General features: G+C 37.4%; 2 protein-coding genes across 5 annotated transcripts; one reads left to right on the forward strand and one right to left on the reverse strand.

Annotated features, from left to right (window-relative positions):
- Window positions 1-6,530: 6,530 nt before the first annotated feature.
- On the reverse strand, window positions 6,531-44,297 carry LOC131592261 (calcium-independent phospholipase A2-gamma-like). 3 transcript variants are annotated; one of them, XM_058863659.1, is made up of 10 exons: window positions 44,137-44,297; window positions 41,881-43,093; window positions 40,827-40,976; window positions 39,416-39,567; window positions 38,584-38,678; window positions 35,080-35,251; window positions 30,261-30,318; window positions 27,905-28,099; window positions 9,272-9,467; window positions 6,531-7,392 (listed from the first exon to the last, which is right to left on the reverse strand). In XM_058863659.1, exons 2-10 carry the CDS (start codon window positions 43,000-43,002, stop codon window positions 7,118-7,120), a joined length of 2,415 nt encoding a protein of 804 aa, XP_058719642.1. In that variant the 5' UTR covers window positions 43,003-43,093; window positions 44,137-44,297; the 3' UTR covers window positions 6,531-7,117. The 3 variants fall into 3 exon arrangements, with proteins under 3 accessions (XP_058719642.1, XP_058719641.1, XP_058719643.1); XM_058863658.1 differs by lacking the exon at window positions 44,137-44,297 and adding an exon at window positions 43,787-43,988; XM_058863660.1 differs by lacking the exon at window positions 44,137-44,297 and adding an exon at window positions 43,557-43,750.
- A 13,995-nt stretch (window positions 44,298-58,292) lies between these two features.
- LOC131591869 (arg8-vasotocin receptor-like) lies at window positions 58,293-61,418 on the forward strand. Of its 2 annotated transcripts, XM_058862976.1 has the most exons (3): window positions 58,293-58,969; window positions 59,117-59,354; window positions 60,402-61,418. In XM_058862976.1, the coding sequence occupies exons 1-3, from the start codon at window positions 58,439-58,441 to the stop codon at window positions 60,599-60,601; spliced, it is 969 nt and encodes a 322-aa protein (XP_058718959.1). In that variant the 5' UTR covers window positions 58,293-58,438; the 3' UTR covers window positions 60,602-61,418. The 2 variants fall into 2 exon arrangements, with proteins under 2 accessions (XP_058718959.1, XP_058718958.1); XM_058862975.1 differs by having other exon boundaries at window positions 58,293-59,354.
- The last annotated feature ends 10,671 nt before the right edge of the window (window positions 61,419-72,089 follow it).

Consider the following 72,089-nt stretch of genomic DNA (forward strand, 5'->3'; position numbering starts at 1 on the left):
TTATTTCTTCCAGAGACTCCACACCTCTGAAGTTCTTTTAAAATGGGGAACCTACCATGGGAATGTTCTGCAGTGGGACCTCTTGACACTGTTAGTCTCTCACAATGCCTTCAGGGTTTGGCATTCTAAGCCCAACTGGAAACCAGACATTTCAAGTATTTTGGGGACCTGAGAACTTGTCCTTTCCAGTGCTTTCAGTGACTTAGAGCTGACTGTGAGCTATTGTGACCATGGACTATTGTATTCTGAGGCCTGGCTGCAAGAGCTTCTTTACAAGGAACTATTGTGGGGAAGAAAGAAAAGGCATTGTGTCTTCAACGGTAATAATGAACTAAGTCTTCTTCATTATGTCCAGATGGAAAGAGAACTATCTTGTTCTGTGTGCTTTGACTTTTTAAAGGCCTGACCGGTCAGAAAGACCACTAATATGAAGTGGCTCCAACTCCAATGTGAAGGCGAGTATCTGTTGAATGCCCAGTAGCTGCCCATGTCCAGCAGCTGCAGCGTCCCGTGCCAGCAGGGCCATTTACAGGATGACCAAGTTCACATGCAGCATGAACTGCATGGTAATGATGCTGCTTTCTGGGCATGCCACAGGAACAGCATCTCATACCAGTGACCAACTCATACTGACAAATGAGAGCAGCAATCCCACAGTCATCATGGAACACATGCTGGATATATGCAGTTCAGGACACCAATATCTGTTTTAACGGTGTTTCTTTTAAGTGGAATTATGATGCACCTACTGTAAATGTATTTGTTTGAAAAGAGGTAATGTTTACCTGAGGGGCTGCAGTATGCTAAGCCCTGCATAATGGATGAGGAAAAGCTTTCAATTTCTCAAAGACAGTCGGAAGTAGATGCATTCTACAGACCGGGCATAAAATATATAGGAACAAATATAAAATATATAGGAACAACATCATGCTGGAAGCATTTTGTCTTGGTTTTTTCTTTACAATATACACAACCATTTATATTTATATATATGAACCCACACAATAAACACCAGTCCAGAGCATACTTGTTCCTGACAATCTCATCTAAGCTTTCCTTACTAATTTGCAGCTCTTCCCAATGATTTATGACGTATCTAGTCAAATTATTTAAAACTTATTCTGTTATAGAAATATTATTTTCTTTCCTGCTGTATTCATAACCAGATTGTTTAGACCTGCTTGGAATGGACACAGTACTCAAGTTTGGAAGTTATGGCATGCTTATATCCTAGCAGATTCTATAAAGAAATGCTTTGAAATTTGGTTTAGCAATGTCAATGATTTTGCCCTTTGACTCCTCGTATTAAACAGTACCTGAAATACCTACCTTTTGTTGTAGGATGATCCTACTCAGCTAGTAAACTCTCCAACATTCTTGCTTCTTTTTTCTTAGCAATATAGGTGGTGTTATCCCATTGTTACAAGTTTTCTGACTGCCTGACTCACTTGCCTGAAAATACATTCAAATGAGGTTTACAAAATGACAGGACCATATTTCTGGTTTCCACAGAGCAGCTAGTGAGGAAGCATGGAACAGCACCTTTGTTGAAAAGATGCCCTGGACACAGGCCAGATTTTTAAGGAGTTACTTTTGGGGATTTGCCATCCAAATTTTGAGACATTCTAGAGGACCATTTCCCTGTGGTATTAGTGTCATGATTATTACATCATTCAATTGGAAAATAGTGGTGTAAGAAAAAAAAACTGTTTCCTTTCCAGTTTCCAAGGTCTTTAAAAAGAAAAAAAGAGCTTTTAAATGCTAACTTAGCTGAACTCAGCATTGCACTTCAAAGGTATTAGTTATCCTTCCAGTTTGTCTCTGGTTTTATGTGAAAATGTTATATTACAGCTTCTTCCTGAAAGGTAAAGATATCAAAATACTCCTGTGTGTACTTTTTATGCTATTACAACTATATGGAGAAATAGCTGTTAATGATATTGATATGAGAAACCAATATATAAAATGTAATCATAAATAAAAAGCAAAATTTAATTGTTTCCATAAATTAAACATGCATTACCAGGGATATAAGTAATACAGGATTTCAGCGCTTGTTTAATTTTTACAGTATATTGAAAATTGCTAATGGTTCCTCCTTACTGAAAACTGCCAACTTAATTAACATAATTAATAGAATTGTTCTCATTAAATCTTAACGAAAGAACAATTTAAAAAATTTTGAGTATCTGCAAGCCATGAAGGCCATCAGCAAGTACTTGACCAGGTGGCACACTGGAATTAATGGGCACATACCAGGAGCAGACACAACCGCAGGGATGGGAATGAGGCTGAGCAGCGAACAGGGGAACTGGGGGGAAGCACCTCCTTGAGTTCACACCTCAGTACAGCTGGACCAAGGGAAGAGCCTACTCTCATCTTGTTCCTGCAGAGTGTGAGGAAGAGGCATTTGGCATGCTTATTTTTCTTTGTAAATGAATGATTGCACCAAGAATGTATCTTCTAGCAGCAAACTGTCCTTTAAACAGAACAGTTCTGCAAGGTCTGAAAATTTTACTCGCTGTTTAAGCAATGACATGAAAGAACCCAAACAACTGGGTTTTCTGTCTTGCCTTATGTAGCTGAATGTACAAGTCTATGGGTTAGTATCACAGCTGGCCTGGGGTGCAGTCCTTAAACTGAAAGAGGAGGCCTTAACACTTCTTCCCCACAACAGATTGTCTGTATTTAATACTTGTCATTTTGAGAATAATCTTGTAATGGAAGAAAACCAGCACTATTTGTTAACCCAGCAGAATATATGTATTTTACTCTCTGATGAAAAATTAATGTGACCAATAAATAGTAAATACATACCAGATTTTTCTTTCACCTATCATGTGTCTTGTATTACTTCAGCATGTATCAGCTCCCTTTACCAGCTCAGCAAGAAAAGCAAAATAAATTAAATATAAGTAATGGATCAAAGACAAGACATAATCCTTATCAATTAGAACTAAAGAGAAGAAGTTGTTAGACACTTCCACAAGCCTATGGATTCTGCTACACATGAAGAATTAATGAGTTCTTACCTGCCTCATAGGTTAAAGGGATTCAGTTGGCCATGGAGACTGGCAGGCACAGTGCATTACAGAATCCCCCTTCAGGAGGTTGATTTCTAAAATTTACATTTCTAAAATTTACATCAGTTTCTTTTGCTCTTTTAATTCTGTGTAGCTATTCTGCAACCTTGTTCCTCAGCGGTTTAGCACCTTTTACTTTCTGGTTAAATTTACTTTCTAAGTTTGAGCACTTTTGGTGTTATTCAAGTGTTGTCCCTTAGCCTACTATCTTTTCCTTCTCAAAGTATTTTTAAACAGCAGCAAGTTCTCTCCTTCTAGCCCTTGTTTTCTTGGATGAAACATACCATGCTCTCCTAATCTTCCCTTTGGCAGCCCTTCTTTGCGTCTGTTTTAGTCTGAATATCTCTTTCTCTAATAGCACTGACCAAAGCTGTAATTATAGTCAACTCTGGCTGCCTGCAGTTTGTTGACTATAAAATATATATATATATATATATATATATTTTATATATATATAAAAAAAAAAAATAGTATCTTCATTTCACTGCTGGAATGGACACTGACATGAGGTATCTTAAAGTGATCACGCTTCAACACTTAAAAGTTTTATTTTCTTTCCTCTGGTAATGAAACCTCCTTCAAGTAACATCTCCTTCTGCATAGATAATTAGAAACTAAGAGGTGACCTAAGAGGTCATACATGAAAACCTAAGTCTTTTTTCCTTCTGATTTTCCCTAAAGGGAGATTATTATCCCTACTCCTTTTCATTTGCTCATCTGGACTCTTTCTTTCTGCCTTCCAAAATCAGAGCAAAGATATTTTGTCAATTTTGCAAATCTGACATTTTTACTTTCTCAACTAAAGCCTAAACTAATCACAAAACCATAGAAAAGCTTGGGTTAGAAGAGACCTTAAAGATCATCTAGTTCCAATCCCATTGCTATGGGCAGGGGCACCAATAAAGTTCCTGATTTTATTTCCAGGACACAGGCACATTTTCAAATAGTAACACTCATCTAGTCAAACAAACCTTGTAGTCATCTGAATGCATAAGTTACATAGAATGCTTATCTACTTATTGTCTTCTTGTGATTGCTTATCCTAGACTCAAAATTCACACTGATCTAATTTTTTCAGGTTTGCTCACATTTTCCTGGCCAGGAATTCTTTGGTGCAGTGATACAGTTATTTTAGTAGCTGTGACTGCTGAGTCAATTTCAGTTTTTTTAACTGGATAGCCCCACAGCATTCCCAGGGGTATTTTTTCAAAGCAGGATTCTTCTAACATGATGTTCTGCAGTAGAGTATTCCTTTTTCCATTGTTAACATTTTTATTCTTCAGAGGCACTTCTTTCATTCTAGTCTATTCTTCTCAAATCCATGCTGCACTGAAATCATATCGTTCAAAATATTCATGATCCCTGCTAGATTCATCTGTGAAGGGAATTATCATGTTCTTCAGTCCATCACAACGATCAGTTAAAACCTGCTTGCATTTGACCCAGTGCTAATTCCTCTGCTCCCTACCAATAAACCCCTTTTATTTAAAATTCTGTTTCCTAATTTAGCAAGATCTCATTCCACCACAGTTCTCTACTACATTTTCTGCTGTTAAAGTATCATTCATTATTCCACAGCCAATGCCTAAAACTTCCTGAAAATACTTTTACTTTATATAGAGTGCTGTAGGAACACATCCATAGTAGTTAGGATTTCTGGCAAATTGCTAATTTTTTTTTAACCAAAATCTAATTATAGCTCAAGTCAAACACCTATTGCATATCCACATTTTAATATGGTTTAGCAAGGAGAACAAACTCCTCATTAGTGACTGACAGTGCAGCACTTGCAACACAAAGGATCACAGAGTTAATTTGAAGGCATTCAATACAAGCATCTTGTGAATTTATGTACACAGAGGCCCAAAACAGTCTGAATTAATTACTCCATAGCTAAACTCAATTCCATGTGTACTTTTAAAAGCCACACTTAAGAAAAATATTGTTACAGCAATAAAGAAGAGGGGGAGAAGTAGTGAATGAAGGTAAGACAACAGCTTCCGGCAAAAACAGTATTGTCACAAATCCAGATCTTACCCTATTTGAAATAAAATCCCCAGAACATGAGATTTTATTTATAAAAAAAAAATTAAATGGATAGTTATCACTTTGTGATAGGTATGTGTTTCCTTAGATAATATTTGTCCCAAAAAACTGTGACTGGAAACTTATGAATTCAGAATAATGCCTTTGATATCTCATGGATGATGCTGCGACTTTGCTCTTTGCCAGAAAGGATGTGTGCAATGTGTGTTGTTACATGGGACTACCTAATACTGTTTGTTTTGACTTAGGATGTTGGCAAGACAGTTTAACTCTGTACAAAGTACCACTATCAGAATAATATTGGCATTTCTTTTTTATATGCTTAAATCATCTCACACCTATGGGAAAGGTTTGATCTCATTATTCTTCTACTCAGTTCTTAGTAATTGTTATGCAAAAGGGAGGCTGTATAAATGAAAGATGGATTATTATCATAAATCTCTGCCTTGCATGGCAAATACAAGGGAGAGAACTGAGGATGAAAAGGATGAATGTCTGAGTAAAATCATACATGTCAAAAATAAAAATATATCAAATTAAGAAAAAAAAATCCCAATCAAATGTTTTCTTGCACAGTCGAGAATACTATGTAGCACCTCCAAGGATCTCAGATGTCTGCCTCATAGTTCGTTTCCAAACTGCAGCCTAATATTTTCAATGTTTTAAAACAAGTACAAAAGGTGACTATCATAATAAATGCTATTTTTAGTAGATAATGCAATGGCAAGTGATTAGTTCCATACAGCAAAGTGACAAACACACTGATTTTGGTGAAACTGGATCTTTAACTACTGCATAGAACTTATGTTTTATCTAGTCAATATTCTCATGCACTGTAGCTGCCTACTACAAGGCAAACACTCACCAAGGCATGTGGCAAACAATCTCATTAACAGGTACCTGCCAACATGTGACAGCAGCTGTGTCCACCTGAAAGAGCACTGCACTGTTCTGAAGAACTCCCACATACCTTCCTGTTGTTGAAAATGCTGTTTGATACATTGGGTTGTCACAGATCACAACGTCCCTCATGGCATATGCAGGAAGTATGCTCAAAGGAATGGGCAGTAGGACTGGTGTAAGTTCTAAACATTAACTTCACAGTCCTGACATAATTTCAGGAGAACCCATATAATTTATGTAATTTGATGTTTCAACTTCTGATTTTCTTTCTGACTAGAACTGGCACCGAAACCTGAAGTTTTTCTAAGAAACTTTTTCATTCATATGAACTATTTCAGTATTTTATTTCCTTTATCTGGAATAGCTAACTGGAATAGCTAATAGTAATAGTAACTGGAATAGCTGCTCAAATGAAGTTTTGGTCTTGGGATTACTTTCAAATAAAAAATTAATCAATCTGAAGTTATTCCCATAACAATAAGCAGAAAGTTCTAAAAATACCAGGTGATGTTGATAATTTAATAGGCCATTTATAGTCATCCAAACATTTTACTCAATACTGTTATGTACAAAATCCACTAAAATAAAAAAAAAATTAACTTATTTTTCAGATGTAAAAGTGCAATTAACACAGGCCAAGTTTTTGCAAGAACATTACATTTCTATTAAATTCACTGCCTACATAACAGCCTAACAGGTATATTGCCTACATCAAAGTGAATGAGGATTTAGTTTTTTTTGTTAACTTTGAATAAGCCTGGTAGTTGATAAATAAAGGTTTTCTGCCATCGTAATTATCATACATACATCCAAAAATGCATTGCACAATTGTTTCCATAATTTACAGTTTTACCGACCTTCAGAAATTAAAGTAGAGCAACAGTAAGATTCATTAAGTTCCAGAAATAATTAACACCATAAAACCTTGTAACAAGTGTGCACAAAACAGCCATCCTGAATGGCTTTCTCCAGAATTCCGATAGCTTTCCAAAGATGTTATTTACCCTGAATCAATATTCTTCCTTTACAGTACCAAATGGATTTTCTGGAAGAAGATTTACATTTATCTTTCATGCATTACTTATTCACAATTTGGAAAGAAAAGGCAAGCCTTCATACATGTCAGCCTTTAATTTTAGCCAGTCCTGAAGTCTCTGCAAAGCTGATTTTTCTTGTGTTAATATTTTTGCAGCTTTTCTCAGTTTTTCTTCATTTCTTTCTAAATAACGAATTCCATCTGTCTGCAGCTGACTGAGTTTCTCTTTACGACTTTCATCCAGGGGTATGTCTTCATTCATAAGAGGGTTAAATCTGAAATAAGTATCTGGAGGTAACAGTGCATCCAGCATGGTGTGAACTTCTGTATTGAAAACAAATGAAGAAAACAGTTAAATTCCCATGAGAGAGTCTAACGTCCTGCAAGTGCTCTGAACAACAACTGCTCTGGAATGACACAGTAAGAGTAAATATGAGCTGCTTTGCTGAGTAAACATTTTTCTGCCACTGTCTCATTGAAACCCCTTTCTCATTAGAAGATTTGTAAATGATCCTGTAGCTCTGTTTACTCTGGAAAAGCTTCATCTTTTATTCCAAGACAACTTTACTGGTATGTCAATTAAGTAGACTTTGCAGCTATCTAGATTTTTAATTACATTCCATTCCTTAACAAGTAAGAGCATATCCTGAAAAGCAGGAATGTAGCTTGCATTTTCCCATTTCAGGACACCTGTGATTTATTACACTTGGTACTAACAGAAGTAGGTATTACGAAAACAAGAGATATGTTTTTCTGCAATGTCAAAGTGAAAATTTGTAGGACTGAAGCCTTATTTTGTTTAAAACTATTATTTTTTTAAACACATTACTACAGATTTGAGGCTTGAATTTAACACGCATTTAATTTAAAACATTCAAGTTAAATTGTATTACTTCAGTTAACTAGTAAAATAAAAAACTATGTAATGAATTAATATGTTCCTATTTTATAACCTGTTTCTCTCTCCTTTTAGATCTTTTTGTTGGCCCACTTAAAATTCCATTTCTATCACTTCCTTCAGTATTCATTCTATCTTCTTTGTTTTCTTACCAATTTCCTCCATTCTTTTAAACATCTTTTGTAATATAAAATGTCTGAAGTGAAAAAAATATTATGGACAAGATCAAAGCAAAAGATCCTTGTAGATCTGAAATCCTCTTGGTTTGGCTTCTCCTCCTGCAGATAACTCAGCTATGTCTGTTCTTGTCTCACCACATCCAGTTTTTCTTGCCCTAATTAATACTCTCCCTTTTTTCCTTCATAATTTAAGTTCCCATTTGCTCAAATCTACTCTCCTCTCTTCCCATTTCTTTTCCGTTGGTCTCCACAATGAACTTTCTTCCTCTTCCCTTCAAATTTCTTGCCTCATTTTTCAGCTGCAATGAAACTTTCTGATAAAAAGTGGAGAGCACATATTTCCTTCACACAATTTCCACTGCCTTTACACTACTGTGCACAAACCAAAAGGCAATCCAAAATCTAGCTTTTTCCTACTAGTGACAGTCAGCTGACAGAGACTATAGAGCAAGGGATCTAGACTGAAAGAGCATTTCTTGTTCCCTGGCTTTTTACAGTCATCAGTTTCCTTTGTAATGGGAGGGGGAAATTATCTGTGTATCAATATTTCCTGTTTATAAAAATAAAAGAGATGTAAACTGCTAGTGACAGTTCCAGTGTACTCCCATCTAGGAACCAAATTTATTTTAGAAACAGATGTTTGGCTTTTCCTGACAGCAATGGAAGTCATTAGCACTGGCAGATACAGTACAGTCCTTGGAAAAGTACAGGTATAAAAGCATATATAAAAAATATCAGAAATCAAATACTTTTTCTGAAGCTGTTGAAAATCAATGTTCTGTACTGTTCTAGAATCGATGTTCTATATCTACTAAGCATTTCTGTGTTATGGGAAAAACAAATACAATATAAGAAAATATGATTTTTAAACAAATTCCTGAATATGCTTTTTATCCTAAAGCTCAAGTAAAAAGACTTATCCTCCATAAAATACATAATACTGGTACTAAAACTACACACAGTAAGCTACAAAGAGACCTGCTTCAATTAGTTTCATGGGGCTGGTAGAGAGGACATGGGGAAAGATGAAAGGTTGAAGACTGTTCTCTGAATTGGAACTATAATTCTAAGAAACATTAATAAAATTGAAGACAGTCACAGTGCAAGTGTATCTTAAGACACCAACCTTCTGTATCAGTTGCACTGTTGATAACATTCGTCAGTTTGGCTTTCAGACTGGTGTGTGTGACATTGGTCTTCACCTCGCTTTCGTACCGACCAGTGCCCAGTGAAATCAGACACTGCAATGGAACATTCGGCCAGAGACACTTGCACTCATGAACTGCCAGCGCAGAAGGATTATTTAGGAGCAGACCTCCATCCTGTAAATTAAGAAAAAATACAAATATTGGTGCTATACATCTCATACGGTCATAAAAGAAACTGCAACTATAAATTAAACTAGCATAGTCCGAATACACAAAACCAATTAAAAGCAATAAGCATTAATTTCCAACTTTTGTGAAATTGAATTGAATCTGTGCGATGCAGCAGCTGCCTAGCTTGGCCTCGGCACTGTCAGAGCAGCTGCTGGGGCTGTGCTTGGTTCTACTGCATTATATAAAAGCGGCAGGCTGAAGCAGCAGTATTCACTGCAATGTCTAGAGAAGTTATGATTTCATTTTTTGAAGACCTTTTCAGTAAGACAGATATGCATATTGACAATTTCTTAATCAAAAATTTTCTCCTCAAAATATTTATTAGTGATTAGTTATTACAAGGAAATTTTCTGTAACAAAACCCAAATCACTACCTGCAGATTCCAAAACAAGTTAAAAAAGAAGAATCAAAAGAGCTAAGCTTGGCCAAAGCTTACTTTGTAAGCACAGTCATTACACAGGATGCTACAGCCTTGACTTAAGAGTTGGAAAGTCATTTAGGTTGGAAAGCACTTACTGGCTTATCTGGCCCAACCCACCTACTCAAGCATGGTCAGCTACAGCATGCTGCCCAAGGCCACGTCCAGTTGGGTTTTGAGTATCTCCACAAATGGAGACTCCAAAACTCCTGTGGGCAACCTATTCTAGTGTTTGACCACCCTCAGAGTAAAATATTTTGCCTGTGTTAAGACGAAATTTCGTATGTTTTCATTTACACCATTTTCTCTTGTCCTACTAGTGGACACTACTGGGAAGACCACAGCTTCCTCATCCTTCCCTCCCATTCTTGATTGGTACACATGGGTAGAATCTGCTTCTTGAGCCTTCCCTTCTCTTGGCTGAATAGTCTCAGCTAACTCAGTCTCTCCTCACAGGAGGGTCTCTTAATCATCTTTGTGGCCCTGAACTGGACTAACTCCAATAGGCTCATGTCTCTCTTGTACTGGGAAAGTGGAAACAGCACTCCAGATGTGACCTCAGCAGTGCAGAGAGGAAGGACCATCCCCCATGATTACTGGCAGCACTGTTGATGCAGCCCAGGATACTGTTAGCCCTTTTTTAGGATTGCTTTGTTAGCAAGTGGGCATCACTCATGCTGAGCTTATTGGCCACCAGCACAGGGTCCTTCTCTGTTAAGCTACTTTACAACTCATTGTAATGAGGCTATTCCTCTGCATATGCAGGGCTCTGCCTTTTGACTTTTTGAACTTCATGCGAATTCTTCAGTCTGTTGAGGTCCCTCTGAGTGGTAGCCCAACCATTCATGTGCCAGTCATTCCTCCCATGTTTGTATCATCCATGGAATTCCTGCAGGTATACTCTGTCCAATCAGCCAGGTCATTAGTGAAGACATTAAATAGAATTTGCCCCAGTTCTGACCCCTAGGTACACCTCTAGTACTGTGAGACTTGACTTGGTGACACTGATCCCAACTTGGGCCTGGTCACTCAGCTTGTTTGTATCTACCTCACTGTCTATTTACCTAATCCACACTTTGTCAACTTGTCTATGGTATTATGGGAGGTAAGTGTACAAAGCTGAGGTAAACAACATCCAACGCCTTCTATTTGTCTACCAACTGCAGAAGGCTGCCAGGGTTGGTCAATCATGAGTAAACTACTTTTTAAATCCATGCTGACTACTCATGATCACCTTTTTGTCCTTCATGACTTTATAAATCCTTTACTGGAGGATTTCCTCTATCATCTCCCAAGGGACTGGGCTGAAGTCAATGAGACTGAAGTTCCCCAGAGGTTTCTTCTTGCTGTTCCTGAAGACATGAATGGTATCTGCTTTCCCAATAGCCCATGATCTTTCACAATAATCAAGTCACCTCACAATGGCCTCAGCCAGATCCATCAGCACTCACAGGCGCAACACATCATACATTATGAATTTATGTATGACCAGTTCATTTAACTGCTCCTTAACCTGGTTCTTCTCCCATCAAGTATAAAATCCTCCTTGCACCAGACTTTCACTCTAGCTGCAGGGGCCTGGGATTCCTGAAAGCCATTTTTACTGGCATAGACTGAGACAAAGGCAGCATCAAGCATCTTGGACTTTTCCAAATAGTTTGTCACAAGCTCTCTTGCCCCAGTCAGTAGCAGGCCCACATTTTCCCTAGCTTTTTGCTGTTTGTGTAGTTGTAAGATCTTTTGTTTTTGCCCTTTATATCCCTCTCCAGGCCAGCTTTTGTTTTCCTAGTGCCACCTCTGCAAGACTGGTCAGGACATCTATACTTCTAGGTCACTTGTCTCTCCTACACCTTTTGTAGGCTTCCTTTTTATGTTGGAGTTCAGTTAGGACATCCTTGCTTATCCCTGCCTGCCATCTTTGCTTGATTTCCTGCTTATTGGGGTGGTCCTTTCCTGAATTTGGAGGGAGTGATTACTGACTATCAGCCAGCTCTCCTAGACCCCTGTTCTCTTCAAGGCCATAGTCCATGAGATTCTTCCACGCAGAGCTCTGAAGAGGATGAGGTCTGCTTTCCTGAAATGCAGTGCTCTAGTCCTTTTTTTCCCCCCCTGCTTTCTCCCCTTAGGATCCAGACCTCCAAGGCTTTCTTGAACTTTCATATCCCTGACCAGTTCTTTATTCTTCATAATCACCAGGTCCAGCAAAGCACCCTTGCTTGTTGGTTCCACCATCAGCTACGATAGCTGCTGTCATCAATCCACTTGAAAGATCTCCTTGGTGGCTTAAGCTCTTTTGTATTGTTCTTTCATCAGGTATCAGGATGATTCAAGGTCCCTGGGGGTATGAGGCTTCTTTAAGTTGTCTGAAGATCAGAATTCAGCCCAATACTACTAGGAACAAATGCTACTCTAGAGTTGAGGAGAGACATCTTTTGCTAGCAACATGTTAAAAGTGCGGTTGATGAGGCTGGCATAAAATACTGCAGGACTAATAAGAATCACTGTGAATGAGAGTAAGCCTGAGAAGCATTCAGACAATGAGATTTTGATCCATTGAATATCAAGAAGTATACTCAGCACTTCCTGGAAGTAAAATGACCATCACTCCAACTAAGAAGGATTAATTTGGAATTTGAATTAAACAGCTTTTTTTATTGGGAATGCCTTAAAACCAGCAGTTACAAAAGCAAAACAAACTTGAGAACATTATAAATAGCAGAGATGAAGACAGCTATATCCATTCAGAATCTGTACAAATTAGTTAAATATAAAAGAAAGAGAGTATTTACTATAATAGGTATGATGCAAGCACTCCCTATATTCTAAAGTTCCCTGAAGTCCCTATATCCCATATCTGACCATCACATTACTAGAACAGTAAGAAAAAACAACTCTATCCAGAAATAACTTAGAATAAAATAGGTTTTAGAGATAAAAAAACATTTTACAGTAATTCCTTGTAACTACAGCTTGCTAGATAAGTAAAAACAGGATTAATGAGCTTAGTTTTTTGAGCTTGCATTCTTTTAATTAACCTTTCATTTCAACCTACAAAAAGCTCTTTGAACCCTTTCTGGATACCATCTGCCTTGCTCAAAATGCTAAATACACTGCTAACATGAATGGTCTCTTCAGTGCCCATTATCCTTTCCTCATGTTTAATCTAGAAAACTAAATATAAGGATGTTTTTGTCCTCTATAATTCCCTATGAATCTTTAGCTAAAATTTTAATAATTATCATAATGGTGCTTAATTATTTTCTTAAGTCCCAGATTAAACACATGCTTACAAAATATTTCCACTGATATTGTCAATATAATTAAACATGACTGCTACGCCATAGGAAAATTAATGTTATCAGAAGTTTGAGGGTATATAATACTAGAATACCACAATATTTTTATAATGCTGACAAACACAAGATCAAAGGAACATAAAATACCTACACATACCAAATGTCTTTGAGATGATAACTAACAGCTTTGTGCAATGATTTCCATATTTAAACATCCTCCAATTTAGGTTTGTTGTAATGACAATAAATTCCTAATGATTTTCAATTTGACACAGCTTCTAGCATTTACACAGATAATAGACACATGTCAGTTTTTGAAAGTTAGAAGCAGGACTAAGAAAGGCAACTGACTTTTTTTTCTTCTCCTCCAAGAGATTATGGGTGATAATAACCACATCCTAATCAATATTTCAAATAAGATTACTCTGTTAAAAAAGCAATGTTCATCATACTGCTTTTGCTGATAATGATCAACTACTAAAGGAGTAAATAATGCTGTTAAACTGTACTATTAAGGACTCAGTGAAGGAAATACTGCAGTAATTTGTTGAAATCTGCAGCTCCAGCAACCATAATTATGGAGCTAATTATGTCAAAAGCTAAAATTCTTGTGAAAAAGTACTTTCACCATTTTTAAAATCAGTTACAATTTCACTTTTATGTGCATTCTAAGAAAATGTAAACAACATTCTGAAAATTAAAGACTAGAAACTAACACTTCAGATTCTAAAGAATTCCTCTAACTTCATAAAACTGGAAAAAAGCCCATCCCAATAAGTCTACTGACCTAGCAATACAGAAATATGAAAGCCAGATCTAAATATTTTTAAATTAATTTAAAGAAATTATGACACATCCTTCTCCATGCTTGCCTTTGAGACACAGGAACAGAATTCCCAAGTGATTGACTCCACAATTTTGTATGTAAGATACTACTAATCACTGATTTCTTATGTACAATTTTGTACATAAGATACTGAGATCACAAGAAACTCCACTGATCCTTGTTTTGAAGAGCTGCTAAATCTGTCTTAATTTTTTTTTCTGATTCTGTTGAACTTATTATATCGCTATAAAATGTATATTTGTATATATATATAAAATAGCTATAAACTCATCTAAATTACTTACAACTTACTAATTTATATATTTTATTGTAATCATGCAGCTTTTAAAATATATTTATGAAAATACATTAACCAACATGCAATAAACATAAATACTGATTGATTGCCAGTAGTATGGAATGTCTTGGTAACTAACAACAGCTTACTCATCCATGGCAGTTTTCATGAGCTTTCTTGCCACTCTAAAATTCCATGCAATTAAACAACTGGAAGTAAAGAAGGCAAATTTATCTGATCTATGGCTGCAGAGATGCAACATCAATCCCTGTCTCAATACAAAATAATGCAAACAAAATAATGATCCTTATATCACATATGATGCTGCAAAAATCTCATTGATATAAAGAGATATTTTAACTTATACCGTGTCAAGTTTTAACTTATAAGTTTCAAGCTACAATTCAAATTCTACAAAGCAATGCCAACTTTATGTGCAGCCCTAAACCTTTTCGGTTCCTATTATTAGATTCTTTTTGACAGATGGAATGTCTTCCTTTCCTGTGTATTGTTAGCTATGTCCCTATGGAATGGTACTGCCTGTGTGCATACAGAAAAAAAAGAGGCCCTGTGAACAGAATATTCAATTAATTACTATATTATCAACATACAATGGATCTAAAAGCAAAAGCAATAGATCAAGTGAAGTGACCATCCCCTTCTACTCAGTATGCACAAGGCCAGACTGGGGATAGATACTCTGGACACCCAGTTACAAAGCACTGAAGAAGTGGAACACATACAGTAAAGAACCACTAAGATGGCTGGGGCCTGAAACACAGTATATGAGAAGAGATGCAGGGAACTATGTTTGCTTACCCCATTAAAAAGAGAAAGCCAAGAAGGAAGCTAATCACAGTGTTTCACTGTCTAAAGTAGAAACACTCAGATTCTTTCAAAAAATACAGAATAAGAGCTGGAGAAGCTGTGGAATCTCCATCCTTGGATATTTTCAAAACTAAGCTGGGCAAAGTCTTGAGCAACCCAACTTTGAGGTTTAGCCTGTTTTGAACAGAAGGTTGGACTAGATAACCACCTGAGGCCCTTTCCTCCTCATTTTCCTAAGGTTCTACTCTATATAAAGAAATACTGCACGAATGATGCATGTAATTTTTGCTGTAAAATAAAATTACTTTTCCAAATCCATTCTTATTAGAAACTGAATTTTGTCAGTCCAGTCTCAGTCTTGTGGAAAATGAGAAATTTGTAGTGCCAGGAGTGCCCGTACGTTTCAGTTGGATATTTAAGAAAAATGTCTTCATCAAAAATCATTAGAACACACTGAAGAGGGAAGTGGTGGAGTCACCATCCCTGGAGGTATTTAGAAGACATTCAGATGTGGTGCTTAGGGACATGGTTTAGTGCTGGACTGGGCAGTATTAAGTTAATGGCTGGATTTTGTAGGTTTTTCCCAACATAAAGGGGTCTATGATTCACACCTTGCAATCTTTAATAGAAAGGGTAACTTACAGGAACCTGTCAAATAAGTGAACTGTTGACCTATACCCACAACAGGTGGACTTGGCCCAAGTTTTGACTCAGGATTCAGTGTTAGGCAAAGAGGTAGGGCAGATCCCTTTTTCTTTCTGTTCTCCCATTCTTGGATTATCTGGCCTTCCCTACATTTCCCTCACTGTTCTCATTTAGACAGATCTCAATCCTACTGCAAGCTCTCTTTCTCACTTCCCCAAACACACATGAGTCACCCCTTCCCTTCTCTGCAGCTATGCTCAGTGCAGTGGCAGGTGCCAGACACTGCTTCATCTGCTGAACTTTACAAAACCATTCTACACTTGAGTCAACTTAATTTGCTGGCAGTACACCAAACAGAAAGTGCTGGAGTAGGAATGCTAATGCAAGGAGATACAAGAAAAGGGGGCATAACTCTTCCAATGTCATCATGCAGTGAAGCAGTAGGAAAAAAGGCTTTTTAAAAAATTTCTGAACAAAAATTAGTGGAAGTAATCAGATAAGTTAATATTAAAATGGAACTTAATAATAATACAACCCCAAATTTGCTAGTGATAGCAAAGCAGTGAACTCAGGGACTAGAACATTGTTTTCAGTCTTTCATCAAAGGTTTTTCAGGTGGTAAACATTCATTGAACAACATTCATTTGTTCTGTTTTATTTAATATCTTATTCCCAGATGAAGCCAATTAATTTTTTTCCCCCAGATTTTTTCAAAAAAATTCCTTAATGCAACAGTAACCATAGTTTTGGGGTTTGCTGGTAGGTAACAAGGAGTCTAAAGCTGTAGCTGGTATTTTCTATCATTGTTTTGATAGTTGCAAAATGGTCAGGCAAGGCTCCCCTCTGACTTGACATACAGATCTTAAATTATTTAAAGCAGAAAAATGCACCTTTTGTAAACAAATGCTCCAATAAAAACTCTAATGGAGATTCCCTGCTTGCACAGTTCTAGAGATACAGAAAGGCCTTGTTAAACTTTGTGAAATGGGTGCAAATTCTACAATCAGGAGGAAAATGGACTGCAAAGTCTCAAAGAAAGTGTTCCAGAGCACTCAGGAGGCTGGTAGCACAGGACTTTCTGAAAATCTTCTCCTATTTAAATAATTATGGTGAATGGGCATAAAATCACCAGTGACATACTTAAGTCAATACTATTAAAATAATTATTTAAAATTAAGATACTAAAATTCAAAAATTATACCATACTTTACCACGAGAGAGCAATTGTTTCTCACAAGAAAATTCACTACATTCATAGGCTCTCATTGCATTTCCTAATTCTGTCAGACTCAAGTTGAGCCTTGTGATTGTTCTGTATAACACCTTGTGCACTGCACGGTTTCATTTAAATGATACTAAACTTTGTGAAGAAAATAATCTAGCACTGAATGAAGGATATATAATGTATGAAAGCCAAGTCTGATATTTGGAAGCTGAGTTTGTTGGCTCCATAGTAACCACTTCACATCACTGCCTATGCAGACATGCTTTGCATTTTAGTTCACTCTTACAGACTTGCTCTGTTGTTTACTTTTATTGTCTTTGTGAAAAAGCAGAGACAGAATTAGTACAAAGCTATCACAGGACAAGACAGGCTAAGATTCTGAATGGACTTCTGAGAAGTATTTTTAAATTCTGTGCTTAAAGTCAACATAAATATAATAAACATGCTTAAGATAAGCTTAAGATAAGTCTAGTTGCTGCAAATAAGGAGTTTGAGGAGTTGCTGCATAGTAATAAGGGGTTACTTCTTAGAAAAATTAAAGTAACTATTTTAAAAACATTTACTCTACTTTCAGTAAGTAAATGGGTATGCCTTGCCAAATCATTTTATAAAATCATCTCAATACATTTACGTATGTAGCAGCAAATGTCCTCAGAGTAGAGGACAGGAATGAGAGAGAGGAGAATTCTTTCCCTACCTAAAGTAGTAGGGTCTATCAATTCAGCTAACTTCAAGATACACATCCCAGCCTAGTCCTCTCACTGCTCTGGGCACCCAGTGTGGTAATGAAAATGTCAGTACATGTACTCTAAGCTTTAAGGCTTGCTCAGTCAAGCATCACAGGGCTAAAAAAGTTATAGTTTTTGACATATCCTTTCTGAAAAAGAAATCTATATATTCAGATTTGACTATACAATAAACAAGCCCCCTATAGCATTCAGCACAAATACTCCCTTTTCAATACAAAGATTACATGATTATGTTATTCTGTTACATATATAAAAATATGTTTGAAATATACATGAATTATAGCTCTCCTCTTGGGAGTAATCAGTCAGACTGGTCAGTACTACTGAGGATGAAACTGATGAAGAGGAGCTCCCAGTAAGACAGGAAATCTTTATTTTCATAAACAAACTATTTGTCAAAATATATAAAATTTAATAAACATGAAACAGGACAGAAGCAAAACTGTTTTCTCTTTATCTTGCTGACAAGCAATGGATGGTGATGCCAATATTTCTAACAAATTTCAAAAATGTATAGTGACCAAGAACAATTTGTTCTAACGGTGTGTTCCACTTTGCTTTTTAAGTGAGATTTTTTAAATAACTTCAGTAATTTTTTATAAAGCATACACTGACCTACAGTTGTCTCCTTATACAAATATTTAATCCAATTTATTTGTGAAGACTCACCCTTGCTTCATGCTAAGAAGGAGACTACTGGGTCATCTACATACAATTATAATATACTCTTCAATATGCTGATTCCCAACAGAGGCCCTAATTGGTGACAGATATAAATGCAATCCTCCTATACATCAAATTTCTAACAACTACAGAAAGAACTTATTCCTTATTTAGGGAGAAGCAGAGTGCTCCTTTAGATTCCTGAAATAAACATCTTGTATTCGTTATTTTGAAATGCTGTCTCAAAATTATGATTTCTCTTCAGACACTTGAAAAATAAACACTTAAGTTACTTGTCATAGCTCTGAAAATTGCAGTGAAAAAGGGATTTCCCTTGAACCAGCATTGGGAAAAATTTAGAGAAAACATTTGTACATTAATAATGTACATTTGTACATCAATTTTCATATGAAAATAAAATGCATTTGTATTTATATTATTGAATGACACCAATATTAAATTTCCATTACTGCATTCTTTCACAATTAAAGAAAACCTGAAGTGGCATTAATTATATTTGTACTTCTGCCACACCAGTTGCAGAGAGACTTTACACTGAGATCACATGACAAAGTAAAAAAAATAAATCTAATAACGTTTTAAAGTTTACTGTAAAGCTTCCATTTCAGTTCAACTGTTTTTTCATACAGTATTTATAATTTTTCTCCCAAGCAACACCATAATACAATTGGCATACATCCAAATGTCACGTTCAATGCTTCTGAGAACTGTCAATACTATTGCTCTTATATACAAAACATTAAATAATATATTTTACATTCATTAGAATGAATGCCTGTCTGAGGTAGACTCCTCAGTGATTATCTTGAATTATTAGCTCATCCTAGTGAGTCATTAATTCACAGAAAATGACTAGCTGCTCTGAAGACATCACTGAATTTATGGGTTTATGTCAGATACAGAAAATGTATCCTTACAGGATGCTGAGGAAGTTTGCTAAATATCAGTAGATGTCATAAAAGAAATAATTGTTTGGCAATAAAATATATTGTCAGATTATTTCATTAAAAGTGTAAGTTGTGCATGACAGACCTAATTACATTAATTCTGCAGCTAACAACAGCACACATCACAAAAACAGTATGCATTTTAACTGTGTTTGCCAAATGATGAATTGCCTGTAATATTACAAGTAAAGGTCACACTGTGTAACCTAAGGAAAAAATGAGCCCCTATGGCTGAACCTACACTGACCCCATAGAGACTCAGGTTCTTTTACAATACCTGTGAAGTATGGGCAAGGTTCAATAGTACAGGTAAAAATCCGAAAACCAAACCAACCAACCAAAAAAAACCCCAACCCATGGGTCTGAATAAAATCCTTCTGTATTCAGATGATGCCAGGATACTCAAATCTAAAAGTTTCGTCCTTGCTAACAACATTCAACTTAGGAAGCACGTAAATACTCTATTTGCTATGGCAGAATATATTGGACTAAGGAGAAAGCTTTAGGAGCTGCAGAAAACCATTACATTAACATTAAGCCACTACAAGTGTGCAAGGAATCCTAGATATGGAGATATCCTAGTCTTCATGAAATGTGACAATGTTAAATTTTGAAAACTTCAAAAATTAAATTTTATTTCACAAGATAACAATGGAAACATTTAGACTCAATACATTTTTACACCAGTAACTTGATCAAAGCTATTGCTATTACTCATTGATATTAGTTTTCCTAATTAATTGGTCTACATTTTTAGCTGCTTGCTTATTAAACAACAGTAAAATGTCAGGAACAACAAAATGCATTGAGAAAAATATAGAAAGACTAGTAGTGACCCATAGGGAATGTAGGTGGCTTATTATTGATATATTATTTATAAATGCTACTTAAAACATGTTGGTCATTCATCTGTTCAAAACCATGTAACAATCAATGCTGTAAGCTAGCTCTACAGACAACTTTCAGAACTAAATGTATTACAGACTCCACTAATTTGTTTTTATCTTTCATATTGCAATTGCAAACTAAAATTGGATTTCCAACTAAACTCCTTTATTTATAGAACTGTGCAAGCTACCACTATTTCTTAAGACAATTTTCTTCCTTACATTTTGGCTCAAGCATTAGATTTCATTTCAGTGCAACTGAAACAAACTATGTTTGCAGCTAAAGAATTTGATCTTAAAATGGACAAAATGTAAGAGATAAAGCGAATCCATTATTGAAGATAATTGCTGTGAAGGGTTCAGGATTTGGACATGAACTACCTAGTATCTGTATCCGCAGTGGAGGCAGGTGGATGGGGAGAAAGAACTGAAAGAAAAATTCTGCACTTTCACAAGTCCCCTAAATTAAGAAGCACATGGCTAGATGACAAAATACAGTTGATAGCAGAACCATCATGAGAAATCTCTGAGTAGAGAACTACCACATAATGATTTAAACCACCAACATATACAGTTTCAGCTGGAAGGGCAAGTGTAATTCTAAGCTGTATCTTCCACTGAAAAAGGAAACACATCATATTGTTACAGTAACACATGGAATACTGCGTAACAGCCTGACCAGGTTAACTCCTCTGAATTTTGATTCTAGTATATGCAGAATTGCAATGTTGCACAATGTGTTGCACTATGCCAAAAACATACTGAATAGTCCAGTTTCAAGAAAGATTACTCAAAATGCAGCAGGTGCAGTGAAAGACCATTAGGATGACAAAGAGAACAGAGTCTGTTTCGCAAAACTGAGACAGACTGGCAAACTTAAGACTAAAAAAATAAAAATATATGTTTTTTTATAAGCATCAGAAGGGTAAATACTACAAGAAGAAACGTTAATTAAATTAGAGAACAGTATTTGCACTAGACGAATTTGTATCCATTAGTTAGGAACAGACTTAAGAGTGAAAATGTGAAATTTTCTGGCCATGAGAAAAATGAAGAAATACCTTATTGAAATAACCTTCTGCAAGAGTAGAAACAGCAAACAGAGCTTTACATCATCTATTACAGCCTATGATGCTGTTGTGGTGACCATGACAGAGGACTAAATTTGACCTGAGGGAAATTTTTTTTTTCTGTATTCCCTGATTTATTTTTTTTTCCCTATGGAAATGTCAGTGGAAATAATTAAATTCTGTGACCAAAATTCAAAATTTATATATATATATATCTGCTACTAAAAATAACAGCACAAATATACCCCAAGTAAAAGAAACACTGAAATGCAAAGAAACTTTGAAGAGATTGGCAAAATGAACACCACAGATTAATCCGTATTAGAAGAGAAGCTCGGTACATGAAAATAGGGCTTAGACAATGTGCCCTATTCAATGAATGGAAATGCACTGGATACTGAACTTAATGCACGTTTCTATGCGTGGTGAAAATTATTCCTATCCCCTGCAACCATGGCAAGAGGGCAGTATCCTAAACTACAATAGAAGGCAAATTAAAGGCTTGATGGTAGATGACAAAACATGAAATGATTTTTCACATTAAGCACCAGATACTTTAAAATCAAGCTTCCTTTGAGGGAATAGGTAAGAGTATATCAATAGTCTCACTGCACCCCTGGGCTTTTATTTGCAATGAATTTCCATTTGCTTTGGAAATATGGCCCCATTTAGGTCAGTGTTGGACAAATATGCCACCTAGGAAAATAAAAGCTATAAGCTATTTTGATCTAAGAAAGTAGCTGCAACATCAGAACATGAATGCAGAACCTAGATTGTCTGTACAGAGTTTACTGAATGGACTCAGCTCATAATTTTCCACTCTATGCAACCTCCTCTGATCTTACAAGATTTATTTTATGGGAAATACTAGCTGGCCAACAGTGCCACTGAAGATACATGGACTCAGAAGTCTAGCAAAAAAATAGTTAAATGAATACAGCTTATTTGAGAGCAAGGTCTTGTTTCTTCTTTTAAATAAGCACTCTGAAGATTGCATTAGGAAAACATCACTCTGAAACAATTGAGATAAAAATTTGAATGCTTCCAAGTTAAATGCCTAAACAACAGACAGTCAATTTCATTATACTAAACAAATCTGCCAATAACAGGTCACTTAGCAAGCCCCTGCAGGGAATTTTTCAAGCAGTCTGCTCTGCGAAATACCAACGGTACAGTAACCACAGCAATTTCACAAAGGCCGGTAAACTGCACAGTGTGCATCCACCTTCAGAGCTGCTATCCAAACCTACAGAATCCATAGGAGAGAAACACAGATGTCCATGTAGCTTACATGTTCCAGTAAATTCCCTTCTCCTTAAACAGTAAGCAACACTGCCTTGAGGGCTGTAGGCAAATGTGTATGGCAACAAGTAGAGAAACAAAGAAAGAGTTGTTTCTATCATTGTGAGAACAAGATACACCTATTAAACCGCAGTCTGCATAAGCTCTGGTGCATACTGATCACCGTGGCATATCCTAAGAATGAAAAGAACTTCAATGTGACCTATATTCTATGTCTTCTTAGAGCCTGGGAAGTACCCTTGAATCTAATTTTAAAAGCTACCATGTAAAACCAATTAGGGTAGGATGCACTAAGTGAATCACTTTTGAAGGCCTCTCCTGTAACAAGCTACGGCTTTACAGCTTTATTACCTCATAAAAGGAAAGGGAAAGTTTGAAAAATATGTAGAAACCATGAATTATCTTTTTCCAATGAAGGTGTACCTTGAAATTTTAGTTATATTATCTATTTTACTACATATATTTTTATATTTTTAGATTGTATTCTCATCACACATTCTGTTACACCTGCATTATTAGAACTCCACTAACAGACTAGGTGCCAATTTAACTGCTTTATTATATGATCTTGCTCAAAGAAAACACAATTATTTGAACAATCTTATAGATTAACATCAGCACTATAATAAAGGGAACTGTAATACAGCAATGGAATCACGGGAAGCTGTCAAGAAAGAGGTGATCAAGTACTTTGTATTAAATTTGGTATATTTTATTTGAGAAAAATCTGTGGCTTTGTTGAATTTACCACCATCACATACACAACCCCTGCTGCCCTTTGAATTAATCCTGTGGGACGAATTTAGTTTTTAGTGTAAAATCTATTAAATGAAGTGTGCATAATGATTGTCTTACATTTTAAATTGCTCTTTTAATTAATTTAATTAATAATTTCCTCAGCATACTTTACTGTCTACTGAAGTGACATTATTGAGTACCTCAAATGCTTCTCACACTACAGCAAAAAATAAGGAAAAAAATAGATATAAGAAACAACACCCCAGTGTGGGAGGTAGAGGGAAAAAAATGTCACTGGCTGTAGCAGGACTGGGGAGAGGTTAAGAGTCTTCAGTGCTTAAAAAATACATTTTAAAATAAAGGTAATGACATGTGGCAATACAGCTTCTATAATGTAACATCATGACTTGGTCTCTCTTGACTTGCAGGCTCCCTGGAGAAGCATGTTACAGGGATTAAATCCCTTTGAATGTTAATGTGTTCCTCTTTTGAACCACAAAGAGTATTAATCCTACTCCCCTCATCTACCAACAGCTGCACTGTTTTTTCCTACTTGACAGCGGAACCAGATAGCACGGCATGATTGACCTGAATGTAAATATTGCTGTTTGCAACAACTGATGGCTTTTTGCAGAAATTTAACAAACCAAGTCATCAGCTCACCTGCAGCACAAGTAATGTTGAGACACCTAGAAACCTCTTTCTAAACAATGACATCAGAATAATTGTAAAACTAATTTATTACCTCATTAAAAAAAATGAACACACTTTACACTGAGAGTGCCCAGTATAGGAAATCAAATTGAAACGTTTCCACTGAAAGAGCACACCTGTATGTACACAAATACACATATAACTCTACAGTTACAGAAAAGCAACTCAAAGCCAACAGTTCAGTTCAGCCATGACTCCACCATAAGAATCTAGAGTCATACATAAAAACTTCAAGAATTCATCTCAACCCTACATGTAACTCTCATTCAGCTACTCCATACAGTTTATGAAAGGACTCCGATTCCAACAAAAGCTAGATAACATAAGACATAAGCATGCAGGATGACCCTAAAAAAACACACCGAATTTCCATTATCAAAATAAATATTTTCACACATTTGAAGAGTCTTCAGTCAGATGAACTGCCAGAGTGTTTCTCATTCAGATTTAAACATACAACCAACTGATAAACAAATACAGAACCTGCTCTCTATAATTCTTAGAGTCCCAAACTTCAAAGCTAGGAAACAAATATTGTACTTAGTAGTCTGAATTTTCACATACATTTTGGATACCTCTGTTCTTGGAATTGTTTAGAAATATCAACACTTCAGAGGCAGGTTATATATAAATTAGTAAGAAATCAGCACAGTTTATGTTCAGAGAACACACTATGTTGATTAATGGAAGCTCCCAATCAATGAAAAAATTCTTAAAATACCATCTTTCTGACACTATATTACAATTCTGAAGCCTTCGGCATGAATTATTATTTACATTTAATGCACACTGTGCTGATGGACTTTTCAAAAATCACAGTACTATCAAAAACATCTAACAATGTTATGCTTCATTTATTCATGTAGTTCAAAAGCAATTCAATTTGTTAGACAGGGTACATACAGAAAAGAGCAAGATCTTCCATATACATTACAGATGTACTACTGACCAAGGAACTTAAAATTACACTTGCAGTGCATTTTCAGAATAAAGATGCTTAACAAGAACCTACTATTCCCATATTTATGATATGAACTATAAGAAAAAAGAGTTACCAGTATTAGCATATTTTAATAAGAAAGCTATTTTAAGGAAAAATGACTGCATTTAGGATTCTATTTTAAAATGTATTTATGCATATGTATTTCTTTCAATTAATGTTGGATATTTCAGCAGAGATTAAACTTTTGAATATCTAGCATTTTCCAATGAGGCACCACTAACTTCCAGGAAAATAAGGGTAACAATCTGCTACGTGCACAGAAGCTCTTACCCCAGGTTTAAAACAAGAGGATTCAAGGTTGCTTCAGAGTGTGCAGTGGATTTATAATCTCTGCTAGAAAGCTGCATGAAAACAGTTACGGAGCATTTGCCATGTAGTAACTTAGTACCTGGACATCCAAGTAACCCCACACAAACCAAATGATTATGGAAATAGAGATGTGGTAAGAAAAGGGGTAAGAAAAGCATAATCTGGGGAAAGAAGAGCATGTCAGACATAAAAGGTGTTTAATATAGGAATTCAAGTGTTTAAACATTCCTGGCTGGGGAGAAGAGATATTTTTCAGCTAATATAAAAAATTTGAATCTGAAAATTTAGCTTCTAGTTCTACTACAATACACTGTTTCAGTACTGAGAACATATTTAGTTCTTTATGGCTGACAAAGGTGAATTGCATCCTAAGACCTTGCTTTCCAGTAATTATAATATATCAAATAGAGAATAATGTTGAACTTGGGAAACAGGGTTTGTAAGATCAGATGGAAGGGCTTTGCCCAAAGACTCTGGAGCAAAAAAAAATACAGTAGACTTCATTCCAGCCCTTTGTGTCTGAAAATACCGGATCTGATCTCCATTAACACTAATTATACATTCTGTAGTCTGGCAAACTGGACTTAAAAGCTAACATAGATGAAGTAAGTACCAGCCTTACTGAATTTCACACAAGTCTGGCAATTCAGAAACTATGTTAAGACAAACAATCGTATAAAGCACTGTGCAGAAGTTATAAAATCATGCTGTTTATTCAGCTATCTTTCATGTAAAAGCACAGATCAATTTCCAAGTACTTTCAATTCAAGGAAAGAGGGGGTGGAAAGGTGAGAAGAGAAAGAAAACTTCTTCACATAGATTAACACTGACCCATTCAATCAGTTAAGAAGTAGCTTGGAACAGCTCCCGAGGCTAAAGCAGCTCCCTTCCCAGTTTTCCTTGCCAGATGGAAGATGAACACATTTCAGGATTTCAAGCAGTGCTTTGGCTTGGAACCTAATGTGTTATTCCACTTTTAGATTTAAAAACCCCTCAAAATTTGTTTGCTTATTTCAGATAGCAGTTGATTAAAACGTTTTGGGGATAACAAGATGTACCATAACTGGGAAGGTTGTGGGGGGCAGTCAGATAAGGGGAGGAACGGGGGAAGAGTGTACTAAACAAAAAAGTGAAACAATAAAATGGAAGAAATTTCAGAATCTCTTGAACCTTACCCTCCATGGGAGCCCTTCACCCCTTAATTTATACAGAGCTTTTATATAGCTGAATTATTTCATCACTTTATAGATATTGAATCAAAATATAGAAATACGCTTTTTCCGGATGAAATTTTAGCTGTTTGTTTGCACCAATGCTTCTTTTTATCACCTCTTAATCAAATTAATTTTTCTCTATTTCATCTTATACTCATTTATCTCTTAGCCTTTAAATTTCAGTATTACTCAAGCACATGAGAATGCTAAGGATATTACACAGTCTTTCGATGGACACCTGTACGTGATCCAGATACATCTTATTACTCAAAATATGCTACTTCTTTTTTTTTCCAGCATTTGCGGCTAATGCTATCATATGAATTGATATGACAGAAATGTAACAGATGCTTTCATTAAACTTAAATGATTCAATCCTATGCTCCCTTTATTGAAGGTCTCTGGTTCAGTAACCCTTTGTGGTCTTTTCTGCCAAAGATCTGCATTGGGTATTCATTAAAATAAATACTAATAGTTTTAAATTAGTATGCATTGCAACAAGTATTCTTTGAAAACCAGGAGAACTGCAGAATAATACAGGGGCACTGGAGGACTAAAACCCTATGGTTAAAAAAAGAAATTAACTTGCTTTGTTCTTCACATATCAGAGTCACTAAGAGAGGCTGTAATACAATTAAGTAACATGCACTGTTGATAGGAGACACTGCTTTATCCTCAAGGGAATTTCTTTTGCAGTTGTCCTCCAAGTTTAATCTTACTGCTGTGGCATCTCTTACTCTTCTTACTAGCCCACAACCAGGGTAAAGTTGAATAAGCTATCAATGGAAAGAATTAAAAAGTAGACCATAAACTGAAATTGTGCACTAATAAAAATTACGCTGAGTGTATAACCTGTTTTTCCACATTTTACAGTATTGTTAGATTTTTAAGTTACACCATCTATTTAGTGAAATAATGCTCAGTGAAATACCAGTTGCAAGCAGGAAGTCAGAGGCAATTTACAACTCATATAAGGTTTCCTTCCAGTCAGAAAAGAAAGCAACAGCAGAAGAGCTTAGGTTTGTACTGAGAAGACTAAGATTTTTAAGCCTTTCTAGTTCTGTAAGGGCTATAGAAGCTAAAAATATCCTTTCTTACCCCATCTGTTCTAAATTTCTTTTGTGCTACCAACTTATTTGCTTAGTTTTGATTCAGAGATTCAAACCGTGTTTTTTCTCAGGTGTAAAATTGGAAAATATCTACTCAAGGAGAAGTTTTCAACTTACCTGATGAAGATCACTGCCCAAAACATATTCCTGGAAGTAACCTGGTGCAGCAGATGATGCTCTAATTGCTTGCCACAGCTTATATTGACAGCCTCCAATATAATGGGACTTCACACCAGGAAAGTGGTTGTAGTTTCTAAACACAAATGCTTTCAGTGGTGTTCCTCTGTTTACAATGGTGCTTACTGCAGCTACCTAGTGAGTGAGGAGGAACAAAATGAGTTATATATGATGATAATAACCATAATATGAGAATGAAAGCTTCGCACCATATGAAATTCAATTTATACATCAATGCACCTCTAGAATTTTACTAAGTTCATTATTTATTTACATTTTTATAATGTCTAAATTTTAAAAAGTGAAAGTAAAACACAAACAAGAGACCCAAATCCCTAAAGAAAATGCTATTTTTAACCTGCAATTAATTGTTTCCACTGGCTATTCTGTTTCTATGAATATGCATGATATTAAAACAAAATGCTATGTCAACTATATGATTTTTAAATACTTTTCCTTTTGGAATAGTATTTAATTCTCAGAAGTCTGTAACCAGCAATACAACAATGCCATTAAATATGAATGTCAGAACTGTCAGTCAATTTCTTTCTCCAGGAAAATAATTACTTAATATTGCAACTGGAGTTAAAGAATTGTAGTAACAATCTCTGCTGCACAAGAGTCAAGCGTAAGTCTTTCAAGGTTTTTTGGTAAGGATACTGAAATGTCAATAACAGAAATCACATATATTTATCTACGTGAAAAGCCAAAATGGTATTTCCATTGAAAAAGCCCCAACTAGGAATGTATCTTACAGATCTAACCACAAAGAGAGAGTACATGTAGTTATGGATGAGTGTTAGAATGTACAAGGCCTTCAGAGGTGATGCAGCCAGCTTGGCTGGCACAGTCAGAAACAACCCTCTTTAGCAGCCAAGTGGGTGTTCAACTCCATCTTGTTTACTGTTTAACAGAGTAGGGCGTTTTCATGCAATGTTACTCAATGGCACTATCATAAGCATATACTGATATCACTATATGCTTTTTCACTCTTCAGCTACTTAATTTAAATAATTTTATTCACTGTAAATTCATCCTTAGAGGAAACAAAAGTATAACTTCCAAGTTACAATGCAAAAGCAAAACTGATTTGAACTCCATCATTTGATGGAGGAAAAGTTTCCTGTTTTTCTCAAAAGGAGGGTTTAATTCTAAGCACTACCAGAAGCAGTAAGAAAAATAACTTCAGAAAATTTAATAGAAAACTTATTAAAAGGATACTTTCATTTTTGGCAATACCCGTGTACAGCAGTCTATGTCTAAGTTTCAGCACCTTCTGGAAAAACCCATCTTGCCATGAATTTAACAGCAGCAGAGCACAGAACTGCATGTTTTATTTTGACTTTGCTGTGCCTTGTAAAGAGTGCCACCACTGACAGCACTATAAAGTGATTACTGGGAACAGCTAGTTTCAACTCTATTTATATTCACATTTTATTACTGAAGAACATGGAAGGAAGCCAAAGATCCCGGTTCAAAGATAACTTTCAAGTCAACATAGGATAGCTTCTCTCTCAGAAAGCAACATACCACACCAGCCTTTTCATGTCCTTGTTTTAGACATGGACTAGGAACGCAGTCAGTAAGGCACATGTTTCTATGTTTAGAAAAATGTGAATATCTTCCATTTAACAGTAAAGCTTTGAATATAGTGCTATGACACCAAAACACCTGTTAATTACAGATTGTTCTGAAATATATCCTATTATATTTCTCTTCTTTCTTCACACCCTATCCTTCACCAAAAATAAAATACTCATGCTTTCTCATCTTTCACTCTTGTGCTGCTGCTGTATCTAACACCCCTCCTATGTCTTGCTGCCTTTTCTATCATACAAGAAGAGAAGAGGTCCTGGGGCCCAAAAACATGACTGGAGAAAAACAGGTACTCCAAACAAAGTGAGAAAAAAACTCTGTCCTCTTACAAGACAGTAACACAGATGACAGCTGACATGACTGGATCTCCAGACACTGGAATTCTTACATGAAAAAACCAAGCTTTGCACAACCCCAAAATGTTGACCCGGTATTTCTACGCTTACAGGGTTTCTTTTTAACATCTCTGCAATATATTCCAACAAGAAGTATGAACAATATGAGAAACTGCTGACAAAAGTTAAGCATCTAATTCATTTTTATCCTTTAAAAGCATGGGTTATCACATATGGAAACCTAAAGAGCCCTTCAACATTCATGCTGTCTATCCAATATTCTTCTAGGTATAGAATTTACTCAGAACTCTTAGAAGTACTTGTGAAATATACAATTAGTATTTACCTTAGAAAACAGTACTTACCTTTGGACATTTGGACTTTCTTGCAGTTTCAATCATAAGATTTGAGCCCATTTTTTCTCTACAAGAAAGTATAAAAAATTGAAAATGCTCCATCGGTTTAGTATGAAAAAGACGTATTTTTATCATCCTTATTTATGAGACCTTTGCATTTAAAAGAAGCAATGTTTGTATTTCACTTGAACAATCAGATTTCTACAATTGACTTCAATGGATTGAATGGATATTTCAAACCTTCTAGTCTGTTGGAAATAAGTCTGAAAAGTGAAGAGATCTTAATTTAAGGTACTCAGTTCACATATTTAACCATAAATCATTAGGATTACTCAATTACATAGTTAGGCAAAATACTTTGCTACATTTAGGAATCATTAAGTGCTTCTACAGTAAAGGAAAAGCATTCTTCTGTAGTACATTCTAGTAAGTAGTACAGGAACAAAAGCTACAGACAGAAAGATGGCATTCCATGTGATTTAGAAGAAAGTTAAAACATCTACATGTAGTCTTCCATAACACTAATCCAATATGCATTTACCGTTCTTTTTTGAGGTGATATTTTTTCACATAAATACATTTTTATAAATCACACTCATGGTCTGCATTGTAATTTCTCATCATATCAGGGTCAGTATTCCTGTTGCTAACTAGAAGATAGCCCTTCTGCACAGCAGAGGAGACTGGAGCAAATTACCATACTAGCCAGTAATCTCAGCTCATCATATACTTCAACTTTGATTTGCTTACAATAAAGGTATAGAACTCCTACAGAGTGGGTGGTCACCCATAATGATTCCAAACACGCTTTTCTTTAAATCAGCAAGCTTTCTTCCTCCCCTAGAACACAGCCCACCCAAACACTGGTGGTGCATCTAACTCACTCTGCAATGACAGTTTTCCATACTGCCACACTTTTTAAGAAAAGATATTCCACATGCTGCTGTTATGAGATCATCCATCTACAGCTTGCATCCATGACAGGAGGGAGTAGCGCTTCCACTATTAAAATCACCACCATTATCAATCTACGCAGGTCAGAAGATAAAAGAAGCTTAAAAGGCTACCGCAGCAGCAGTCCTCCATGCAGACTGTATGTGCAATTAGGACAATTTGCGGCTCTTCTAGTGGATATTTGTGCTTGAAGGATGGCTGCATACATGTCCCTGACAGGGAAGAAGGAAGGAAGGCAGGCTCCAGTCCTATGATGGAAAACTCCCGCTGACACAATTCTTGTACCAGTAGCACTGTTTTATTTTTGCATTGTTTCTAGTCTCAGAATCACCAGCCTGAAGGGGAAGACTGACGTCTGCACTCACTAACTGATTACAGAAGGAGATGAAGGCACACAGAACCATGAAGTAGGTATAAAAGAAATGAGACTGACAGAGGTGAGATATCAAAGACATCTGCTGATTTGCATCACTTTCATCTACTTCTGAAATGTCTGCATTAGGTATTTTTTCCCAAACCCCAAATGCAAAGATTAAAAAAATGCATAAGCAATATCCTCTGCTTAATTATGGGAACCATTGAACTGAATAACTATCTCATCACATCCTGTTTTTTATGAAGGCCAGAAACTGATACTCCAGAGTAGTTAAACTACTGTGCAGCTTCAGACATTACAGTCTAAGGAGAAAAGTTTAATATGACCTTCACATTTTAGTTCTATTGCTAGCATTAATAGTAATTGCGTATTAAATAAATGTATTTGTCTAACTGCTCAATTTTCTTTTACAAAGCCACAGCAGAAGTAATTCCACAGTTTATTCACATACTGTGTTAAAAAATAAAGTCTTCTAATTTTAATTCTATTGAATAGTCCCCTGTTATCAAAGAAAAGAAGAAACTGGTAACTCTTACAATCTCAAAGGACCACTTTAACTTTTTTGCTTTTGTTAATGATGTGTGCTACTGATGTGGCTCCTAATGTGTGTTGTCTTTAGGTCACTGGCTACTTTTTCCCCAATCTTGCAACAGAAATAGTCTCTAAAATGGGGAAATCAGGACTGTAAATATTTTAAATGAAACTGTATTGTAAATTAATATAATGGCACTATAGTATTTTTTGTATTTTCAATCCCAGCTGCCACACACTGAATCATATTGTTTGAACACAAGCATACAGTTGTTTCATTAAACTGTCTGTGAAAACAGACCAAAATCACTTTTGATATTAAAGTTACTTTATATCCTGTAAGCATTTTACATTGTTCCACTCATTGGTTATTACTTTACACATAATTTCTTGTGCCATCCTATTTTTCCATGTATCTACTTTGTTTGTGTCTGTCTGTGACCTATGTCCTCTAGACATGACCTACTTAAATGAGTCTCTTTCACAAACATTGCTCTTTCATTCCTTTAGGTCACTAATATTGCAACACTTATTTCAATAATTCTATGAAGAACATATTGCCAACCATCTGCTGGAAGAAACATTCTAATGGGCTACAGCAGTGATGCAAATACTCTGGAGAAAGAGCACTCAATGCAAAAGGCAAAACTGTAACTTTTATCCTCTTCTGACAACAACAGTAGTACCAGGAAACTGACATCTTTACCAAACCACAGAGCCTTTTATGCCATGCACTGGGATGGAATGTGCTGCCCATCTAGTCACTAGAGAAGAATGTCAATTTATATTTCACTCAGCAAAATAAATACTCAAGTGTTATTACTAGAGTAATAATTCTAATATTAATTAATAATTCTCAAACACATGCATTATCCATTTTCCTATGAAAAGAGAACATGTAATTTTTATCTTATGCTCCGTAGTGATTGATTGCTTCTCAAGACTATAAATTCCCAACATGAGGTTTCAGCTAGCTTGTGAAAACCCCTAGCTGCTCACCAAATTTCTCCAGTAGTTTCTTAAGACAGCATGCAAGAAGAAAATTGTGTATGTCAACAACAGTCAAAAGAAATCAGAGAAGTTGGAACTATAAGCCAGGTTCTTACAAATGCAATTCAATGTAGCATTACATGCATTGATAAGCTGTAAGTAAAATCTTCCGCATAATGTAAATTACTAAAACCGACCCTCAAATTGCAACTAAAGACATACATAAAAGGAGTTAAAACAGACACACACAGAACACATTAAACCAATTCCCAATGAATAAACCAATGAAACCATACCAATGAATAACATGTCAGTTAACCAAAAATAGTTGTCATTTTCTGAAATGCAATTTATAATATACCCCACGAATGCATGGAACATTAACCTGATGAAACATCAACTTAATTACTTTCAGCAAGAATACCTTCTGACAGAAAATACCACCACTGATATTGTGCTAAGACTAAACACGTATTACGTGTCTGCACATTGTCAATGGATTGTTCCTATTTCAAGCAAGGCTGACAAATTACCATTTGAACTACAAAAATGCACACAGCACAATAATAATGCTTTTAAATTCAAAGCAAAACATAAAACAGTCTCCCCATGCTATGACAATGTTAGACCTGACCTTCAATATTGCTGTAAAGAGATACTATATAACCTTACAATTCCCTTCTTAGCTCCAGGCCCCCACACCACAGGGAAGCCTCTAGGAATCCCTTCAACAAAATGCTGTTCAGGCATACCATCTCCCTTCAACATTGCAGGTCACCAAGAAGTCATTTGTTGTTCAGCACACTTAATTTTTAATTTACTCTATGGATAATACATTAATTACATGTGCCTCTATTGCACAGGAGTAAAATTCTTTACCTCCTTCATGTGCTACATGAAGCTGCAGAAAAACAACAGTATTTTAATTAAAGGCATGTAAAATACTTTCACATGAGGGTATTGTGATTTTCACAAGGCTTCTTTTAATTGGAAAAGTAATGAGGGAAGACAGAGAAAAATCTGATTTCTAAAAATAGACTTTCAGATATCTGAGAAGCAAAAGTCATTATATTGATTTGATAAATGTATTTATTTCTAAAAATATGCAAGGGCACAGAGAAAAAGTGCTTAGAAGCTCCTCTCCCCACTTCATCAAAGAAGTAAGATGCTTAGAATTCAGACAGCACTGGTATTCCCACTGTTATGTCATAAAAACTCTTTTAATCCCACAGAACAGAGTCATCACGTTCCCACTGTAACTTATTACTTATTAGAAGGAACCTTTTACCATTTTACATTTTCTGTCAGAAAACATTGTGTCAGGTCTTTCAGTGGTGGGGTTAACTTATGCTGGTTGGGAAACTATGACATTAGTTTGCTCAAAATTATAAACAATTGAACTTTCAATACAAATACAGATGAATAAAAGTAAGAAATAAAACTTGTAATATAATAATTCTTTCTAGTGGCTTTTCCTGAATAGCCATCAGTGCATATGAATACACTTCCCAGGCAACTCTGACACTGCAGATAATTTTTCATTGCAACCTTTACATTTCCCTTTCAAATAAAGTGGCAATGGACAAAGGCCTCCAATATAGTAGCAAACATTAAAAAATCCCTACTACACTACATTATTTCATTTCTCACCAATCTCCTTTAAGAAAAAAGGGCACAGCAGGTGGCTAGTAAAATCTGTAGCAAATCTGTAATGAGTCAGATCAAGCAGAGCTGGCAAGCATACAGGAATATAATCAGAAATCAGTGCAGTAAAGCTTACTTTATTCCCCAGAAACACAAATCATTACATTAAAAGCTTTCAACATTTTGCTAAATATGAAAACAGCTATTTCAAAAGAATGAGAGTATAAATTAATCCTTTCTAGTTAAGAATCTGCACACCAGTGAAGCAATGACAAAAACAAATGCACTCAGACATTGCACTAACTATATTTCACCTGATCATCTTCTACTTACTTGAGCATTTTTTCCCATATATCACTGTCATAAAAGGCGTGGTTCCAGCCCATTTTGACTGTTCCAACAATGACATTCTGCTTAAAAACATCTGATCCTAACTTATGGTACAGCTCTTCACAATCATCCAGGGGGATGTGGAACAACCCCAACATAAAAGCTAATATAGCTCCTGGAAAAAAAAAATATTTTGCAATGTAAAATGCATCCTGGAGTAAGATTACAAAGATGAATCATGAGCATAGTTCATTGTTTAACAGAGTATCTGTCTTGAAACAGCAAGATCAATTGATATTTATATCACTAAATTCCTGGTCAGAGATCACAAACCATGTTTTAAAAGAACATATACAAGGTAGAAAAAGTCTCTTTTCAAAAACAGGAATATGAGAAGTTGAAAAATTACATTATTTCATTTTGTAGATTACAACAAGCATATGGCAGAAAGCAAATGAAATATACTACTTTACGTGGAAAGAGAAATAAGTAAAAGAAATCTTTGCTGTGGTATTAAAAATTTATTTTGAGCATTATTTTCTACCATGCAAATTCTTAAGTCAGTAGAGATGTATTCTAGGAAAATTCTGTAAAAATAAAGCAGATTTCAGTAGTTTGGATTACATTTGGTTGCAACCACTTATAATTAGTTTCATACATGCTGCCATCTAGTGTATACCTACAAAAAATTATGACCTACCCTTGTAGGAACAAAATAACAGCATTCAAAAAGCACTGCTGCTAAATACCATTAAAAGGACTGTGGAAAAACACAATTAATGCATTACTACAATTCTTAGACATATTAAACCAAAAGGGATGCATATAACCTTTAAATCTAGTTGTGCCACACTGTGAGAACATGTAATTGAGCATTAGGAATAATTAGGACACATGATTTTTTCAGTCTGGAAATAAATGCCATAGACTTGAATATAACGCATGTGCAGAAAAAACTACATGTAGGAAGCTACAGATGGCTTTAAAGGAAACATGACTTCCAAGCCCTTTTTCATTCTTACAACACCCACCACTGTGATAACAGCATTTGTGGATCGATGGTCTCAGCTTCCTAAAAAGGTAGCACACATGCTTAAGGCAACCTAAGCCTGCTTGTCACAAAGTTTCATCAAGGGAAATTTTCTAAACTGCCAAACCACCAGATGCCTGTATTCGAGGCAGAGTTAACACCTAGCACCAGAGAAACACCATTTCCCTACGTCATGCAAATCGTCTGCTACATTTTCTTCCTCTAAACTCTCCAGTACCAGTTCTACACTATCACACATTTGCTACTTTGGTGAGCAAATTCAAAGTATGCAGGACCTATTACAGCATCATTGCAATGATCTTCCTCTGTGACTGCCCACATTTACACCCTCTGACCCCCAATGAAGAGAAGCACAGGGAAGCTAACTACAAAGACAGTGATGCTGAATACACAGGAAGGGCATTTCTAAACTTCAAAGGCAAAAGAGAAAAACAGTAATAAGAAATACAAAAACTGCAGCAGAAAAGAGAAGTGCAGTGCACAAGAGGCATTCTTTCTATCACCTAATCCATCACTCTTGTAAAGCACAATTCATTCAGCTGCAAGACTATCAGCATATGTACTGTCAATACAAACAGAACTGCCAGCAGTGCTGGCAGACATGCACAACCTCACCCAGACATGTTTTCTCATTTATTATTGCAAGCTGAAAAACTGCAGACCAAAGTTTAATTTTGTAAAAAAAAATTAAAATAATATGCTAAGTACTTACTAGCAGTCATAAATCTCAAAATTTCCAGAAGAATTAAAAACAAAGTTAGTTCTAGTGACAGTAGTGGGAGAAAATTAAGAACATGAGGCATCTCTAGCCAAGGTTAAACACCTTTATTATGATTGAAGATGACACTGGAGAAGTATTTTGTAGGGAAACCATCTTCCAAAGAAACAACCACTTACTGCTAAACTAACCAACGCAGGGTTTATTTGGAAGACTATTAAAAATGTAAAGTAGGGAACTATATTGTGTCTACAAATTCTGTCTAAGAGACCTAAACATTTTCCTCCACTATTCTGAGTCTGTTGAGCAAATCTCTCAAAACACATTATCTACTCATGGTGTTCTAGGTTTAATATAATTTCTGAATTAAACTGTATAGAATATAAATACAGCAAAAAATTTGAAGAATGTGGGTTTCTAAAGAAAACTGCACTAGAAAACTACAGCATACCTCCTATGTTAGAAATTGTCATTGTGCTGTTACCTGGTCTAACAATTTCTGAAGGAGATTACTGTCTTTGAAGGAGAAACTTATGCTTCCTGCTTGCTAGGGAGGAGTAACTTATCATTTGAGTCACAGGAGTAATTAAGTCTGGGAGAGACCTGTAGACATTATCTAGTCCAACCTCCTGTTCCAACAGGTATAATTAATAGGTTACTCAGGACTATGCTCAGCCAATCTCCATGGATGGAGATTACAAAACCTGTGCAGGCAACTTCTTCCAGTGTCTGACCATCCCTGCAAGAAAAACATGATCCCATACCCAATTATAACTTCCCATATTCCAGCTTGTCTGTTGGCTTTTCTCCTATGACTGTTCACCTTCAAAATTATTCTAGATCCATCTTTTCTTCATTTTCCCACTAGCTGAACTAGGATAAAGGCCTAGCCTTAGCCTTCTCTTCTCAATGCCAAATAAAACCAGTTTTTGTACACTCTCCTTTACATGTCATGAACTCCAGTCCCCTAATCATCTACTTGGCTCTCTGCCAGATTCACCCATTGTGTACAAAAACATGCCCAAAAGATTAAGGGCTTTTAGAGGAGCCCATAACAAGACATTTGCAGCCAGAGACCCTTAAATTGTTGGGTACATTCTTGTCCATGCGAGCCAAAGGTCAGCTTTCTTTGTTCTAGAGTACATTGATGATTCACATCCAACTTGTTCCAATCAAGACCAGGTCCTTTTCTGCAAAGCTGGTTTCTAGGCCATCAGCCAACCTCAGATGGAGGGCTTTATAGTTGGCTTTACTGAACCTGCCAAGCCATTTCTCCAGCCTGTACAGACCAATATGAACAGAGGGCACCACAGCACTGACCACTTCCTCTAATTTAGGTCACTCAAGATCTTGCTACAAGGCACATTCTGTCTTTCTGGCAGGTAATTAAGAAAGATGAAACATTGCTGTTAACTTAGTAAAGGAAACATGACTGACCAGTTTCAATTCCTGAGGGATATTACCTTAGTAGTCTGTAAAGCTCCATAAATACCAAAGATAATGGTTTCTGCATGCAAATCGAAGATTTCATGTAAATTGAAATAACAACAAATCAGTATGAAGCCAAAAGTTTATCATGAACTACCCAAAGATCTAATCCAGAAGAAAAGATTCTAGAAGTCACAACTGTACTTTCCCAGCTCACACCCTAAGTCAGAAACTGCAAAATCTATACTTATTCTCAGATGTTCTTTTACTATGTTCATAGCAAAACTCCAACTTGTGGCTTAATAATTACCTGTGCTTACACCACAGATGTAGTCAAAAAGTTGATGAACCGGCTTTCCAGTTAGTTCTTCTAGTTTCCGTAGAGTCTGAAGCGCAACTAAACCCCTGAAACACAAAATTCCCCTTCACGTACAATGGCAGTCTTATCTTACATAGCTCTAATAATTTTTCAATCACCTTTGCTTCATTATAACTAATTAAATTTGAGTAACTGCAACAGTAAAAATCCTGAATATTTCAGGTAATAAAAGAGCAGCAGAACTCAACAAGCAACTGTTAAAAAAGAATGATGAATACTAAGTATGAATGACATACTCAGGTATACCAAATACAGTATTCAACAGCTAGAGCCGTATTACTTTACAGCAAAGTCTTGGGTGGTCAGTTTCTGTGAATGCAGATTAAGGATAGATTTTGGCTGCATCCCCACTACATAGCACTTAAATTTTGGTCTTAACAAGGCTATATAATGTCCCCTGGGGCATAGTATTTTCCAGTGTGGGGTTTGCTTGGCTTCAATTCAGTGTATCTGAAATAACGGGAGAGATGCATTAGAGACCATCAGATTTGTGCTCCTCCAGCATGAAACAGTATCTGGCATGCAGCCATGTGAACTCTGTTGGGACAGAGTGAGACAACTGTGCATGGCAAAACACACCAAAACAAACACCATTCAAGCAGAAATGCATAAGAAAACAATACCTGTCCCTCAGTCAAACGTAACAGAAATGTAACTCATAAATTGCCTCTTTGTACATTTATCTATCAAAGAGAGACTGAAATTTTACTTCCAGTTGCAGTATGAAAAAGGTTAAAAGCATGTAAAACCCCAGAAATTTTACCTTGTTCCTCCTCCATCAATGCTGAGGATTCGAATTCCCCAGCCTTCCACAGGGTCTGTATAACCAATCAGAGCTAAAGTTTCTCTAACAGCAGCCTGAAGACTTTCATCATTAGCCTGTCTCAGTCGCAGCAGGCAGGGGATTAATTTTTCCTGTTGATAAATGTAAGGATATTTCACTCTAACCGTATGTTTAAACCAAAAGAATCCATTCTTAAATTTACTAGTTTGGCATTAAAGCATAAAAGTAATATACTAGTTAAACTTGGAAGAAAACATATTCAAATCTGTATTTACCCATGTCTTTCTCTAACAAGGGAAAGAAAGAATGCCAATATTATGCTTTACACCCCTCATTGCTATAGTAAATACCTATCAGAATTAAACAATCAAGATGATATGTATATATTTGGCATATTATTTGCATATATATTGAATATTATGAATATATTTTGTATATATAGCTATATATGAAGCCAGGAAAATAGCTAGGAATATGTAGCTAGGAAAGCTACATTTACCAGTTTAGTTTTATTGACTTAGTATCACATCAGCCAAGTGCAGACTCAAGTATGAAGCACACCAAGTACAGTTAAAACCCCAGAACTGTGTAATGCCTTCTAAGTACACTAATATCAAAACAAAATTTAAAATACTTTCTCACACAGAGTATTTTTTAAATATACATTACCCCAAAGATATACAGTATTACAATCAAAATGGCAGTAGTGAATACATTCTTCCATAATAAAGTAATTCACGAATGTTTATGTGAAAGCCTGACCTGTACCCTGCCCAGATGATTCATCCGGCTTGCACTCCATTCCCAAAGGCTACTTTCCCAGAAATTCCACAATCTCTGTCACAGGTTTGTCACATCTCATAGAAAAAGGCAGTAGGTTGACAGGTGCTGTGATTTACCTAGTACTTCTAGAATAGCCTATCACCTAACTCCTGCCCTCTCAATGCAGGGAAGGAAACAAGTAGGACTAGATTACATGAACTTATTTGATGGTTCTCTTGCCACCTCTTTTTGAAGAAAGCATGTAAACAAGCATAGAAAGTACTGTGCATGTACAGATCAACTGTACAGCACATTCCCATCTGGTCAACTGCCACGGAGGACACAGTGTACGACCTTTATCTACCACTGGAAAAAGCTATACTACCTATCCACATGACCATGCCGTATGCTTCTAAATTAAACACCGCAATCTCAAGAGCCTTTAGCTAAACGCCCAGTAGTTTGCATATGAATCTACTTGAAGTAGCTAAAAAGCTGACACTCAATTTTTAATCTTTGCAAATAGGAAATATGACTAGTCCACAAAAGCACAGAAGGAGGTTTTATGTTATTCTATATCAATCATTTGTCAAATTGTTTTTTATGTAAGCATAAAAACTCTTTGCACCTTAATTGCAACTCCTCTGCTCTCTGGAAATTCTAGAAGATGATAGGTCAGTTCTTCAACCCTGTTGATGCAGACTCTTTGATTAGAGGATCTCCGTATGGCTTGAACTAAAGCTCGAGTCCTGTTATCAATACTCACTCTTGCAATGATCTAAAGAAGACAAACAGACAACATAAAACTGCTCTTAAGAAATGTGTAAAATTTGTCAAGACTAATTTCAACATGTTACTTTAAGATTTCTCAGAAGCAACGAACAGCATGCTGTACTACAGATCTCCTACAGGTTCCAAATAAGTACTGCTTAAAACATCAACAAAAATGTTTTGAATCTTTATTTAGAAGAAAACTGAATAAAGTTTACAGAAAGAATACACCAAACAAACACATCAGTATCCATTCAGATGGATTTTCAGGGCAATTCTCTGGTATTAAAACCACTGACAAACCATGAACTGTAAAATTACTGTAACTACTAAAAAATAGCACAACTAGATCTGTCTGTATTATGGACTCTATGCATATATGAACCAAATATATGTACCTACAACGCATACACACAGAGGTGTATATATATACTATATATAAACATATAAACATATCTATACTTGCGTAAAACATTTAATACTTATACACAGATGTATCTAGACCTACTTTTAAGTACATAAATATATTTCTAAGTTTACATGTAGTATGCATACATATTTATTAAAAAATTTATTTAATTTTACATATGCACTTATTCATCAAAGTGCACAGAATGAATCAGAGAACACTGGATTGAAAGAGGCCTTAAAGATCATCTAGTTCCAACCTCCCTCCTGTGGGCAGGAAAACCACACATATACTTATATGGAAGTAGAAATACTTATAAATATGTAGAAGCATGTGTACATATGCATGTAAGTATAGGAACAGGTATATAGTTACCTATGTAAGTAAATGTGTGATCTATCTATGCTTAAATATAGGTATATACACTAGTGTAGAATATATACACACTTGTATAAAATATACATAGAAATAATATATAAATTAACACTAAATGAAGACTTGCCTTTTCTCTCTGAAGAGAGAGATGCTTTTCCCTCTCTTCTGCAGTCTTGGCCTCTTTTGTTTTGTCCTCATCACTCTTCTCAGACACTTCTTGTTCTTGCTGTTTACTCTTTTCTGGTGGAACAACTTTTGTATCAGATCTTAACTTTGGAACCAGCCCACCAATATAGCTGTCTACAAAAGCTTGCACACTGTTACTGGGATATGAAAGAAAGTTTGCAATGCTTTTTTTAGTGGAAACCGGGAGGGCAGTATTTGTCTTTTCAGTACCCAAGGTCTCTGCTTCAGGAGCTGAAGTACCTGCTGAATCCACTCTCTTTTCTTCACTTGTTACAGTATTTGCTGATGAATCAAGCTTATTCTTCTCTTCACTTTCAGAGTCCTGTAATAAAGCATTCTTTTTTCTTCCTTGTTCCATAAGAGAATTATTAAAGTAAGAGTTGATATGATCAGCTACGAAGTTGTAAGTCTCTCCAAAATTTGTAGAAAAGTAGCTTACATGAAAAAGGTGGTTTTTACTAGATGCTGAAACTTCTGGAGTTTCTTGCGAAGTGCTGCTTGAACCTGCTAACAGAGATTCCAAATTTTCACTTGCACAAGTGGATTTCCTTGCAGCTGGGCCTCTGTCGCAATCATCCTGACTTCTGACATCTGTAACTTGTTTATCATTTTCTAGATTTGTGCTGATGTTATTTGCATCTGCACTACTTTTATTTGTTTTACCCGAAGTACCTGAGTGGGACTTTAATCGAGCTATCCGTGACACCAGTTCACTGTGAGTGCCAGACACTGCCTTTGAAACAGATTCTATAGTATTCTTAATTCGTGACATGCGAATGCTCACCCTTGTAAGTCCTTTAGAAGAAGAAGTTAAAAGTTTGGAAACTCTGTAGTATAAAAACTCATGGCTATAAATGTACTTGTTATACCAAAACGTTCTGCTCCTGGCCCACTTACACCAAGGCTGACTTGTATGAAAAACTCTCAGGTGTGCACCATGATTTATCCTCCAGCAGGCTTTAGGTCTACAGAAACACAGGTATTTGTTTCTCTGCTTCCACCAAAGACTTTTTGGGTTAATCAAAAAGACTAGGTATGTGTCCAAGGATAAATGAACTGTCATAACTTATAAATAATTGCACCTTCTCTATGTTGCTTTCTACTTCATTCCAAAAAATATGCGTCAATAAATAAGTCCCGTAATGTAGTGTTGTCTGAAAAAGAAAAAACAAAACAAAAACCAACAATGGAAACCCCAAACCAGAAAAAAGTTAAACTAAAATCACAAAGTTGTTCAAAACAGATGAAGCTTATGTATCCTTTTGGTAAAGACAGATAAACATTCCGATCAAATCAAATCAAATCATCTCATGGGAATATCTACTGCTCAAGACATTTGGTAGCTCACCCCAACATTTCAACACACTATTCCCTAAATGCCAGTTTCAGCTCATCTTGAGCAATATGTGACACTGCTCAAAAGCAGTGACATATAGAAAATTGATTGCTGTTTCTTCAGCAAATTATCTGGTGCAGATGCAACGTTTCAAATGTCATTATATTACAACCATCCCTTAGCAGAATTCCTCACAGAAGGGAGGGGAGGAGAAGTGACTCCAACACTTCGAGCACGAAACATGCCCATCCTATGAGCCAAAGGCAGGATATAATCCTTACTCTGCAAAGAAAGGTGCAACTGGTGGAGAAGCGTTTTACACAGCACACCAGAGTTGCGCTGATACCGCAGGCGCAAATCCATTACTTGCCGAAAGAGCAAGCCCAGGCTTCTCCAGTGCCTGTGACAAATGCTGAGAAGGGCTGCCAGGCAGGCACGCAGGCCGACTCCTGCGCAGGCCGACTCCACAGTGACAGCAGAGGTGACCGCCGGCAGCGCCCTCCGTACTTACAGTCTCCTCTGCCTACGCTGCGCCTGTCCCGCCGGGTGACCGCCGCGCAGCCGAGCTGCGGGCCCCACGGCCGGGCCAGCCTATATAGGCACGGGGGCGGCTGCTGTCCTGGGGGCAGGCGCGGGCGCTGTTCCTGCCTTGCGCCATTTCCCAGAAACGCTGCCGAGAGCGGCGGCGTAAACAAGCACCGAGTCCGGGCCCCGCTGTCCCCGGGACACCTTCCGTTACGCGAGCGAGCCCCGCGTGCCCGGCACGCGCTCATCGTGTTCCCCCCGTCCTCAGATTGCCCCACGACCGGGAGGAAATGCGGCCCGACCCGGTGGCGACGCGGGCCGTCCTGGCGGCGGTACCTGCTGGACAGTCGCTCCCGCCTCCCCCCTCTCCCCAGGCCGCCGCCGAGCGCCAGGCAGGGGCCGCGCCCTCACGAGCGGTGCCGCCCCGGCGGAGCGGGCGGGAGGCGGCGGGGCCCGGCACGACAACACCCGCGGCGCGCGGCCGCAGCACTGCGCCTGCGCCTGCCCCGCGCGCCGGAAACAGCTGGGGCGCGCGCCACCGCCCCACGAGCCGCCGCCGGGCTTGGGCGGGGGGGGGGGGGTGGGTGACGCGAGACGCTCGCGGGTCGGGCGCGGGCAGCGCGAGGACCGGGGCGGGGCGGGGCTGCTGCGCCTGCGCGAGCGCCGGGGCGGGCGGCGACGTGCGGCGCGGCACGCGGGAGGGCGGGGCGGCACCTCCTCCGCCCGCTGAGCGCCCACGGAGCCGCCGAGGGCGGACGGGTTGGAACAGGAAGGATTATCCGGTCCTGACTTCCCGCCCACCAGACCAGGCTGCTCAAAGCCCCACCCAGCCTGGCTTTGAGCACTGCCAGGGTCAGGGCATCCGCATTCCTGGACAATCTGTTCTGGTGCTTTACCACCCTCACAGGAAAGAATTTTTTCCAAATATCCAACCTGAATTTCCCGTCTCTCAGTTTGTGCCCGTTACTCACTGTTCTGTCGCTATAGTTTCTGTCCTTTCCAGCTTCCATGTCGGTCCCTTTCAGGTACTGGAAGGTGCTTTGAGGTCCCCACACAACCTCCACGCTGAGCAGCCCTTGCTTTCTCAGCCTGCCTTTGTAGGGGAGGTGCTCCGGCTCCTTTACCAGCTTCACGGTAAAGCATGCTGGCCTTGCTGCAAGGGGCCATGGCCTTATGTGGAGGGCCCCAGAGCTGGATGCAGCGCTCCAGGTGGGTCTCGCCAGAGCAGAGGGGCAGAATTCCTTCCCTTCACGCTGCTGCCCGCGCTGCTTTTGGTACAGCCCAGGACACGTCTGGCTTCCAGGTCAGACACAGCACAGCAGGTTGTGCTCCACACTGCTGGCAGCACTGGGCTCTTGACCCTGTGAGCAAGGGGCTGGGAAGAGAAGGACCCCTACCCAGCATCTGTAGCTCCTCAGTGCAGGTGCCTCGGGAATATGCTCCCCCCCCCCCCATCTCCTGCTTAATGGGAACGATAACAAACATGTTTTTCATGGGTTTAACAGGGTTAGGGGGCACCTTGGTCTTCCCCAGCCGGGCTTCAGAGCAGCAGCAGGCCCTGAGATTCCTGACTGCATGGCCTGCCTGAAACCCAGTCTTGTTGCCAAAACTTCAAGTGACAGTGGCAAGAGAGGATGGATGCGCTGTGTGATCAGGTGGAACAATGGATACCTTACGTAAGGGTTTAGAAAGTTGCATCACACTCATAGTTTCAGATCCCAGTTGTCTGCTTCTGTTCTTCCTCACAAATAAAGAAGTAAAATCAATTTTCTTACCTTGCATTTTATTCACCAAAGAAAAATTTATATTCCTTACATATTGTAATTTTTATCATGTATTTTTTATAAATTGAACTGGTTAAATTCTCCACGTCACCCAGAGCAGGACATCCCTTTCTGGATACCAGGTGCCCAGCAAAGTCACTCTGTCACTACCTTCCTCAACTGGTTTGGGAGAGAAAATAGAACAAAGGGTTTGTGAATTGAGATAAAGACAGAGAGAGATCACTCACCGTTTACCATCAAGGGCAGAACAGACTCAGCATGGGGAAATTAGTTGAATTTATTACCAATCAAATCAGAGTAGTGTAATGAGAAATAAAATCAAGTCTTGTAGTAGTCCACAACCTCAGGATCATGTCCAGAGAAGACACAGAGTTCTGGGGACCAGCATGGAACACCAACGAGATGGGCTTCTGCTCATGAAACCATTTATTCAGCATGGGAACAAACTCAGGTCCAGAACCGAGAGCCCTGAACAGAGGCACAGCAGGGGTTTTTGAGGGACAGAATTCTTGAGGGTCTCCACCTTTGAGGGTGGAGTTCAGGGTCAGGGACCACTAGCAACAGAACAAGAGAGAAACCCCCAGGGATTCAAACCCAATCAGAACTCCTGGGCTGCCCTTCACAAGGGGTTTGGGGTGGGGTAACTTCATCCAAGGCTCATATACCCATCCCCCAACACAGGGGGTCAAAATTCACACAACCTCCTTACCACCATGCCTCTACTTTAACAATGCTTGTCTGAGACAAACTCTGCCTCCCTGAGGCACCTCACAACAAAGTCTTAGAACTTTCCTCCCACCACTTCCTTCTTTCCAGGCTCAACTTCACTCCCAGATTCTCTCCCTGATCCCCATACAGCAGAGCAGGGGGATAAGCAATGGCACCTGCAGTCACTTCAACACATACTGTCTCTGCCACCCCTTCTTCCTCAGTGGGAGGACTTCTCAGCCCTTCCCCTGCTCCAGTGTGGGATACCTCCCACAGGAGGCAGTCTTCCACAAGTTTCTCCAGTGTTAGTCCTTCCCATGGGCTTCAGTTTTCACAAACTGCTCCAGTGAGGGTCCCTTCCTCAGGGTCAGTCCTTCTGGAACAGACTGCTCTGGTGTGGGTCTCCTGCAGGGGCACAGGTCCTGATAGCAAACCTGCTTCTGCATGGACTTCTCTCTCCATGGGGCCACAGATCCTGCCAAGAGCCTGCCCCGGTGCAGGTTTCCCATGGGGTCACAGCCTCCTTCAGGCACCTGCCTGCTCTGGCATGGGATCTGCCAGGACCTCCAGGGGAATCTCTGCTCCGACAACCTGGAGCACCTCCTCCCCCTCCTTCTTCACTGACCTCAATGCCTTCAAAGTTGTTCCTCTCACATATTCTCACCCCACTCTCCCAGCTGCTGTTGTGCAGAAACTTTTACGCTTTCTTAATATATTTTCATGGGGGAACTACCACCATTGCCAATGGGCTCAGCTTTGGCCAGTGACTGGTTCATCTTGGAGCATAGGGGAGGTTTCTGATGTTTTTTTTGTAGGACCCCTGTAGGCCCACTCCCAACTGTTCCCCACCAAAACCTTTCCACTTTAAACCAATGCAATGCCAATTTTACGCTCAAGACATGTCACTTCCTTGGTGAAGTACTCAGTGGCCACAAACAACTCACGAGCCACATATTTTTAGGATCCTTTTGCACACTACAGTGGCAGCTCATACCTAGATGCTCATCCGTTGCTTACAAAATGTTTCCAGAGTTGCTGCTTTCTGTCCTGTTCGGCAGGTAAGGTCTGCCTGCCTTGTGTGTGGAGTACTACACATCCAGTTGTATTATCCAGTGGTGGTATACTCATATTTTTTTTATTTATATAGATTTATATATTATATAATATTATATATTAATATATGGATTTATATACTAGCCTTAAATTTATCAAAGTATTTCATTTTACATGCTTAAGCTCATTTTAAAACCAAATGTTTCAAACAGTAGTGGGGTCTGCCCTAAATGCCAGATGCAGCTAAGCAGGGAGGTTTCGCTGCTTCTTGATGTATGAGTTACTTCATGCAAAAGCTTGAATACTGTTATAAGAACAACATGGTACAGATAGTTTAGAATGTATAGCAGCGTCAGCTTAAGCAGCTTCCCTGGGTGTGTTTGTTCTTCTGTAAGCCCCAGGGCTCTAGTGTTTTTCTTAGTGTGCTGAACTGAGTTGGATCTCATCAGATGACTTAAGAAGCAGTGGCCCATCTGAAGCCACAGTCTGAGCTGGCTTCAAGCAGGGTAGCTTACTTTCTTACAACAACAAAAGCTAAGGCAACAAGACCTACAACTTCAGTAAGAAGGAAGTTTGCACATGATAAGCCACGGCACATCCTGCCTCTCTTTGACTGGCAAATAAGGTGCTGGAAGTAGGAGGCAACTGATCCCTTTTAGCTGCACAAGATTCCTGCCTAAACAGTCACACTTTATCCCATAATCTCGTTGTAAAATTCTCTCCTGTGCCTGCTCAGACATTCGTCTCACCACTGGGATATGTACAATGCTGTATTTATTCATATTATTCGTTCTCTGTTAAGGAAAAGATTCGAGGATTTCACATTTCTGGTCTAATCAGAGACCCATGTGTTCTTGCCACATCGCTGTCCACAAGGAAGAGCAGACCTGTCTGATCTGACATGTTCAGAGGTGCATGATTCAGCAGCTTCTCAAAGCAACCATGAAACAATACAAAAGAACTGAAAAACACTGGACAGGAAAGTATGTATTCCCAGGCACAAATTCTGCACCTTCTCAAACATTTTGCCAATTTAGTATTCTCTTTACTGTACTAATGACATTAAGAAGAAATTGTCTCAAATTTATTTAAAACATAGACTAATTTTATAAGCTCTCTTAGTAGTCAGATGAGGTCATTCTGTTTGACTAAATACTACCTTTTAGATAAGAGAGATGAATCCACATATGGTATTCAGACAGCGGCCAAGTCTGTTTGTAGTTGTTTTCACATAATATAGTTATCATCTCTTTTAAATAATTTTGATATATATTTAAAATTTAATAGGATGTATATTAACTATTTAAAAATACTTCCATTTCAGTACTTTCCATGGGAAGTATCAAGGGAGAAACCTGCTATTATTGATGTTTTTTTGTTGATCTTTATTAGGTTGCATACACAGCACTCAAGCTCTTTCAGAGTGGTCCCTTGAAACACGATTGTTTTCTCTTTAGGACAACACTGAGAGTAGTTTGATTTTAATGCATCCTATGTCTGTTACTAAATTCAAAAAATCAAAGGCTTTCAAAGCTTTTTCTCATTATACCTGTTAACGCATATTTTTGTAGGTAGGATGAAAACTTGTAAATCAAGTTACACATAAATTGAGGTGAATATTTCTGTTTTAAAGAAAGAGCGTTCTTTGGTGTATGTGTGATTTTTGTCACATTGTAGCCAAAGAATTGTGCTGTCAATAGTTCAGGTGAGTTAACTGTATTCATTTATATGAATGCATACTTTTCAATGCCATTAATTATTTCTAACATTTATATTTGTATGTTTGTCTTGGACTGTTGCTTGGAGAGAAAGTCATAATGGGTTATGAGGCAGTTTGATAAAAATTGGATATTTAGCAGAAATAATGGTTCCAAAATTTGTCAGTCTAGTAATCTCACTCTTGAGCTACGAAATATGGAAGATTTATTTTGAGAAAATAGTTTTGCACATACTGTCACTGCATGCTTGATGAATGAATAGCACTTTTATGTATACCCTGAATTTTTTTTTACTTACAAAATTGATTATAGATGTTATTCTGAAAATACAAATCAATCACCTAAAAGACTTAAACAAACTTTAAAAAAACCCCAAATATTTCAAAGCACTATGACAAATTAATGTATGTTAGTAGAGAAGTGTTCTGCTAATAATGTTGTCTGAGGTAATTGCTTAAATCTAACTTTTTCAGTCAAACTTTAGGGAAAATTGTTTTGTATTTTCATCAGCATAATATGAAATGGATAAAAGCTGTGTAGTGCTAGCAAATATTTTAGGCTTTGCAAACACAAGTATTCTGCCTCTTAACACTAGATGGCAGACAAAAATGAGAAAACATTCCCTTGTTTTCAGGGATGGAATATTGAATTTACAACTTGAATGAACATTCACTGAAAACTCTCAAAGTAATAAGAATTAAGGAGATTGAGCACATACTTATGACAGCATGAAAAATTTCTGCAACCTTTCATTCAGATGTGTTCTTTGGCACAAACACTTAAAATAATCAAGTGGAACTTTTCCTACATTGTTTTCATATTGCTTTTTTATCTGTTACTTCCCTCTATATTTTGCTCTTGTCAAAGAGCTAAAAATTCTAGGAGCCTTTAAAAGGGTTAAGCAGCTCAAATAAAAGAGAAACTTTCAAAAAAAAACTGTTCTTACCAGGTAGTCACATCGTTTTGAAATTGTCTTCTGTAAATCAAAGATCAGATGATGTAAGACGTTGCAGCTGCTAAGTATCTTTGCCTTGCATCAGTTATCCAATGTAATTGGGCTGCTTTGCTCCTTATTGTCATTGAATCTTAGACAATAATGTGTAAGTAACATGTTTACTAAGGGGGCAACTCTCTTCATAAAATATTATAAATTAGTGTGCCAAATATTATGTAATCAGTTCTCCTAGAAGCCAGTGAATATTTTGAGTTGTTATCCACCCCCTCTCCCAGATATATCCTTCTGAAAAGTAGGGTCAGAATCCCCAAGATTCTGAATCTCACTTTAAAATGTCAGTTCTAGTTAATCATGATGTGCATACACAGTACTAGAAACATAACAAATCCCACCTTGTCTTTCTTTCTCATTGCTTGTACTGTGGCTGCAGAGATAGAAAGCCAGGCTAGCTATTTCCAGTGCTGGCAACTTTATGGACTGAAATCAAAAAAGACCCAAGTTATTCCCATGGTATTTTCCCTGATGGAGTTCTTCCAAATGAGAAAGGTAAATGGACTGGAATGGAAGGGTAGGTGCAAAAGTAAGTATGACTTGTCTGTTTCACAGTTAGAAGGTCAGCCACAGAGATGTCCATAGCTTCTGGATTTGGTTTCTCAGATTATTCTCATTACTCTTCATTAGCTTTTGGTATAAAATGTATATATAGGAGCAAATACCAGACTGCAGCACTCCCCTTCTCACAGGAGTGCTTTACCCACAAAGATACATGGCCTTTTTTTTCAAGAGCTTCTTATTGGTTTCGTGAATTCTTATGTTCGTAGTCACCTAGTTTCACCAAAAGGAGAAAGCATTTTCCATTCTGCTTTGCCAATAAGTTGGTGAACAGGAAATTCTCCTAAGAAATCAGAAATGTATATTTAAACCTTCTCAGGCTGAAAATAGCACTGACACCATTTTTTTTGCAACACCTGTTTAAGTATTCCATTGAAAATAATCCTTCCCTAGATACTGTCAATGGCTTCATTCCTGTTCCTCTTCCTTCCTGTTCCTGCTGTTCCTCCTCTCTTCACCCAGGAACCTCCATTTCCTCTCCCCATTTGAAAGCACTAGACAATTTTCAGCCTGTTTCTTGAAGGAATGCTTGTAAGCATCATTAAATGAGTTATAGGCTCTGCATTTTGAATGAATAAAGGTACCTGGCTCTTGTGCAGAGTTAAGACTCTAGATTACCATCAGGACCTGGAATTTAGTGATGTCCTGCTCCATTCATCTTTCTGCTTTGCTAAATCCAAGCATTTTCATGCTTCCCACACCACATAAAGGTGCTTGCATCCCTAAATAAGGGATTCTGCTCAGGGAATTGGTACCTGAAGTCCCTTACACATCTGTCTTTGATTTCCTGTCTCTGCACTGCTCACAGTCAATGATCTCTGCCCTTTTGTGCATTCTAGAAATCCATCTGCCAAAACAGGGGTATACCAATCAAATAATTGTATACTAGATATTAATAATGTAGTTGATTACTTAGAATTTAAAATTCAGACTCGTGTTAGAGGTCATATTATAAATTCCTCTTCAGCCCCCTGTGATTATCATATGAGTCATTCTGTTACCTTTCAGCACTCAAGAAGCGATAGTTATGAATTTTGTTACTGCAGCATCTGTTTGAGAGTGTGGTTGTACAAGTGTCACCCAAGTCTTTTGGTGCAAATGGAAGGAGATCAAAATGCACAGTTTCTTTAGGTCCGCTGGAGTTAATTCACTGTCCACAGTGTTTCCAACTACTTAGTATTGCTGGAGAAACTGACTTGTTTTTATTTACATTGTCTTTTAATTAAATTATTGACATTTGGCTGATCTTTGCTCTGAACCTCTAAGTATTGTACTAGGTACCATCTTAGCATTGTTGTCTTTATTAAAAATCTCTGTTTATCTGTGGAAAAATTGCTTTGCAATTCTTCATCAGAACCGGTTCATCATAGTTCCTTCTCCTAAAGTTATACATTATTTCTCCATTTTTCTTGGCTCTGACCAGCCTTGTGAAGCTTCTTATCTGTCAGTTGTTTTCCATGACCCTGGTGGCAGGTGAGCTATCAGGCCATTTAGCATCCTAATAGAGAACCCAGACTGTCTGGAATACTGCCAATGAAAAAGACAATTTTTGGCAGAAGCCTATGTATGATTTATAATGATTTATTTCTGTCTTAAAATAGCCTGATGGGAGTTGTACAAGAAAGAGTAAAAGCTTTGCACTCTATGGGTAAACATTTTATTAAAGTTGCATGAAATTTTACAGCAGCAATAGGAAAGAAGCATTACTTAGAGAAGGACTTACAAGTTGTGTAAGATAATTCTAGCACCATAATAGGTACATGAATTAAGCAAACTGATTCCAGGCTTTGGACCCAGTAGTACCCTCACTCACTGCTGTCACTAACAGCGGTAAATTCAGAAACTTAACTAAAGAATGGCAATAGCGAATAATAAAGTTCTTACTGAAACAGGTTAAAAGTTATTGTTTCAGACATAATCTCCCTAGGGATTAAAAAGAGGCACGTAGTACTCTACGTAGTTGGTGGTACTGTTTTGTGGTGAGTATCTGGGATGTGCCTAGTTACAAGTCACAGGGGGCCCATACACATTTTTTTCTTCCTCTGGCTTTAATGCCTGTGGCTAATTCCTTCTGGAGGATGCACTCAATTTAGAAAGGTCTTGTTCCAAAATATTGCCTAACAGTAAATATAGTTGTTTGATATGTTGCAGTCCTGCATTCTAAGGCTGTATAGACCTATATTTGTTTTGATGTAGCCTTTAAAGTAAGGCTTTAAGATATTACTAAAGTAATACCCTCTTCCTTTAAATGCACAGTTAATTTCCTCATTTGAGAAATGAGTGTAGTTTCTTATAAAGTGAAAGACATCCAGGTCATGTGTGTGCAGGAGAGCAGTATTTACACACACATAACACATGTACACCAAACACAGATGTGCACAATTCCCTTGTGGTGTATAAACAGGGCTAGCAGGAATAGCAGCAAAATACTGTCCTGTGTTCATTATAATGTTAATTTGAAAAGTTAAGGGTGGTTTCTCGTTCATCTTGACTGGAAAAGGATGAGATTTTGGGTTGTCCTGACATTTTCTGATATTCTTTTGGCTTCACTAAGAGCTCTCCTTCCTGCCCAGAAGTGTTTTTGTCTGAATCAAAGCTTAACTCTTTCTGAGGAATAAAGTTATTGATGCTATTTGTCATTTTGTGTCTCCTTGTGTGGTGACAATGGCATTGGTAGCTGCCTACATTGCATGATTCATTATATACTGTCTGTAACAGTGTCTGTAATGTATTTGTCTTCTGTTGGCACATTGCCTTTAGATGTAATTTTTTAACTATATAGATTGAAGTGCACTTCTAAATCTGGTCCAAAGAACCTTATATATTAATATAACTACTGTATTAATGGTTTGGGTTTTTTTTAAGAATCCAGGACTGCAGGAGATTGTACAGCATTGTTAGGGTGTACATAATTTTAGTACAGTAAAAAAGATTTATGGCAAAGTAGTTTATCCATCATGTTCTGGAAATAAGCACTAATTACATTAGTGATAAATATGGACCTACTTTGCTGTAAATGCATCTGTGCTACAGGCTAAGTATTGAACAGTAATCATGTTTAGCTTTGACTAATTTCCCGTAGGAAAGAATCCATTTGCTAACCATTGCACTACTTTCAGAAAAAGTTTCATGCTACTGATATGTATTTGCATTACTTAATACATCTCCTCAAACATAGTCTTTATCAGTAGGGAAAATTCAATGCAATGCTATGTTGACTCCTTTTTTCTGCCCTAGAATATATTACTAAGTAAGTATTTTATATAAAAAAATATTAAAAAGTGTTTCTACTCTCTTCTTGGTAACTGAATCTTTTACTGCACATTCTAATCCTTTCCTCCCTGTAAGGCCTGTGGAAGATGTTTTTACATTTTAATGTAAATGCAGTGTAATGTAATATTTGAAAGTAAATAGAGTCATATCAGCACTAAGGAAATAATTTTTGATTTCTCTAAAATCCTCTAAAGATGTAGCAAATCATGCAAAATTTTGGTTTTCATACTTAGTTGGTTTTCAAGACTTGGCAAGTACAGTAACAATAATCTGCTAGCTCTTCACATCTACAGAATCTCACCTGGATTTCTGACATCAAAAGCAGACAGCAATATTTTCTACTTGGTCTTTTTTTAAATAGGAATGTTTTAGAACTTGCTTATCCATTCCAAAGTAAAAGACTGCAGACCTATTCCTTCATAAGTTGCATTGAATAAGTAATGTCTATCAAAAATTAAATGGTTTCTGGGTTTTAGAAAGTGGTCAAAGGCATTTAACCCTAAAATGCACATATTTCTGCTTCAGCATATATTCCTCACCTGTCTTGGCAAAAAAAAATTCAATGCACTGCAATTAATGCAGTTTTTGGAAGACAAAGATTGTGTGGGACTTGACACACACAGGTCACATGGAATTCATAGGTCAGGGGAAGTGTTTATTGCCCACCAGCTCAGCGCTCCCCAATCACCACACATGGAACATTTCCTGTGGTCCTGGAGCCCCTGTACAGGAAAGGTGTTGATGAGCATGAGTGAACTCAGCATAGCACTGTGAAGATGGTCAGAGAGCTGGGAGATTTAGCCTAGTGAGGGAGGCTGAGTGAGCTGGGCTTGTGCTCTGCACCAGGGGGTGCAACAATAAAGAGGGTGGTAAAATAGCAGTTTTCTTAAGGTAGGGTAAACCCCAGAAATATGGATAGTGAGGAAATCTTAGGTCTCTTCCAATGCTGGGAACTCCATTTGTGTACAGCATCAGATCTTCCCCTGCATAGATGCCATCTGTGGAAGGGTTTCTCCTTCTTCCCACAATGTGGAGCCTTTTCTTTTCTGCAGCAAACAATCACATGTATTTTCTCCTGACAGGCTGGGATGTCATATCATTCAAAATATTCACCACTGTCAGCAAAGGCTTTAAGTACAAGGCTCAGTAGAGCAAACATGTCCTGTTCAAGATCAATAACTGCTTGAATACAACATTTTCCATAATGCTCTCAATGTATCTTGCTCAGCCTGGAGGAGAGACAGCTTCAGAGGCACTAACAGTGCCTCTGCAGTGCCTAGGAGGATGCTGGCAAGAGGTCCAAGCCGGGCTTTTACTTAAGTCGTGCCAGAAGTATGAGAGATGGGGAGGATCTGGTGACACATAAGGAAAACTTTTTTACAATGAAAATAGGCATTTGTAACCAGTTACCCAGGGAGGTTTGGAGTTCTAAGCTCTTGATGGTTTTCAAGACCTGACTGGACAAACTCTGTGTAAAGTGCTCTGAATTCTGTGTTGTGTCTGCCCTGAGCAGCTGTGTGATTCTGAAATTCAGAGCAGATAGCTAAATTGGAGTGTTAATCTGTGAGCTGGATCTCTCCTGTTAGCTAACTAACAAAGATTAGATGAAAGTCCACTGAGAAGTTCAGCAGAATTTAATTACAATAATTTAGGAAAAGATTCTAACTTGGACAGATGCAGTTTGGAATAAAGCAAAGATGGGTAATAGGACGACATTATATTGGCATAAAATAAGACCTAAGGCTACTTACATATTTTCATCTGTTAATTTTCTTTTTTCAGCAAGTTATATTCCCAGAGTGGATTAAATTTCAATTTAACATTATCCTGACTATCTGCTTGCATGGATGAAAAAGATTGAAAGGGCACAATTATAAAGTTATGAAACAATTAACATATACTGAACTGATTATATGCAAGATGGAATAGAGTCTTAGATCACTAGGACAATTTGTACAGGGAGGGCCACCACCCTTTTTATAAACATAGTGAAGGCTACTCGTTTCACAGAGTGCTTGCCCTTTAGACTGTGTCCACATGCTGGTCTGACACCTGGGCTGTTGCCCAGACACTGTGTGCTGTGTGCATGTGTAGACTGAGGAAGAGTTGTGTGTTCCTAGGGGTTTTGTTGGACCTTCTAGGTATAGCTGATAAAACACATTTTCCTGAAATATATATCTACCCATACCTTATGCATTGTGAAAAAGTCATACAAATAGGTATGATATTCTGGTTAATCTTCCAGCAGTATCCCAGAATTGACTCCTGTTGCATATACTGAGATTTTTGCATATAATTTCTTGATATTGAAATATAATAATGAATTATGAATATGTTTATCTTCCATGCCTGACCCTGAATTTATATTCTCTACAACATGTTCCTGTTTTAACCCACTTAATCCTAGCTCTGCCAAGATGTACATGTTTACACCATAGCTTGCTGGAAGAATTAAAGATTCCACTTGGCTTTTTAAGTTGTGGAATGAAAATGGTCAAAGTAAATGATTTTGGAGCACACACTTGAAACTTAGTCTTCATCAGAAGACAGAACCTGAGATCAGCCCAGCTGCTCTCCAGTGCAGTGTTTGCCATCAGCAGCATTTCCAGGGATTTATTATTTGTAGCCAATTCAATTACTCGTCAGCAAGTTGCTGGGTGAAGGGAGAGTGAGGGTTAAGGCAAATGCATTTGTTCCCTTATGGTCTTGTTATGCCTATTTCCCACTAATTGAGATAGACTCCAAATTAAGGGGGAAAACTAAAAGAAAACAACCTCAGGAATCCAAGCTTCCTACAAATAGGCCTTAATATAGGAAAAAAAAAAATCAGGTATATTAGATTAAGTTGTTGTTTTTCATACTCTTTGCAACACAGTCTTAGAGAAAAGCCTTTGTAGACTCAGGCAGCTGCAGCAGTGTTCAGCCAAGTCTAGATTAGGGATACATACAGCTGCTGTCAGTGGAAAAGTTTCCCGAAATTGTTCAGCTTCCCTGTTGTCTGTTCTCATAGTCTTACCCTTCCGTGAGCTATTAACATCCATTGCACAGTGGCGGATAAGGGGGAAAGAGGGAGAGAAAAGAGGTGATGTAGGTTTTATAAACTTTTGTAGTCTACCTCAGCATCCTGTTTATGAATTTTTCCCTTCACCTGTTTGTTGGTACATGAAAACCTTTAGTGGCAAAGAAGTGGTAGCCTGTCTATGAGCTTCCTGACCTGGTCTTATAATATAGTTGTGATCACAGTGATTAATCAGCTTAGGTGCAGTATTATGTACTATATATGCAGCATGGATTTTGCTTTTCTCCTTACTGGCTTCCTCTTCAGAAAGACTGCAAATTACCAGTCTCCTGACTGTAACCGGAAGGATATGAGTGTGCTAGCTTCAAGTAAAATTGCATACAAATATCTGTTATTTTTCCTATTAAATTAATCAATTCTATTAAATCTCTCTTGTGATTAAGAGGGTAGGCTTAGAGATAAAAAGAAAATAAAATCAGTTTAAATTTTGTATTCTTATTATGTGCCACTAACATTATGCAAAATTCATATTGGAAAGTTGAAGAAAAATTAATTTCCTGTGTTCATGATACGATTTACTCCACAAAAATGAACACGTTTAGATACCGAAAAATTGCCTCGCAGGCTGTAGCACTATAGTAGAATAGAGACCTCTGGATATTGTTTCATCATATAGACCTTTTCCTCAGTTGGATTTGCCACTAAATTTTCACTTCTTTTTTTTTTATTCAATTCTCAGTAGACTCAAAGTCCCAATAAAAGTAATTTATTTCACATGTGCTATTTTTCATTTTGCTGAGAAAAAACCTCTAACTTGACCCTTTCTTGAAATGAAAATATTATTTTTAGGGCAGTACAAATATTTTTTCTTTTTATTTGAGAACCAGGTGACTCCAAAAAAGAGGAGAAGGAAAAAAAAGGGTTATGGAAAAATGCATTTCTTTGTCAGTGCTTCATTTAGGATGTGGTCATGCCCCAGGAGCCTGGAGGTTGACGTTATGATGTGCTTGAGCTCAGGGACCCAATTTTATCTACGTATAAACCTTCCTCCTGCTTCTCCTGAAGTTTGCTCTTTTGGTTTGCGTAGAAAAAATTTTGCAAGAACTCTCCCGAGTAAGGTCATTTGAGTCTGGCCACAGCTATTTACAAGTTTGGGTTTTGACTGAAGTGAGTAATTGAATCACGTTGAGCCTCTGAAGTTTGCCTTTTATTTATATATTTCCCCCAATTGTGTGTCTCGTTCTGCCATTGGCTGCTGTCCCTGCAGCCTACCCGAGGGCTCTGCAGTTACATAAGGCTCTGTCTGCTGGGAGCCTATATAAAGCCTTTTTGCATGCCAGCAAGAGACAGAATTTTGTCAGGATCCAAGAACCACTGCTTTAGTTCGCATGAGCAGGAAGATTTGCTTGAAGATATTCTGAAACTCGAACACAGGCTGGTTTGTTTGCCAGCCAGTGCTTCACAGCTGTCAACCTGAGTCGCAAGTGGCAGCTACTGTGAGTAGCTTCTGTGCATTATGAAGAATTTTTCATTTCCTGTGCAGGATAACACACATCAGACCGAGAGTCCTCCTCCTTACAGATTCCTGAGTTTGACAAATCAGTCAGATCCTATTGGAAGACCAGAAAGAGATGAGCAATTAGCTCAAGTAGAGATTGCTGTACTGGGGGTCATATTTCTGACAGCGTCTGTGGGCAATTTCATTCTCATACTGGTGCTGTGGCGAAGAAGAAAGAAGCTGTCTAGGATGTATGTGTTCATGCTTCACCTCAGCATTGCTGACTTAGTGGTAGCCTTTTTCCAAGTGCTGCCTCAACTCATATGGGATATTACAGATGTTTTCATAGGGCCAGATTTCTTGTGCAGAATTATCAAGTATCTACAATTGCTGGGCATGTTTGCCTCTACTTATATGATAGTGGTCATGACAGTGGACAGATATCAAGCTGTTTGCTACCCTATGGTCACTTTTCAAAAGAAGAGAGCTCTCTGGAACATCCCCATTTGCACCAGCTGGTCCATAGCACTGATTCTTAGCCTACCACAGGTATTTATCTTTTCTAAGACTGAAATATCTCCAGGTGTCTTTGAATGTTGGGGTGAATTTATTCAGCCTTGGGGCCCAAGGGCATATGTGACTTGGATTTTTGTAGTTATATTCTTCATTCCCTCAGCAATCCTTATCGCATGCCAGGTCAAGATTTGCAAAATAATCAGAAGAAACATAAATGTGAAAAAACAGAATGAATGTGAAGCAACAAATCAGAATCAAGTCCTGCCATCCCGAGCAAGCAGTGTGAACTGTATTTCAAAGGCTATGATCAAGACAGTAAAAATGACAGTGGTGACAGTTGTTGCATATGTTTTCTGCTGGTCCCCTTTCTTCATTGCGCAGCTGTGGTCCGTGTGGTTCCCCAGCATCCTGACCGAAGGTAAGATGCTCTCTCTCCCTCCTCAGACACAGCTGCAGAGCAGGCTAGCACACTGCTGCCGAGTGCTTTATGCTTGCATTTTGCTTTTGTGTAAAGGTTACGTGTGGTCATTTGAGGAGGATTAAAAAGAAATACCTGGATTGATTATCTGCTGTGTTTAATTAGGTACAGGAAACTTCCTGTGTTATGTGGTCAAAACATCATGTGTCTATTTTGTGTGTGTGCCTTGAGGGATTAACAATTTAAAGATTCATGAACAGCATGGTGACAAGTATAATTTGCTTCAGCAAAGCCTCAGATTTTTAGAGGTTTTAGATATAGCAGCAGTATTTCTTGAGGTGAAAAGAAACAATTGACTATTCAAAGTAATAAAATTATTTCTTATTTACTGTGTGGAACAGTGATGTTATAAGACATCTGATTTTTTTTTCTTAATATTGAAATCATATTCATGAAATCTCTGTAGTACACTATGAAATAACCAAAAGTTGTCAACCAGCTGCTTATAAAGAAAAAAAGCAAGCCTGAGAGTTATCAAACACCATGCTGTAAACAAGAATAGTCTTGTCAAATTTATGCTATTGCCTGCTTGTTAGACAAGGTAGACAGACTCTATATGTGACTTTAAATTCACCTATTCTAAATAAAGACATAAAAAAAAAGGAAAAAATATAGTAGTCCTGCCGGATTATAAGCAGTAGTTTCTGAACTTTTTTTTAAGAATTCTTCCTGTCAGTGTGAATTTGAGTCTTATTTTACATACATTTATGTCAAAATAGGTATATGTACTTGTTTGTTTGACAGCTTAGAAATCGCTTTTAAAATTAATACAACTACATAAGAAAGAACTGCATGAAACTGTTTAACTCTGAATGCATACAATATAGTGTGTTTTATAGCTTCAGCAACTGAAAATTGCATTGAAATGGCAATTTCCTACTATTAGATTAGCTTTAATATATGAATAGATGCAGCAGACTGTAAAATGTGACTTATTCGTAAGAGTGTTTTATTTAGTCTCTTATTCCTTTAACTGTTTTGTTCTAGGTTCGGCATTCACCATTATAATGCTCCTTGGCAATCTGAATAGTTGTGCCAACCCATGGATTTACATGTATTTCTGTGGCCAGATTCCATATTGCACAAATAAGCAGCTGGAGAATACCTCGGCTCAAGAGGAATCGGTGTTCACGGGGAGCATTCACCTCGTAGACAGAGACCCTGAGGAAAACAGTACTTCTGCATAAATGCTGAGAGCTTTTTGTTGTTTTGTTGCATTCCCTCTGTTCAAAAGACACTAATATTTTACCACCATCCCTTATTTTGTGGATAAGGAAGCTGAAAAATTGGTTTTTGTTGTAAAAATAGATTTCTCTGCAGTTCTGTAGCGTATACAGGAAGTTTCTGTGTTGTGCAAGCCTGACAGTACTTCAATCACCACTGTCTTATCAGAATGAATTCCTGTAAGACTGACAAAGATACATCAAAGTATCTTAGATGTTTTGTGTCCCAAAGTACTTCCCCATCTGTGATTTTGGATTTCTAAGTGGTAAAATTGTATTACTACCTGGTCCAGCAAATTGAAACACAATTGAAAAGGAACCTGATGTAATTAAACTTGAATATGTTTTCAGAGTGAACCATGAATTGTTCATCATTCTGGTGTGATTGGGGTGCAGTGGCAAATCTTGAGAAGGCAGCACCAAGTCAGAAAAAGCTTTTGTCAGCTCTTACTAGCACTTTGTTGAAGTTAACTCTTTATATACATTTATAAAATGCCAAGCAGCTTAATATAATTTTTAAAAAAATAAAATGTGCTTGTGACATTGAACCCTTGCTTCAGTTTAAAGTTCCATTGTGGATCACAGGTGTCAGCAGCATAGCAGCAGTTCAGGTTTTTTCACTTCACACCATGGGATTTGATTTTCCATGCATTTCCTGATGTGAAAGCAGTTAACTGGACAGCTACGCACACCCCATACACACACATATATACATACTCTAAATAAAAGTGGGTGCTAAGGGTGTACACTTCCATTTGGCATTCATTTGTTCTAGCATGGAATTTATAGGCAGAGAAACAATTATTATTCTATTCCTTAGTACCCCGTTAGGTTCAAATTCAAATATTTCCCTTTGCTGTAAAAATAAATCTGCATATTTTTATCTCAAATGCCATTGGGTTGCTGTTTTGTGGGTGTTATATGCAGGTAGCTATTTATTTCCTTCCAGTGTCTGCAATCTAATCAGAGGAAAATGGAAGGAATATCAGCAAGGCTCCTTCAAGTGAGAATGGATCTGCATTCCTAGGGACCTTTTGTGGCACTTACATCTGGTGACATGTAATCTGTCTACATTGTACTGTGTTTCATCACATTTCAGTTTTCTGAGGGCTAGCAGTCTCAAATGTCAGTAGAAAAGCTATACAATTGTGGGGTTTTAATAGTCTTTATATTGTAGTCAAAGAAATATTGATTTAAACTAAATACTGATCACATTGTGAGAAATTCTGCTGTAGAGTGAATAGTTACACATCAAGTTAATTTATGCTGATATGACTGCATATTCTATGATTTCTATTCTCTGTATAGTTAGACCAGATAAGGACAAGAACCAAATATTGCTATTCTTTATAATGGGAAAAGCTTGTGCCCCAGCCCAGCTGAGAAGAACAGGTCTCTGGCTGTTAGGAAGAGGAAGAAGGTGGGTAAAGGTAGATAGATATCGGGATAGACTGGTATTAGAGCCAGACAGGAATGGGAAATTTGTAAATTTATCCATCAGTGTTCTTGGAAGTTGTAGTTTGAGCATTTTGTGCCCTTGTTTTACTCTATGTTTTGAGTCTTCTTCTGAACTATACGTTTTTCAATTCACTGTGCTTAGATTTCCAACAGGTACTACAGTATCTCATTAAAAGAGAGGGTTGACTTTAGCACAACTGTAGTCTGGCCAAGGTGTTTAATCTATATGTGGGAGAATCACTACCTCAAATGTATGAGTCCCCAGGGGCACTGTGGAAGCCCATAAAAGTAAAAAAAAAAAAACCAGTTATCAGATGAATCTAGGCTTTCTCATCAGAGCCTAGATTCTGTTTTCTCACACAAATAAATTCTGAGTAGAAAAATACCTAGTGTTCCCAGTCTTGAAATGAATTACTATGTTGTTGATGCTGGCACTGTGATACACTTTCTGGTTATCTGGGTGGAGATTTTTTTTACTTTCCATGGTTTTGTTACTACTTGGGAAAGGCACAGTTCATTAAAAGGAATTAAATTCTTGCTTAAAAATTAGTAGTTTATATTTTGCAGTACAGATAAGAAGAACCAAAGACAATGTAATCTATCAACTCTGTAAAGATTTACTACAGAAAAATGAAACTACAAAAACAACTTAGTAGAATGAAAAGAAAATCCCAACGTGTTTTGCATTCTTAACAGTATATTTTGATAATTCTTTTATTCTGCAGAATTGCTTCTGTATTTTCATAGCCAGTCCTGGGTCACATTCTTATAAATGGTGAATACTGAAGTGTTGCATGACAGTCTTTTTAATCTTGCATTGAAATAATGCTGAGAAGTTTTAAAGATGGTGCCAAACTACTATTCTGACAACTTCACTTTGATAATTTAGTTCTGACAAGAAAAGTCAGCTATCGAGTGGAATAATCCTCTCTTGTGTCTGCGTTGTCGGGGGAAGACTGGCAGAGTGATGCGGAGACACAAGTTGGAATGGCAGCGTTTATTCTGTGAGGCAAACAGGGCTGTGTTCTCTGGCTGTCAAACACAGGAGCAGGACAAGACTGTCCTCAAGAAGTTGTGAATGTTAGCTACTTTTGGCTTAAGGGTGTCATGAACTGACAAAGGCAGAGCAGGATGACCCAGCTAATCAGTTCTTTTAGGCAAATTCAGTTTGGGTTGGATTCCTTGGAGTAGAAAAAAAAAAGAAAGAAGGTTATTTTCTGACTTCATAAGGTACACATTTGGGTCTGAATGCCTTGGCTATCTACAGGAAACATCCATGATTATGAAACAGATTGTTCATACAGCAGCAAAACAGGATTACAAACAGTTCAAATGAGAATTGTGTTACTTGTGGTAATGCAACCACAAATAATTTATTCTCTACCAAGGATCTATTCATGATGATCCATAGCTGATTCATATAGATTTGAATTCAAAGGATATCATGCTGTTATAAAATCAGAAATCAAAACTGATGTAACCTATCCTACCAGATCAAAACTCTGACTGCCATTCCAAATCATACCTCTTCAGCCCTACATGTGTCAGCAGCAGGTCCCTCTCTGCTCTCCTGGTCCCAGGTAGAATTTCATGATCTGCATCATATTTCCCAAACTTTAGCCACCTTAATCTCTTGTTTAGGTAGCCAAGGCTGTCTTCACTTATTTCTTGGAAACAAAAGGAGAAGCTGGGTCTTTTCCCTGGGCTTATATGATGCTCCTGTTATTGCCACTGGAGGACTTTCTGAATGTCATCTCATTAAGGGGGCAGATTCTGGGTATTTTTACAAGCCCTCCACAAAATTTTTATTAATTTGCACTTCACTCTTTAGGAGAAAAACAAGGAATAGACTTTGAATGAAACTAAGTAGCCATACCTATTCCCTCATTCTTCCTATTTTGCTGATGCAGAAGACCAAAGCATACTCTTTCTGCCCATAGGGTGTAGCAAATAATTTAACTAAGTTATATCATCCACCTCTGTAATGAATTTTGGGGGCAATGAAGCTCTAAGAAAAAGGCTTCTTGCCTTTCTGTCCAAATGCTGTCCTAGACAACAAACCTATTAAAGCTCTTTTGTATTCATCAGGAGCTTTCTTATATCATGGCTCACACTTAGAACGATCTTCAGAATTTTGGATTTGTGTTTCTTGCATCAATTTCAGTATACCAAAAGTTGTTGGAATTGTGTGTTGTCTAGATTTTAGCTACAAATCTTCTGAATTATGAGTAAACAATGGAGGAATCAGTAGGTCCTTGCAGAGGAAACATTACATTGTCATATGGGGAAGAAATTAAAAAAAATGCCAAACAAGAACATTTGAATTTGAAGACCTCTGGAAATTATGGCTGGGGAGGTGGATATAACTAGAAAGACATCTCCTTACATGCCAGTGACTACTTTTCAAGGAAATTGATGTAGTAACAAATACTAAGACCCAAGAAAGATGTGATATTCTTATCATTGCTATCATTTCCATCATCGTGATCATCACTATCATCACTATTTTTAAAATTAAATCATCATATAGCCTACAATAAGTTTTAAAAGAAAATAAATTTAGGACAGTGTGACATATGTAGACCAGTTATGAAGCTGAAATATGAGAACCATGATTTCAATCACAAATGTAACTTTTATATATGATGCTGCTATTTTATTTACCTAAGAGGATAAATATATATTTTCTTTAGTTCTAATATTATTGCTGTGCATTGAATTCCATGAAACTATCTTAAGATGAATTTTGGTACAAAATGTTAAAGATTTGTTTCATGTCTACACATTTACTTGAATATTAAACCAAAATTTTTTGCTTTAAGATACTATTCTTGTATTCCTTAGCTTATTCATGAGTTTAGTTATTATCTGTATCACCACCTTTGAAGAGGTACTAGGAGTAAATTATCTGCTAGCTATCACAGTGCATTGGAAATGTCTGCCCATGTCTCTAAATGAGTTAATAGACGTCTGGCCTCAAATGATTTAATGCTGAGTAGCTCCAGCTTTTGACTTACTAATGGGAAAAATTGTACTTTGTCATGGAGAATAGAAGCCTTCTGGATAACATAGTCATTATGTGAATACACTGTTTATTGATACATTTAATACAAATTACAGTCTGCTGGGAATGTAATTCATATTCCTGATCCTTTCTTGACAAGACTCATATTCTGAGATGGTATGTGTTTAACTGTAACTATCTGTTGCCAAAAATTATGTGAGAAAAACCTCAGAAAAAAAGTTCTTATTTTTTAGCTCAGTAACTGTGAGTACCAAATCTTGAAGTTCAATGCATTTGTTGTGAACGATGAGGTTAAAGGCATTATTCTAGCATTTGGGCTTATTTTGTTTGCATTCACACAAAGAGTTAATACTAGATTGTACGACCCTTACATGTAGATTGTAGCAAAGCAATGATACAGCAAGTCAAATGCTTAGAGCTCTGGACTCATAGACTCATAGAATCATTAAGGTTGGAAACAACCACCAAGATCATCAAGTTCAAACATTAATCCAGCACCACCATATTCCCCAGTAAACCATATTCCCAGTTGCCACATCCACATGCCCTTTAAATCCTTCCAGGGGTGGTGATTCCACCAATTCTGTTCGCAGCCTCTTCCAATGCCTGACAACTCTTCCAGTGAAAAAGCTTTTTTCTAATATCTAATCTAAGCCTCCCCTGACACAGCTTGAGGCCAGTAAGTCTGGTCCTGTCTCTTGTTACCTCAGAAAAGAGTCTGATCTCTACCTCAGTCCTCCTTGAATGTTAGCATGCATGTGCATAATACACTAGGTTAATGCCACGAACCTGCCATAGGACTGCTCTGCAGCTGCTCCTGTGGAGCATGGATGAAGCGTGCCCAGCATGTTTTAGGAAATTTATCTCCCAAATGCTCCCCAAGCAGGAGTAAGATGGCCCTAAGAGTGCACATGCACTAACGTTGCACACTGTAAGGGTGAAGTACTCTGTGCTTGTATTGCGAACAGTGGTGGTGACAGATAATTGGAACTGGACCATTTGTATTATTAACAAGGCTGTCTGCCCATGGAAATATGAACACAAACAGGCAAAGTGATCAAGGAGCATCTCAGATGATGTCCATACCGAAGGCATTAGCACGGGCATATCCATAACTACTTCCTGTGCTTTTTCTGTGTCATGAAAATGACATGTATCATGTCATTGAGTATCCAGCTGGACATGGACACACTAAAATGAGGAATTAGTGTGTGCAAGTTGACTTCATAGTGGACAAGTCCTGGTGGGGTGCCACTGCCTATTTCAGGAGTCCAGAGGGCAGAGGTGCTCTGTGGTCCAGCACTCTCCCCAACTTCACCTCTTCTTTAGTTCGTGAAGATAAAAGGAAGACACAGCACACAGTTGCATCTCTGCAATTTCTAAACATATAGATGTGCAAATATCTTCATCTTTTGACTCCTTTCACTGCAACGTCACCTTAGTCTGATACTTCTGGCATTGCTCCCAAATGATTCTGCAAGAGAAGGGCATTATAGACAGAGGTTTTGTTCTGCTAAGAATGAAACAGTTAAGCTCATCATCTTCTCGCAGTTTAAGCAGTGACTGTATGCCATGAAGAGCTGAATTTTGTATTATTTACCTGAGGGACACTATAAAAATTAGATTTTCAGTCACTGAAATTGAAAGAAACCAAACTGACTGAATAGCTGATTTATTTATTAATTCAGTAGCTTCATGTTTTCCTTTAATAATGATTCTTTTCTGTAAATTAAAGCAGATGAGAGGAATATCATAAATGTAAAATTAGTCTAATCCTATTGGATTTTAAGCTGTGCCAAGGCTGCAAGATAGAATTAAATCATTGACAGAAGACAAAGAAATAACTTGAGACTTTGATATTTCAAATAAATACAGTGTTTTATGCACACTATCTGTAAAATAACCGGAGGCACAAAAGAACTATCAATAGAAAGCTATAGAATTCTGTTTCATAAATCAATTTATAAGGTAAATCCATAATTTCACAATAAAAATATCCATTCCAGTGGATGTTAAAATTTAATCTTGTGATTTGATACAAACTGCATCTTGTAATATTCTGGATTTTTTTTTTTTTTCTGTACTGTGCTCCAAAGATATTTTCTCTCCCTTCAGGTTAAGAAATCAATTACAAGTTTATGAATACATTTTTGTCCTGGAGGGAAATGTAGAGTTGTTTCAGACAGAAGTCTCAGAACTCACTTGCATTCAAATTATTCACGAACCTTTTGCATCTGTAAGGGAAAGGAATTGTGCAAACAGTATTGTTTTTCTAGAAGTTTCAACATTTCTGTAACACTGAATGTTATGAAAATATATTGTTAGTATGCTAAGTAGCTAGAAAGTGTCATAATGTGGTAGTGTATAAATATCCCTTACCTTCATAGTTAATATTTTTTCACTGTATAATTTCACATTTCCATCAATTATAATTCACCTTGTAATAATAAAAATAGAAAAATTAAATAGAAATAATTCTGAAAAGTCTTATTTGAAAATTGTTGTAAGTGTTTAGAAGAGTTTTCATTTGTGAGAAAAATATTTAGACTTCACTCTTTGGTGAACTGACCCTGTCTGATCACGAGGTGCCCACCAAAAGTCACTCTCCTCTGTTGGACAAGGGAGGGAAAATAGAATGAAAGGCTCGTGGGTAAGGATAAAGACAAGGAGAGATCACTCACCATTTACTGTCACAGGGAAAACAGACTCCAATTGGGGAATTAATTTAGTGTGTTGCCAGTCATAATCAGGGTAATGAGAAAAAACCCAAATCCTAAACCCCACCCTTTTCCCTCCATCCTTTCTTTATTCCCAGGCTCCACTTCACACCCAGATTCTCTCCCTCGTCCCTTCAAGTAGGACGGGAGGAGGGAAATGGGGGCTGTGGTCAGTTCATCACACGTTGTCTCTTCTGCTCTCTCCTCCTCGGGAGGAGGACTCTTCACAGATGTTGCCCTGCTCCAGCATGCCTGGTGTTCCCTGCCACAGGAGACAGTCCTTCATGAAGTTCTCCAGTCCAAGTCCTTCCCCTGAGCTGCAGTTTTCACAAAATGCTGCAGCAAAGATCCCTTCCAAAGAATCAGTCCTTCAGGAACAGACTGCTGCAGTGTGGGTCCTTTACAGGGTCACAAGTCCTGACAGCAAACCTGCTCATCCCCAGATATGCTGCACACTGTGAAAGATCATCCACAGATGAATGTGCTTAATGTATTTCATGTAATGAACATGATAAATCAGAAAAATGTCTTGATTAAAAAAAAATTATCAAATCCAAGGTTTGAAACTGAGTGCATATGCACATTTAGACATAGAAACAAGCAAATCCTCCATTTAGCAAAATAGCAAGGAGAAATTGCCATTCAGGAGAAGGTACTTAAAAAGCTTTTTCTTGTCTTAGGCTATTTAAGACTAGACCACTTACTACAAGAATAAAAATACAGTAAAGTGCAAACATCGTGATTGCTCAATCATACAACATCCCTATAAACAAAAGTTTGTCTCATTTGTCGGTATTAAAGCATGGTTTGGCAAATGGGTGCATCATGTGGAAATCTGTGGTTTCCTTTGTGGTCTCTGGGGAAAATAGGACTATTTGTCCCTGAGTAGGCTTTAAAACAATATTGTCAAGTACTTCAATGTGTCACATGCAGAACGATGTTTAGGAGCCAGTTTCATGCTATGCAACGTTAGCACACCAAATCCACGTGTGCTGGCAGTTGTTGGATTGCTGTGTAATGGAGTGGCACATTTGCAGCCTGCCTCGATACCAAGTAAATCCATTTAAGGCAGCAGATTGTAGACAGAAGGCAGTCACTAACCAAGCTTTTTGCAGCACATATGCTACAGAACAGCAAATTATAAGAGAGATGAAAATATAGGTTTGAGGGTCAGTGAACAATGCCAATTTGTATGACACAATTGCAAAAGCATTTGTGCCAATTTTTTCCTACGCTCATGAGAACATCTACAGATTACATAATAACTATTAAAGGTTGCAGCTTGCTCCTTGGAAGAACAGTTTGAAATTTAAGCTGTTTATATGACTTTTTTTTTTTATGCCTGTGGTTTGAAGTTGATTCTGCTTGAACAACTGGTGCCTCTTTTTTCCTAAGTCTTCAGATTTTTTTTCTGACATTTCACAGTGTTCTGTTAAAAATTAAAGTTTCAATGATTAAATCATAATGTCAGAGCCACTGCGTATCTAGTGTATGTCAAAAGCCTGCCACCTTTTGGGTTTCCTACTCTTTCTGGATGGAAACATTAGGATTCAATGTAATGCAAAGGTTTGAAAGAACCCTTGTAAATTGTCCTCAGGAGCTGCTCAGGTCCCTGGCATGCTCTACATAATGTCAGGAGAAAGAGGTGATATATATGTTAATCTTCTGCAAGGGATACGTGGCCAAATAAGTAGATTTCTGGTCCACATTAATGTGTTTTTCAGATAGGGAGAGACTGTTATATACACCACTTACTCTTTTCATTGTCCCCTTATTGTATGTACATTATGAAAAAGGAAGTTTAAAACAGTCTTTTAAATATGATTATATTGAGTGCTCTATAAACAGATAAACCATTCCTTCCACATGATATTCACCACATTTTTAAGACTAAATACCACACTAGCAGGTGGCCAAAGATAGAAATTATGGACCCTTTTCAGTCAGACAGTAATCTGAAAGTGTGAATATTTTCCTAACATAGTTTGTTTGATTTTCACTCTATGCATTAGCTATTGAACACAGAGGCTTCCAGCTGTCCTGTCCCTCAGCAGTTTCAGCCCAGATACCAAACCATGACTCACAAATAACATTACCAAAAATTAATGTTAGCAAGTAAATGAGAGTGCATGTTTTCTGCCTTCATCAGCTACCCACAGCTCTGTATCTTCAAGTGACAATGCAATATACAATATGTATTTTAGATACCCACAGTGGTGTAGTTAAAGAAAGAGGCCAAGATATGTGTCTTTTTTAGAAATGACAGCTTTGAAGTGTAAATCTTTAAAAGTACAACTTGTTTATTGAAAAACAGAGGTTAATTTACAGATAAAATTTTAAATGCAAATCAGTTATAATATGTTCTTAGAGGCGCTTTTGTTTGCCTTCCTGAATATGAAAGCAAACTGAAATGGATAAGAAAAAACAAAATGAGACAGGGGGAAAGGAGTAAGAGACTTTAAAGTATTCTTTAAATAAAAATGTGAATACAATAATAATGGCGAATAAACAGAAATGGGCCCAAGGATACCAGTGAATGCACTTGAAGTTCAGCTTAGCTTCATAGCTTCAAGTACAATCTTTCATGTAAATCTTGTTATTTATTTATACCTATCGTAAAAGCAGGTTGGGGGCTTATTCTGAGAAACATCATGTGTCAAAAACATTAGTTCTTCTATAAAGTGTTCTTAAATGGGAGCTACTAAGTTTTAAGAGTGTGAAGCTAGTAAGGTTGTCTCAGATCTAGTTTTAATACCCTAACAAGCCAGCCTATATCAAAGGAACTGAGTGTTAAGTAGAAGTGCCAATATATCATCTCTGTTTACACTAAGCATGCAATACTTGTCTTATGGAACGACAACTAAATGAGCAGAGGCTTCTCAAACCAGTAAGTATCCAATTACACATTGAAGGCTTTTCTCTGATCTTTGTTTGAAGAAAGTGAATTGTGCTTCACGCCTCAGTTTGTGAATGTGCTAGATTTTTTTGGTAGCAATGCAGTAGATGGCTAGTGATATTAATCCCAGTTCCACCACCAAGGAGAGATAAAGATGGAAAGAAGTAGTGGTGGAAATCAGAAGTCAGCTCAGGCACTAGCCGGTGTGGAGGCAGAGGTCCAAACAAGACCAGCAGCAGGACTGAATATTTGCTGTGGATTTGTGGTCAAGCACAAGATTACTTAAGGAAAATGGGCAGGTTTGAGTAGGCATCAGAGCAGCTGCATTCCTTTCTCCATATTAGGTTATTCCTCAGATTTGAGATATGGATTACTTTTAACTTTCCTTTAATATTGTCAGAGAAATGTGTATGAGGTATTGACTTTTTCAAATATTTGTAGGTGTCAAAGGAATTTAGAGGAGTTCCTGGAAATCCCTCATTTGACACTCTATGAGAAGTTTGGTATGGATTTTGTTGGCTGGCTTTGTCTGAGACAAATCAGTTGGAAAATTTGGTTCAAGTTGAGTGAAAAGCTTCAACTAAAGAAGTATAAGAAAAAAATGGTGCTATGTCAAAATGATCCGTTTTCATTGAAAGACTATCAATTTATGAAAAAATAAATAAGGATTCACCTGAAAAATTAAACAGCGTGATTAGTCAATTTCATTTTCAATAAATTGGAAGAGTCTTTCTATTTTGAATTGATCTCATTATTTTCAATGTCCTATTTTAAAAAATATGCTTTAGCTACTCTTTGAGAAAATAATTGGCCCAATGTGTCATCAAATACAAAAGAACTGTGTATGAACAGATTTCAAAATGATCTGGGATCAGTGTCTGGGTAGTCACACACCAAACTCATACCAGTTATTGAAAAGACTGCAAATGAGTGGGTGCTCTGCAAATATAGATAGCATCATATCCCCTCTAGAACTATAGGTCTGTGTCAGTTTTTGTTCCTCCTTTATACTGTTACAGCCCCTTGAGCTTCCAAAGGATATTTCTGCTAACTATACTGTCCTTCTGAAAAGCCACTAAAACCTGCATTGTGTGAAAAAGAATTATGAGTTAAAACTTCTTGGACTTCAAATGCAAATGAGCAACAAGTTAATAACCAGGCAATTGCTAAGTCATTATGAGTTAAAACTTCTTGGACTTCAAATGCAAATGAGCAAGAAGTTAATAACCAGGCAATTGCTAAGTCACAAATCTCTTATGGAAGAATAATAAAAAAAGCCTCTGGACATAAATAATGCCTTCATGTTTTGAAATTTGTCATACTAAGTGGCATGCTATCTGTATGAACTGAGGATTC

The sequence above is a fragment of the Poecile atricapillus genome, chromosome W (assembly GCF_030490865.1).
Source record: "Poecile atricapillus isolate bPoeAtr1 chromosome W, bPoeAtr1.hap1, whole genome shotgun sequence".
NCBI classification, from domain to species: Eukaryota; Metazoa; Chordata; class Aves; order Passeriformes; family Paridae; genus Poecile; species Poecile atricapillus.

Excerpts from the sequence above, each read along its gene's own strand:
- LOC131592261 (XM_058863659.1), bottom strand. The coding sequence starts at position 43,002 with ATGACAGTTCATTTATCCTTGGACACATACCTAGTCTTTTTGATTAAC. Across the intron at positions 39,568-40,826 it reads GCAGAGGAGTTGCAATTAAG|GAAAAATTAATCCCCTGCCT; the intron begins GTGCAAAGAGTT and ends ATTTATCAACAG. Across the intron at positions 30,319-35,079 it reads ATATGGGAAAAAATGCTCAA|AGAAAAAATGGGCTCAAATC; the intron begins GTAAGTAGAAGA and ends ACTTTCTTGTAG.
- LOC131591869 (XM_058862975.1), top strand. The coding sequence starts at position 58,439 with ATGAAGAATTTTTCATTTCCTGTGCAGGATAACACACATCAGACCGAG. Across the intron at positions 59,355-60,401 it reads CCCCAGCATCCTGACCGAAG|GTTCGGCATTCACCATTATA; the intron begins GTAAGATGCTCT and ends GTTTTGTTCTAG.